Genomic DNA, 72,089 nt, shown 5'->3' with positions numbered 1-72,089 from the left:
TATCCAAACTCTCCTTTGATTGGATTACGAGGAAATGTCTCTTTAATTGTTTGTATAACAGCGTTCCAATCCTGCGGTGTTTTACTTTTAATTCTTGTGGCAAGCAATGACATGTTCTCCCTGGAAACAAAATCGGTTTCAAAAAAATGGTTTGGAAACCAAACGCCATTTGCAAAATATTCTGAGGAGACCTGAAGTAAAGGAACAATTGCCAAAACCACAGCTGAAATCCAACAACACAACTCCAAATACACGATGGTGCGAACTCTTGTAGTTCGATGAAGTAATGGATTAAATGTTGTTAGAAGGCGAAATGTGGTCATGGTTGTCATTGTAAAGGCCGATGCTTCAGACGATATGATTGCAAGCGCTCCAAGTCCTGAACACAAACTACTTGATCTCCATTCTTTGTCAAATAAACAGTAGGAGCCAGAAAATCGTGTTCCTTGCACTATAATTGCAAGCAGATAAATTCCCATTAGAAGATCTGAGCAACAGAGGTTAATGATGAAAACACTGGTGTTAATAAAACCTTTTTGGTTCTTCTTTACTGTCCATAGGCTGTAACTAATTGCAATCAAAACAAACAAATTTCCTCCCAATGCTAAGACGGCTGTTATCCAAAACATTACTCGATATATGGGATTGGCAATCATTTCGTTAACATCTGCAAAAGCATTGTCAATCAAATCCACACATTCATCACTTCCGTCTGAACAATCTTGAATTCCATTATTCACAAGTTTCAAATCAACTGATAAAGGTTGTTTCTTTTTACAATAAAATCTTTCCTTTTCACAGCGACATCTGCTTTCATCTGTTTTATCGTCACAGTCGATAATTCCGTCACAAACAGAATTTTTGTGGATAGAAACTTTATCGTTTGTTTTGCAATAATACCGGGTGTTGTGACAAAGTTCTACAAATTCATCAGAACCATCGTGGCAATCGATTGTTCCATCACACACCCGAGTGTATTTGATGTTGATTTCTCCACTTGAAAAACAATAAAACATATCTGGACAATCCAATTCACCTTGAAGCCACATTGCATCCCAAATAACTCCGTCACAAATTGAGCATAAGAGTTTGTTTGTGTCCACTACAAAACCAGAAATATGATCATATCATGGCCTTAACAACTTGTTGTATTTTCTGGAACTTAAAATGTTTTCAATTCCGAAGCCTTCATTGTTTGCTAAACATTGTGTCTGTCCTTGTTCCTTTAAAGACGAACAATATTTCATGTTGATTTGGTCAACACATTTCACGCTTGAATTACACAACTTTCCGTTTAAGTGCGAACAGTCAGATTTGTTTTGGCAGTGTATCTGATTTGATGGACAAGTACCTCTAATATCGTTACACAAACTCTGATTTAAACACAAACACTCATCAGACATATCAAAGCAATCCACTATACCATCACATACTTGCTTTGGCGATATGATCAACTTCTTATCTAAGCACTGAAAACAACTAAACTGTCCGTTCACAAAACAGAGATCGGATTTATCCGAACATTGAGCCACTGAATCGTAGACGTTGACTTGTGGTAAAACGCAAACACCTTGTCTCGATAATCCAGAACACTTAAATCCAAATCCATTTACAATTTCGTCGCTATTATCACTGCAACCATTAACTAAATTACAAAAGTCATTCACATTAGCAACCTGTTCATTTTCACAAACAAATGTATCCCAGCAAAATGTTTGTGGAGTTTCGCATTCCGTAGACACACAATAACCTGTTGTGATTGTGCAATTATTAATGTCATCAGCACACGATGGTTGCATTACTGCATTGCACACTGACGGAATTGGGGAATGGACAAGGTAGTTATTATGTTTTACACCTTTGCAGGCTGTGGCAAACATTTTGCAAGACTGACATGTATAGTTTGATACTGAACAGATTTCGTCACTCCCATCAGAACAATCTTTTACTCCGTCACCTAACCAGTCGAAAGGTATGCATCTGCCAGTAGATAGGCGGTGTTTGTTACCAGGATCAGACGAACATCTTGCATCAACTCCAGAGCAGTTACATGTGTAATGTGTCTCGTCACTGCCATCAAAACAATCTCGATTTCCATCGCACAACAAAGATCGATGAATACAACTTCCCTCCATACCACTGTAGCATTTTGTACCAACACATGCACATTTAAACTGATGAGCAGGACAAGTGCAATTCTTTTCATCACTGCCATCTCCACATTCATGAATATCGTTACACTGCCAGTCTTTTGTAAAACAGCCCAATCCATTTTTGCAGTTCTTTGTTTTGTAACAATCGCATTCAAACTTATGATCAGGACAAGTGCAATTAGCCTCATCACTCCAATCACCACAGTCATCTTTTCCATTACATTGCCAGCTGTTCTCAATGCAACCGTTGCCAATTTTACAACTGTTTGTTTTATAACACTCGCATTTAAACTTGTGATCAGGACAAGTGCAATTAACTTCATCACTCCAATCTCCACAGTCATTATTTCCGTCACATTGTAAGTCTTTGCGTAAACAATATTGACGGTTTGTGCAATTATTTGTTTTATAACAATCGCATTCAAAATGATCAACTGGACATGTGCAGTTTATCTCATCAATCCAATTTCCACAGTCGTTACTTCCATCACATAACTGATTTTTGTTGATGCAAATTTTGTCCAATTCACAGTGGTTAGTTTTGTAACAATTACATTTGAACTGATCAGTCGGACAAGTGCAGTAAAGTTCGTCACTCCAATCTTCACAGTCGTTTATTCCATTACATTGTTTGGTTTTGGGGAAGCAGCCAGCGACGAAAAATGGGGAACTGCAGTTGCTTGTTTTGTAACAATCACATTCAAACTGATTATCCGGACAAGAGCAATTAATCTCATCACTGCCATCTAAACAATCTATTTCCCGATTGCATCGACGACCCTTTGGAATACAGCTACGTCTATCTTTACAAGTTGTATTGAAGCAGTCACACTCAAAACTGCCTGAAGGGCAAATGTCACTTAACTCGTCGCTCCAATCTTCACATGCATTTCCCCAGTTGTTAACCTTGGACATCTTTATGCATCCTGGTTTGTCTCCACACCGACCAAATTTGTGACAAGCACATTCGAACATTGAAGAAGGGCAGGTGCAGTTGGGACCGCGGTATGGTTTCTCGCATACCGGGAGATTTTTAGGTTCTGCATTGAAAAGGTTTCAGTTAAATGTTGGAAAAATTTATTGTCGTAAAAATTGTTCTCTATATTTATTTTCTGTAAACATAAGTAACACAATCGATTTGATTTGTAAACGAACATAAAAACCTAGATTGTTTAACAAAACTGACCAGTATCACTAGAAAACCGGTGCAACGCGCCAATTCTAAACGCTATACAACACACGACACACTAAGAAGTGTTGTCAAGCGGCGTGTTGTTCTGTGTTTTCTAGACTTGAAACTGATCACCTGGACTTGAATCAACACCCCTGACGTGTTGTCTGTCCTGTGCGGCGTGTTGTTAATCGAATACACATTCAGTATCGCGGTAACAACACACCTGCATTGTTTTTAGAAGACACCTTAAGTGTGGTTGAAACACATCGACCTGTTGAAGTACGTGAACGCTGACAAAAACGTGCGACGGATAGACTTCAGTATACGAATAAACATTTGTATTACCACTGAATTAAATGACAATTGTTACATTTCGGTATAGGCTGCATATGTATGTCATTAAAATCAAAATACGAAAACAATAAAAAATACGAAAAAAGAAAACGCACAAAAAAGTTAAGATTCACTGGTTTGAAGGGTTGTTTAACAATATATGTCAAAGCGGAAACTGTAGCCCAGGGATGTCAACCCAGCGGCCCCCCAAGAGGTTTGTGCATAACTTTTAGAAGTTATGTGTTTTACTTAGGCAGGCCAGTGAATTTACATGATACAATCATTGTCTATCATATGCAACGTTTTTATAGAATGATCGAAATAGCCTGTGTTTATAATCAGCAATTGCTATCATTTTTACACAAAGAATTTAAGCACAGTTGGCTGTATTACTATGCTACAATGTATATATGTTTGTTGTTTGTCACAATATTGTTTTTTTAAATATAGTTGATGGCATAAATTTTTTTGTGGTGTTATGTTACACTGTAACTGGTGTTTCGATAGTGCTGCCCTCGACTTACTAGCCTTCAGGGCAAAAAAACATATATCTGCAATCATTACATTATCGCTATTTGACAGTAACTTAGAGCCGTGCATTTCACGAATTTTGTTTGCCATTTTACTACATTCCGACATGCAGTAGATGCTATGAGATAAGAGATTGGGCAATTGAACCCAAGAGATCTGGTTGCCCTTTTGACTGAGTATTAACTGACCACTTAAGCTTTAGAGGTTTAGAATGTCACAGCAAAAACTCAACCTACTGAATAATTCAATCAACTCATCTTACTTTTATAGGGACGTGGAGCTATGCTGAAATCCTCTCCCGGACATTTACTTTCCAAGCATCCGATTATACCAGACAGCATTACAAGAAATATTAGTAACATTGCTGTGACACCTGAAAAATACGGTATTTAGCACACTTTCCTAATACCAATGCACTAATAATGTTTATATAGTTGTCGGTAAAAACAGACAAGTATCCTAACAATATTTTAAAGCAAAAACTTGCAAACCAGATAAACTTAACAGCGATGCTTGAATACAATACAAAGTTAGCTGCAAACTGTAAGGCCCAACAAACTGGAATGTGTAACGTAAATAACCTACTGTTTCGCACTGACGACAGAAGTGAGAGCGAACGTGACTTGTAAGTTTTCCATTTCGGCTTTACGTAGAATCACGCTATGTCTGGCCACGTTTAAGTTGCATTACTGTTGGTGGCTACTGAATCAACAAACTAACCCAAGTCTGGTCTATTGCTGCTTGTGGTGTCTTAAAACAGCAAATAAGTTGACTTATTTGACTTTATATTGAATCATACTGCCTTAGTTTTACCATTCAATATTCAATTACAAACTTGGCTCTACCAATTTGTTTTTGACTTGCTCTTATTGCCTAAACAACCTGAGGCCATGAACGACTCGGGTATTTCGTTCAACACAAAATCATTACCTTATAACGCAAAGTCACATAGGTCAGTTACCATATACTTTACATTGTCATATATCACATATTTTAAACCATGCACTACAAATAAAATACAATAATAACAAATCACAAGAACAGCAGCAGTATATACGATTGAGGTAAGAACAACAACAGCATGATAAATAAATCTATCAGGGGATATTGTAAACACGCCGCCGCCTCAAGTGAGAAAAAAGTTTTACGTCATTAACTATGACTCGCAGTGAAGAGAAATGCACGTCAGTCGCGACGGGTGTCTGACGCGCTTGAGCGAACGGCAGACAGACAAAATGCACGCTATGATTGACAGTTATGATATAATCCTGCTTCAACCGTTCGAGTTAACGTTGCACATAAAAGGACTGAAGATTGACTGCACTAAACCCGTTAGAAAATTCGCTTTAGACTTGCAAAGTCGTGCATAACATAAACGCCTCGTTAAAACGCGCTTTTAAGCGTTCAAAGTTGCGCATAAAACAAAGGCATATGTTGACTGCAAGAAGATTGTTAGGGAACCCAATTTATGAGTGCACAGTCGTGCATGTAACAAGCGTCATTGTTAACTGCATGAAGCTTGTTAAAACGCACTTTAAAGCATACAAAGTCGTGCTTTAAACAAAAGCCTTAGTTGGTATCAACCAAAGCATCGCTTCACATTTTTTTGCTCAACCGCCTCTGGCTAAACTTACTTTGCCTTGTAGTCTGTCTTAACTAGGCAATTTACATTGATATTGTGTTACAATGTGAGCATAGCGATGATGAAATAAAATCGCGAGCGAGTTTTTCAGTGATCCGCGCTTTTTTTGTGAAGCCATTCTCTTCAAGGTCTGCTGGCTTTTAGGCACATTTTATAAGTGGCCTGAAAATCAGGGTTGCCAACTAAGAAATAGAATTATCGGTGTTGCCAAATCATTATCACAAGAAAGTGGCCTGGATTTTTGATTGGCCTGTAGGCATGTGCCTACTTGGCCTAATGGTTAATCCAGCACTGATTCTCTTGACACGCTGTGACGCAATGACCCCTAATTCGTCACGAACCGGAAACTGGCATGAAAGTTAAATGGGCGTGCAAAAATATTGCGTTGGAAGGAGTTTCAAACAGCTGCGATTAGTGGAATATTTAATTCAAAATCACATAGGTTACGGACAGGCAGATTGGTATTGTATTAAGGTAAATTTATACTATGATTCTATTCAGTTAAATCAGGAAAGATTTTAATCAAAATGCTTCAGGCAAAAAATCATATTTTAGGTAAATTAAGGAAAATGTTTTCCGCTCAAAAACGCAAAAAAACGGCAAAATAAAACTGTGGCTTAGCAGTGCCAACGTAGGTAGTGTAGTAAAAATTCAAAACGTATTTACGTTAAGTGTTAAAGTTATCAAATTTAGTACAGACCAAACTATGATACTTCATGAATCTAGATGTATATCCAAACGTAAAGTTGGATACTAACTTGCAAATGCACCAAATTTCAGTTTTCGTGTATAGGAATGATTCTTTTTAATCTGATATTTTTGTACTGCGTAGTAAATGATAAACATAACTTATATACACAAAACAAAGCAATAAAAGTTTTTTCTAGTTTTAAATAATCAACATCATTTAAACAAATCAGCCTGATTCAGCATTATTAAGAGATACATTAAACTTTTTATGATCACTTGAATGAGTTTGATAATTAGCTTGGCAGTCCGTATGCGTAGCTAACGCCTATGGTTTGAGGGAAAGCCCCTTACAAAAAACGTGAGCGTAATTAAACGCCAAAGACGCATTAATCAATTGACTTCTCATTAAATTCTGCCTGCAAACTGATTGCGCATTAATAAGCTAAATTTAATCAATGCCTATATATATAAAATATACCGCAACAACTAATGTGAATAAATTTCTATTTAATTTGGTTGCAACAAACAAAAAGTTATTGCTTGATAATTCAGTAAGTGAATATAAAGCTTATTTTTTTAAACACAAAAATTGTGTTTAGTATTATTTGCTGTTTTCGAATTACGGAACCTGAAAATCTTTCGGTCTGCGAGAAACCTTACCGCGGTCCCAACTGCACCTGTCCTTCTTCAATGTTCGAATGTGAATGTCACAAGTTTGGTCGGTGTAAACAACCAGGATGCATTAAAGATGTCCAGGGTAAACAACTGGTCGAATGACTGTGAAGATTGGTACGACGAATGTAATCATGTTTGTCAAGAAGGCTGGTTTCAGTGTGACTGTTTCAACACTACTTGTAAAGGCAAACGTAGCTGTATACCAGACAATCGCGTATGCAATAAAGAGATGGACTGTTTGGATGGCAGTGATGAATTTAACTGCTCTTGTCCAGCTAGTAAGTTCGAATGTGATTGTTACAAAACAATCAACTGCAGTGATGGCAATTTACATAACAGCTGTCTGCCAAAAAGTAAACAATGCAACGGAGTTGACGACTGTGAAGACCGGAGTGATGAGTTTTTTATAATGTCGAAAAAGTTACCTTTAGGATATAACAAAATTATGATAATAATTCTTTTATGTCATACTCTTATTATAAGGCTGTTTTGATTTTACAACAAATATGTTTCTTCTAACAAGTTGTTTATCCGATATATGTTAAATCAACATATTTACAGCTGATGTCAAAAGCTATTATATGTACACAGACAAGCATGCAGCGATTGGGAATTTAACTGTTTCATTGCTATCATTTTGTGATTATAAAATAGATTCTGATGTGCTGATTGCAAAAAAAAAACGGTTTAAAATGCACAACAATGTTTACAATTTTCCAGTGAAAAAGTTTAAGTAAAAATAGTAAATTAGTAACTTTTAATAAAAGTGTTAATGTAAAAAAGTAGGACCTTTATACAAAATGGGTAAATGCATTTCGAAGCAGAAGTGCGATGATAAGCAAAAAGAGGACGTGGTGCGTGGTGGATTTCGTGAGCCGGTGAGTTCGTGAATGGGTGTTTGCGTGCGTGAGTTCGTGAGTGGGTGTGAGTGGGTGTGAGTGGGTGTGAGTGGGTGTGAGTGGGTGTGAGTGGGTGTGAGTGGGTGAGTGGGTGTGTGGGTGAGTGGGTGAGTGGGTGAGTGGGTGAGTGGGTGAGTGGGTGAGTGGGTGAGTGGGTGAGTGGGTGAGTGGAACTATAACTTCAATTTGCAATTTTGTTGCCCTTTTGTTTTCTAGATGGTGGGTTGTCCAGCAGTTCAGCCACGCCAAGTAAGAATAATAAAAATAGTATTTACTACAATATATTCTTCTAAATAAATTTTAGTCAAAAATGGAGACCGCATTACTTCCGAAAATTTAACTATAATGCCACCAACTTTGTTTGAAATGTGTTTTTGAATCCCATTTAATAACCTAATATTTAGCAGGTACAAACAAACTAAATCAAAACTGTTAAATATCTTTGACACCAAGTTAAGCTCAAAATTAGTTTGTACAGATTTTCGATAAAGTTAAGATGAGAGAATTTAATCCAAACATTCCACCACCGCCACCTGTGAACCAATGTAAGTAGATGTGCCTTGAAAAATGTTGATGTCGTAGTTGGACACTATTTTTTTATGTCACCAAACAATCATTTCAGCCCGAGTTGCATTTGACAACTTCGATCCTAATGGAACCCCAGCAGAAGAACCATCACAAATGAATGGCGATGAAAGTCAAAACCCGGTTAATCAGTTGCAACCAGAACAAAACCAGCCTCGTAGCAACTAATGTTTGCCTAAATGTACATTAAAAATTATGCTTTTGCGTTTATTTGCCATAGGTTTAGAATATTGTTGGTCCTTTCCAATGCAGATGGATGAATTTGTAATACACTTTATTGTATTGGACTAATTACGATTTGGAAAAGCTTCTGTCATAAATGTGGTTAGGGGATGTGAAGATTAAACTCTCATTGTACGTAGAACTGTATGTTTTTGAACTATAAGGCATGTATCTATATAATATTCAATCAATATATGTTTCTTCCAACAAGTAGCTATTAATATCTTGATGCGTGGCTTTTAAACGAATTGTCTGAATTAAAAATCGCAAAATTTAAGTAATCAAGCTAAAAAATGTACAGCTTATCCGATAAGAGCGACTGTTGAAAGTACGATACCATATTTTCACTTCATTTTGAGAAGGTTTTACGTCACATCCTGGAAGTTGCGCGTCAAAGTGTGACATGACGTGGCCAATGTTTTGATTTTGTTTCTTGTGTGGCTGCATGTTTCTCGAGGTTAAATCTTCTACAGCACTTGTCTGCACTTCTATTTGTGCAAATTATCAGTTCTACTGTTACCAGGCAGAAAATAAATGTGCTTTTGTGAAGTTCAAGATATACTAACATATACAGCAGTTATAGAAAATGTAAACGAATATTTTATTATCCTAATGTTAAAAGCTATTACATGTATACAGACAGTCCTTGAAGGGCACAGGATTTAAACAGCATAATTGCTGACATTGAAACTTCGAAAATTCGATTTGTCTAAGTTGTTTATAACACTAAATACGACATCATGGACATTTTTTAGACACAAGATCAATATGGACCAATCTGCAAAGTGCTATAAACTAGGGGTTTTAGATATTTAACAAGGTTTAGAAGATAACAATCAAATCATTTGCAATACTAAAGCAAGTATATAATTCAAATATGACACCCTTTGTACACAGTGGGTGAATGTGTTCGAAGTTGGATAAAAGAAGACGATATATATAATTAAACATGTGACTTTTTTGCCAAAGATAAAAAAAACTTTCAAACCATTTCCAATTGTGTTTAAACGTTACCTGAGAATTGAAGACTTTTTTATTCTACATCTGACTGTTTTATCATCAGTGACTTGACAAGTCACTTTGTGTAAACGTAAGTATTAGGGAAACAATACATATTGCGCAGTAAATTCATTCTTTCACTTTTCAGCGGACTTTGTTACACAACGAACAGAACTTTTCCTACCGATTTGCTTGAATCGTTCTAAAACAAAACTTAAACGTTTTCTATGCAAAATTTATTCAAAAAAACAATTATATTGTGTTATAGTTTACATGAGTGAGTTTCTAGCAAATTGTTTAAAATCTAAACATTCTTGTCTGATTTGATTCATCGAAAAAGCTTTGAATACAACAATGTCACATGAAGAAATGAAGCATTCACCACATACAAATGAAGTAAGTACGATTAATGCGAAATGAAACATGTGTTTATCGTGCTAAGTGGTAACATGTGTTTATGGATCTTTAAAGTAGTTTAATATAAACATCACAGTTTGTCAGCGCTGTCATGTGTATCAGTTTTGCTTTTGTTCTTAGAATCGAATTGTTTTAAATCCAATGTTTTTCAGAATCTGACTTCTCCACTACATCTACAGCCATCACCACCTCCATTATATTCACAACCAATACCAACACCACCGCCATTGCCATCGCAGTCATATTTACAAGCAATGCCAGCACCACGGGCACCAGGCAATGCATATCCCAACGGTACAACTTTCAGATGTGGTAATACATTGCTATACATGTCCAAGGTAATTATGTACAGGCAAGAACTATTTCATTCATAATCCTTTCATAATTTAAAATATAACTATGAATTTTAGAACACTATATAGAGAACTGTTCATAAGTTATATTGTAGGGTTGCCATTCGTCCGGATTTTCCCTGACATGTCCGGGAATTTAGTGTTTAAATCTGTGTCAGGGAGAAATGGTAAAATGTACTTAAAAGTCCGGAATTCAAGAAAAAATATTTGTATATATTATAAAATTAATGTACCAACGGATAAAGTTTCTAGTAGATAGCTACAACCGCGTCCATACCATGAAACGATAAGAGGTAAACTGGCGGCGCGTAGGTTAATGTACCTGTTACTGTTTAATGTGTGTGCGCGCGTAACAATACCTGTTTGTTACTAGATGTTTAACAATACGCGTTAAATACACAAATAAAAATCCGCGTTTCAAGAAAACACAGCATTCGAAGCTACATGAGAACGTGGAAAATTTCATTTTTAACTGTGTACCTAATATGCAGGGAACTAACAAACAACTAAAAGTCATTTTTACAGTGGAATTTTTGCAGTGGAACATTTTTACAGTGGCATTTTTCTTCAAATTTAAAATGCTTCTTGTGACTCCCATCGTTTAATTTTTTTGGTTAAAAAAAACTTGACTAAACAGAAGCGCGAGCAGAAAGTTAATTGACAAGGATCAGAGTATCGTATGTAACGTTTTCTCTTGTCGCTGTCCGTGTGACTTCCCAATATTCTAATTTATTCCGGAATAGAAGTGTTTGGATCGCAAAAATGATCAACGCAGCGGTTCTCAGACTGGGGTCCGCGGTCCTTTAGGGCATTTTGCGGGGACCTCGAAAAGGTGGAAGTAATTCTATAACCTTATTTGGCGTCAGTTTGTGCAACTGGATAAGTTGAAATCAAAGTTCAAGTGAGAATCGACCGTCCCCATTGTTAAACAACAGGCTTTATTGCATGACAATTGACAACTAACAAAATGCAATTGTTCGCGCACAATTGTAATGTTTTTTGTTCTGTCTGTGATGTCAGATTTGGATCCTTGTTATGCGCAATTTTGTATAACTAGCTAAAATCCTGCAATCAACTTTCGTTTTTCTGAAATACACACTCAGACGTACGTCAACCCATTTAGACTTAAAGTTTGAGAAAAACTGGGTTCACGCAACTGAGAATTTTGTCAGGGATTGTATTTCATAAAATATGGCAACCCTATTATATTGTGAAAATAACGGTCTTAATAAACGTAAAAAACAACATGCTTAAGTGTTCAAACGTTTCGGTAAATGCTCATGCTATCATCAGCGATATGAAGGCCACATGAGTTACACACTTATTGCTGTAAAAAAGCATGTCACTATTTGACGTTTATTTGGCCGTTATTTTCATCATTAAACTATAAATTTATTTGCAATTCGTAACAAATACGGGTTCTAGCAAACTAAATAGTTGCTAATTGGGCAAAAAATGTTAAAAAAGAAATACGTTTTGTTTATAAGTTTGCATATAAAGAGGAATCAGTCATACCGCCCCCACCTTTCGGACCACCAGCAAATGAACCAGCTCAAATGGATGTTAATACGAATAAAAACCCAAACAACCATCTGCAACCAGAACAAAACCGACCTGATGGTACATAATACTTAAATGTGGTGAACATCTACAAATACGGACATGACATTTATTGTGAATTTGCCAGAGATTTCGATTAGTTGCATGATTTTGTGATATTGCATATTGTTGTATCTAAATATACTACATCATTTTCGGTGACAGCATTTGACAACTTTGACCCCAACGGAATCCCAGACCAACCAGGGCAATTGGATGGCAATGAGCATCAAATCTCATCAGAATATATACAACATTTAGCGACACAGGTTAGATAATTAGTAAGATAAACATTTATTTACTGAAATGAACTGGTGTCAGCAAATAATATCTTTAGGTTCGATTTTTTCAGACCGTCTTTGAAATATTATGTAATACTTGCAGGCTAGCAGTTTCTAATGAAAGGTGTGCTACATATGCTATACCCCTTTTTAAGATATAACATCTCGTTTCGACATGCTATATATCAACGAGCGAATTAATGTATTGCATTTATTGACAAAACATATTGGCATACGTCACTATTATATACCAATTGTTTTGCAATTTTGTTGATCTTTTGTTTCACAGCATCTGCCTTGTCCACCTGTTCAGCCATACCAAGTAACTGCGTGACTGCGTGACTGCGTGACTGCGTGACTGCGTGACTGCGTGACTGCGTGACTGCGTGACTGCGTGACTGCGTGACTGCGTGACTGCGTGACTGCGTGACTGCGTGACTGCGTGACTGCGTGACTGCGTGACTGCGTGACTGCGTGACTGCGTGACTGCGTGACTGCGTGACTGCGTGACTGCGTGACTGCGTGACTGCGAAAATACTTTCGAGTTGGATTGCAAAGTCGTCGTAAGTGAACTATAAACTTCCGTTTTCAATATTGATGTTATTTTGTTTCATAGAGACGGGGCTCTGCAGCAGTTCAGCCACCCCAAGTAAGAATAATAAAAGTAGTATTTAGTAAAATAATACAATATACTTAGGAACTCTACATACGGACTTGAAAAGTAATTTAATCACAAACCCAAGTGCCAAGGTACTGGTGTATATAGAATACATCACGCAGACGTTTTAACAATCTCTGTTGTCATCATCAGTGCGGGTACCAACTACAATCATGGTACTTCAAATTAGAGCAGAATTTGAATATATTTATCTCCAACTGCATCTACATCTCAATCATGCAAATCGATTTCTCTTGAAACAAAAGCTGATGAGTCTGTACAGTCGGTACATAGGTTATTTCTTTCGTGAGCGAAAGCAGCTGCTTTGTCTGATGAAGAACGGGATGCCCTGCACTTACTGCAAGCGGACAAGAGTATTGTCATCAGTAAACGAAGTAGTTTTAATGAATCGTACTGACTATGTTTCGAAATTGATGGACATTCTTGCAAACAAGAAGTTCCAACCCTGCTCGTCAGATGAAAAGAGAGGTTGTTGAAACGTCTTCGCAATGTATTCTATATACACCAGTTCCTTGCACTTGCGTTGATGATTAAATTACAATGTATTTTTCAAAATAATTTTTAGTCAAAAATGAGGACTGCATTACGCATTACAGGAAATTTAACTTCATGGCATCAACTTTGTTTGAAATGTGTTTTTGAGTTCGAGTTAATAAGTTAATATTCAGCACGAACAAACTTACAAAATCAAAACTGTTAAATATCTTTGACAACAAGTTAAGCTCAAAATTATTTTGTATAGATTTTCGATAAAGTTAAGATGAGAGAATTTAATCCAAACATTCCACCACCGCCACCTGTAAACCAATGTGAGTAGATTTACTTTGAAAAATATTGATGTCGTAGTTGGACACTATTTTTTATGTAACCAAACAATCATCATTTCAGCCCGAGTTGCATTTGACAACTTCGACCCTGGTGCACCCCCAGCAGAAGAACCATCACAAATAGATGGCGATGATGGTCGAAACCCGGATAATCAGTTGCAAACAGAACAAAACCAGCCTCATGAGAACTAATGCTTGCCTAAATGTACATAAAAAACTATGCTTTTGCGTTTATTTGCCAAAGGTTTAGAATACTGTTGGTCTTTTCCAATGCAGATGGATGAAATTGTAATACACCTTATTGTATTAACCTAATTACGATTTGGAAAAGCTTCTGTCATAAATGTGGTTAGGGGATGTAAAGAATAAACTCTCATTGCACGTAGAACGGTATGTTTTTGAACTATAAGGCATGTATCAAATAATATTCAATCAATATATGTTTCTTTCAACAAGTAGCTATTAATATCATGATGCGTGGCTTTCAAACTTTCCGTCTGAAATAAAAATCGCAAAATTTAAGTAATCAAGCTATGCAAAATGTACAGCTTATCCGATAAGAGCGTCTGATGAAAGTACGATACCATATTTGCACTTCATTTTGAGAAGGTTTTACGTCACATCCTGGAAGTTGTGCGTCAAAGTGTGACATGAGTGGCCAATGTATTGATTTTGTTTCTTGTGCGTCTGCATGTTTCTCGTGGTTAAATCCTCTACAGCACTTGTCTAGACTTCTATATGGGCAAATTATCAGTTCTACAGAGACCAGATAGAAAATAAATGTGCGTCTTAAAAGTTCAGAATGAACTGAGGTGTTATATGAGATGGCTACGAAATTTCATATTGCTAATGTTGAAACCTATTACATGTATACAGACGTACTTGAAGGGCACGAACTTTTGCCTGTATAATTGCTGGCCTTTCAAGTTTCTAATGTTTCTTCAAAAACTCTATTTACGAAGTTGTGTAAAACAATAAATAAGTTTCGACATCATGAACATTTTTTGCACAAGACCAGTATAGAACAATGTGTTAAGTGTTATGAACATGGGGTTTAGATATTTAACAAGGTTTAGAAGTTAACAATCAAATCATTTGCAATACTAAAGCAAGTATATTATTTAAATATGACACCCTTTGTACACAATGGGTGAATGTGTTCGAAGTTGGATAAAAGAAGACGACATATATAATTAAACATGTGACTTGTTGCCAAAGATGAAAAAACTTTCAAACCATTTCTAATTGTGTTTAAATGTTATCTGAGAATTGAAGACTTATTTATTCTACATCTGACTGTTTTATCATCAGTGACTTGACAAGTCACTTTGTGTAAACGTAAGTATTAGGGAAACAATACATATTGCGCAGTAAATTCATTTTTTCACTTTTCAGCGGACTTTGTTACACAACGAACAGAACTTTTCCTACCGGTTTGCTTGAATCGTTCTAACACAAAACTTAAACGTTTTCTATGCAAAATTTATTCAAAAAAACAATTATATTGTGTTATAGTTTACATGAGTGAGTTTCTAGCAAATTGTTTAAAATCTAAACATTCTTGTCTGATTTGATTCATCGAAGAAGTTTTGAATACAACAATGGCACAGGAAGAAATGAAGCATTCACTACATACAAATGAAGTAAGTAGGACTAATGCGAAATGAAACATGTGTTTATCCTGCTAAGTGGTAACATGTGTTTATGTTTATGTTTTTAGATCTTTAAAGTAGATTAATATAAACATTACAGTTTGTCAGCGCTGCCCTAAATATTAGTTTTGCTTTGTTGCTTAGAATCAAATGTTTTTCAGAATCTGACGTCTCCACCACATCTACAGCCATCACCACCACCATTATATTCACAACCAATACCAACACCACCTCCATTGCCTGCGCAGTCATATTTACAATCTATTCCAGCACCACGGGCACCAGGCAATGCATCTCCCAAGGATACAACTATCATATGTGGTAATACATTGCTATACATGTCCAAGGTAATTATGTACAGGCAAGAACTATTTCATTCATAATCCTTTCATAATTTAAAATATAACTATGAATTTTAGAACACTATATAGAGATCTGTTCATAAGTTATATTGTAGGGTTGCCATTCGTCCGGATTTTCCCTGACATGTCCGGGAATTTAGTGTTTAAATCTGTGTCAGGGAGAAATGGTAAAATGTACTTAAAAGTCCGGAATTCAAGAAAAAATATTTGTATATATTATAAAATTAATGTACCAACGGATAAAGTTTCTAGTAGATAGCTACAACCGCGTCCATACCATGAAACGATAAGAGGTAAACTGGCGGCGCGCAGGTTAATGTACCTGTTACTGTTTGTTGTGTGTGCGCGCGCGTAACAATACCTGTTTGTTACTAGATGTTTAACAATACGCGTTAAATACACAAATAAAAATCCGCGTTTCAAGAAAACACAGCATTCGAAGCTACATGAGAACGTGGAAAATTTCATTTTTAACTGTGTACCTAATATGCAGGGAACTAACAAACAACTAAAAGTCATTTTTACAGTGGCATTTTTGCAGTGGAACATTTTTACAGTGGCATTTTTCTTCAAATTTAAAAAGCTTCCTGTGACTCCCATCGTTTAATTTTTTTGGTTAAAAAAAACTTGACTAAACAGAAGCGCGAGCAGAAAGTTAATTGACAAGGATCAGAGTATCGTATGTAACGTTTTCTCGTGTCGCTGTCCGGGTGACATCCCAATATTCTAATTTATTCCGGAAAAGAAGTGTTTGGATCGCAAAAATGATCAACGCAGCGGTTCTCAGACTGGGGTCCGCGGTCCTTTAGGGCATTTTGCGGGGACCTCGAAAAGGTGGAAGTAATTCTATAACCTTATTTGGCGTCAGTTTGTGCAACTGGATAAGTTGAAATCAAAGTTCAAGTGAGAATCGACCGTCTCCATTGTTAAACAACAGGCTTTATTGCATGACAATTGACAACTAACAAAATGCAATTGTTCGCGCACAATTGTAATGTTTTTTTGTTCTGTCTGTGATGTCAGATTTGGATCCTTGTTATGCGCAATTTTGTATAACTAGCTAAAATCCTGCAATCAACTTTCGTTTTTCTGAAATACACACTCAGACTTACGTCAAGACATTTAGACTTAAAGTTTGAGAAAAACTGGGTTCACGCAACTGAGATAAATTTTGTCAGGCATTGTGTTTCATATAATATGGCAACCCTATTATATTGTGAAAATAACGGTCTTAATAAACGTAAAAAACAACATGCTTAAGTGTTCAAACGTTTCGGTAAATGCTCATGCTATCATCAGCGATATGAAGGCCACATGAGTTACACACTTATTGCTGTAAAAAAGCATGTCACTATTTGACGTTTATTTGGCCGTTATTTTCATCATTAAACTATAAATTTATTTGCAATTCGTAACAAATACGGGTTCTAGCAAACTAAATATTTGCTAATTTGGCAAAAAATGTTAAAAAAGGAATAAGTTCTGTTTACATTTTTGACAAGTTTGCATACAAAGAGGAATCAGTCATACCACCACCACCTTTCGGACCACCAGCAAATGAACCAGTTCAAATGGATGTTAATACGAATAAAAACCCAAACAATCATCTGCAACCAGAACAAAACCGACCTGTTGGTACATAATACTTAAATGTGGTGAACATCTACCAATACGGACATGACATTTATTGTGAATTTGCCAGAGGTTTCGATTATTTGCATGATTTTGTGATATTGCATATTGTTGTATCTAAATATACTACATCATTATCGGTGACAGCATTTGACAACTTTGACCCAAACGGAATCCCAGACCAACCAGGGCAATTGGATGACAATGAACATCAAATCTCATCAGATTATATACAACATTCACCGACGCAGGTTAGATAATTAGTAAGATAAACATTTATTTTCTGAAATGAACTGGTGTTAGCAATTAATATCTTTAGGTTCGATTTTTTCAGACCGTCTTTGAAATGTTATGTAATACTTGCAGGCTATAAACTGTGTAGTATATTATAAATCACGAGTCCAGAGACTCAGTACGACAGATGGAGACAACAGTCGCATATAATAACAGACTGAAAACTTTGACAAGTCTGAAGTCGTCCACCTATACGACTTCAGACTTGTCAAAACTTGCAGGCTAGCATTAAACTTCATTACCTAGTTTCTAATGAAAGGCGTGCTACATCTGCTACATCCCTTTTTTAAGATATAACACCTCGTTTCGACGTGCTATAAAACAACGAGCGAACTAATGAATGGCATTTATTAACAAAACGTATTGGCATACGTCACTATTATATACCAATTGTTTTGCAATTTTGTTGATCTTTTGTTTCACAGCATCTGCCTTGTCCACCAGTTCAGCCATACCAAGTAAGAATAATATTTGAGAAAATATGATTCGAAGAATAATACTTAAGTATTTAAAAATAATAAAAGTAATTTTTAGTCGATGAAAACCGAATAACTTTAGAAAATATTCTCCATTCCATCAACTTTGTTTAAATTGTGTTTTTGAATGCCCGTTAATAACTTATTGTTCAGCAGGTGCAAACAAACAAAACTGTTACAAATCTATGACACTAAATTAGGCTCAAAATTATTTTGTACAGATTTTCAGAAGGGTTCAGATGAGAGAATTTAATCCGAACATTCCACCACCGCCCCCACCACCTGTAAACCAATGTAAGTAGATTTTCTTTAAAAACTATTGCTATCGTCTTTAAATATTATATTTTAAGTCACCAAATAATCATTTCAGCTCGAATTGCATTTGACAACTTCGACCCTGGTGCACCCCCAGCAGAAGAACCAGCACATGCGGATACCGAGGAGGGTCGGAACCCGGTTAATCAGTTGCAAACAGAACAAAACCAGCCTCGTACAAACTAATGCTTGCCTAAATGTACATTAAAACTATGCTTTTGCGTTTATTTGCCAAAGGTTTAGAATATTGTTGGCCCTTTCCAATGCAGATGGATGAATTTGTAATACACCTTATTGTATTAACCTTATTACTATTTGGAAAAACTTCTGTCACGATTTGGAAAAGCTTCTGTCATAAATGTGGCTAGGGGATGTGGAAATTAAACTATCATTGGACGTAGAACTGTATGTTTTTGAGATATAATGCATGTATTTATAAAATATTTAATCAATATATGTTTCTAGTAGCTATTAATATATTTTAGTAATCTAAGTAATCAAGCTATAAACCATGCAAAATGTACAGCTTATCTGACAAGAGCGATTGTTGAAAGTACGACACCATATTTACACTTCATTTTGAGAAGGTTTTACGTCACATCCTGGAAGTTGCGCGTCAAAGTGTGACATGACGTGGCCAATGTTTTGATTTTGTTTCTTGTGCGTCTGCATGTTTCTCGTGGTTAAATCCTCTACAGCACTTGTCTACACTTCTATATGTGCAAATTATCAGTTCTACGGAGACCAGGTAGAAAATAAATGTGCGTTTTAAAAGTTCAGGATAAACTGAGAAGTTATATGAAATTTCATATTGGTAATGTTGAAAGCTATTACATGTATACAGACGTACTTGAAGGGCACGGACTTTTGCCTGTATAATTGCTGGCCCTTCAAGTTTCTAAAGTTCCTTCAAAAACTCTATTTACGAAGTTGTGTAAAACAATAAATAAGTTACGACATCATGAAAATTTTTTGCACAAGACCAGTGTAGAACAATGTGTTAAGTGTTATGAACATGGGGTATAGATATTTAACAAGGTTTAGAAGTTAACAACCAAATCATTTGCAAGTATATTATTTAAATATGACACCCTTTGTACACAGTGGTTAAATGTGTTCGAAGTTGGATAAAAGAGGACGATATATATAATTAAACAGGTGACTTTTTTGCCAAAGATGAAAAAACTTTCAAACCATTTCTAATTGTGTTTAAATGTTATCTGAGAATTGAAGACTTATTTATTCTACATCTGACTGTTTTATCATCAGTGACTTGACAAGTCACTTTGTGTAAACGTAAGTATTAGGGAAACAATACATATTGCGCAGTAAATTCATTCTTTCACTTTTCAGCGGACTTTGTTACACAACGAACAGAACTTTTCCTACCGGTTTGCTTGAATCGTTCTAAAACAAAACTTAAACGTTTTCTATGCAAAATTTATTCAAAAAAACAATTATATTGTGTTATAGTTTGCATGAGTGAGTTTCTAGCAAATTGTTTAAAATCTAAACATTCTTGTCTGATTTGATTCATCGAAGAAGTTTTGAATACAACAATGTCACATGAAGAAATGAAGCATTCACTACATACAAATGAAGTAAGTAGGACTAATGCGAAATTAAACATGTGTTTATCCTGCTAAGTGGTAACATGTGTTTATGTTTATGTTTTTAGATCTTTAAAGTAGATTAATATAAACATTACAGTTTGTCAGCGCTGCCCTAAATATTAGTTTTGCTTTGTTGCTTAGAATCAAATGTTTTTCAGAATCTGACGTCTCCACCACATCTACAGCCATCACCACCACCATTATATTCACAACCAATACCAACACCACCTCCATTGCCTGCGCAGTCATATTTACAATCTATTCCAGCACCACGGGCACCAGGCAATGCATCTCCCAAGGGTACAACTATCATATGTGGTAATACATTGCTATACATGTCCAAGGTAATTATGTACAGGCAAGAACTATTTCATTCATAATCCTTTCATAATTTAAAATATAACTATGAATTTTAGAACACTATATAGAGAACTGTTCATAAGTTATATTGTAGGGTTGCCATTCGTCCGGATTTTCCCTGACATGTCCGGGAATTTAGTGTTTAAATCTGTGTCAGGGAGAAATGGTAAAATGTACTTAAAAGTCCGGAATTCAAGAAAAAATATTTGTATATATTATAAAATTAATGTACCAACGGATAAAGTTTCTAGTAGATAGCTACAACCGCGTCCATACCATGAAACGATAAGAGGTAAACTGGCGGCGCGTAGGTTAATGTACCTGTTACTGTTTAATGTGTGTGCGCGCGTAACAATACCTGTTTGTTACTAGATGTTTAACAATACGCGTTAAATACACAAATAAAAATCCGCGTTTCAAGAAAACACAGCATTCGAACCTACATGAGAACGTGGAAAATTTCATTTTTAACTGTGTACCTAATATGCAGGGAACTAACAAACAACTAAAAGTCATTTTTACAGTGGAATTTTTGCAGTGGAACATTTTTACAGTGGCATTTTTCTTCAAATTTAAAATGCTTCTTGTGACTCCCATCGTTTAATTTTTTTGGTTAAAAAAAACTTGACTAAACAGAAGCGCGAGCAGAAAGTTAATTGACAAGGATCAGAGGATCGTATGTAACGTTTTCTCTTGTCGCTGTCCGTGTGACTTCCCAATATTCTAATTTATTCCGGAATAGAAGTGTTTGGATCGCAAAAATGATCAACGCAGCGGTTCTCAGACTGGGGTCCGCGGTCCTTTAGGGCATTTTGCGGGGACCTCGAAAAGGTGAAAGTAATTCTATAACCTTATTTGGCGTCAGTTTGTGCAACTGGATAAGTTGAAATCAAAGTTCAAGTGAGAATCGACCGTCGCCATTGTTAAACAACAGGCTTTATTGCATGACAATTGACAACTAACAAAATGCAATTGTTCGCGCACAATTGTAATGTTTTTTGTTCTGTCTGTGATGTCAGATTTGGATCCTTGTTATGCGCAATTTTGTATAACTAGCTAAAATCCTGCAATCAACTTTCGTTTTTCTGAAATACACACTCAGACGTACGTCAACCCATTTAGACTTAAAGTTTGAGAAAAACTGGGTTCACGCAACTGAGAATTTTGTCAGGGATTGTATTTCATAAAATATGGCAACCCTATTATATTGTGAAAATAACGGTCTTAATAAACGTAAAAAACAACATGCTTAAGTGTTCAAACGTTTCGGTAAATGCTCATGCTATCATCAGCGATATGAAGGCCACATGAGTTACACACTTATTGCTGTAAAAAAGCATGTCACTATTTGACGTTTATTTGGCCGTTATTTTCATCATTAAACTATAAATTTATTTGCAATTCGTAACAAATACGGGTTCTAGCAAACTAAATAGTTGCTAATTGGGCAAAAAATGTTAAAAAAGAAATACGTTTTGTTTATAAGTTTGCATATAAAGAGGAATCAGTCATACCGCCCCCACCTTTCGGACCACCAGCAAATGAACCAGCTCAAATGGATGTTAATACGAATAAAAACCCAAACAGCCATCTGCAACCAGAACAAAACCGACCTGATGGTACATAATACTTAAATGTGGTGAACATCTACAAATACGGACATGACATTTATTGTGAATTTGCCAGAGATTTCGATTAGTTGCATGATTTTGTGATATTGCATATTGTTGTATCTAAATATACTACATGATTTTCGGTGACAGCATTTGACAACTTTGACCCCAACGGAATCCCAGACCAACCAGGGCAATTGGATGGCAATGAGCATCAAATCTCATCAGAATATATACAACATTTAGCGACACAGGTTAGATAATTAGTAAGATAAACATTTATTTACTGAAATGAACTGGTGTCAGCAAATAATATCTTTAGGTTCGATTTTTTCAGACCGTCTTTGAAATATTAGGTAATACTTGCAGGCTAGCAGTTTCTAATGAAAGGTGTGCTACATATGCTATACCCCTTTTTAAGATATAACATCTCGTTTCGACATGCTATATAACAACGAGCGAATTAATGTATTGCATTTATTGACAAAACATATTGGCATACGTCACTATTATATACCAATTGTTTTGCAATTTTGTTGATCTTTTGTTTCACAGCATCTGCCTTGTCCACCTGTTCAGCCATACCAAGTAAGAATAATATTTGAGAAAATATGATTCGAAGAATAATACTTAAGTAATTAAAATTAATAAAAGTAATTTTTAGTCGATGAAGACCGAATTACTTCAGAAAATATTCTCCATTCCATCAACTTTGTTTAAAATGTGTTGTTGAATCCCAGATAATAACTTAATGTTTAGCAGATATAAACAAACGAAAGTAAAACTGTTACAAATCTATGACACTAGGTTAAGCTCAGATTTTTTTTCAAAGATTTTCAATAAGGTTAAAATGAGAGAATTTAATCCAAACATTCCACCACCGCCCCCACCACCTGTAAACCAATGTAAGTAGATTTTCTTTAAAAACTATTGCTATCGTCTTTGGACACTATTTTTGATGTAACCAAACAATCATTTCAGCCCGAGTTGCATTTGACAACTTCGACCCTGGTGCACCTCCAGCAGAAGAAGTAGCACATGCGGATACCGATGACGGTCGAAACCCGGTTAATCAGTTGCAAACAGAACGAAACTAGCCTCCTAGCAACTAATGCTTGCCTAAATGTACATTTAAAAACCATGATTTTTCGTTTCTTTGTCATAGGCTTAGACTACAGTTGATACCTTAACTGAAACAGTTCATTAGTTTGTATTATTACTACTTGAAAAAGCTCTTATTGTGATAAATGTAGCAAGGGTATGTGGAGAATTACCTTTCATTTCATATACAAGTGTATGTTTTTAACATGTAATGTATGTATCTGTGTCTACTCAACAAATAGGTTTTTCTAACAAGTGGTTTATCCGGTCAGAACGCCTGTTAAAAATACCACCAACTTCTTTTTTTCTTTTGCGGTTTTGCTACGTCACATCCTGGAAGCAGAGTGCCAAAATGTGACGTGACACAATAAGTTATTGTCATAGATATTTAACAGTAGAACTGTTAAATATCTATGACAATAACTTAAAGTCAAAATTATTTTGTATAGATTTTCGATAAAATTGGATGAGAGAATTTAATCCAAACATCTCAACACCACCACCTGCAAACGAACGAAGGTAGATTTTTTTTTGAACGACTATTGCTGTCGTCGTTGGACACTATTATGTTAGCAAACAATCATTTTAGCACGAGTTGCGTTAGACAACTTCGACCCTAATGGAATCCCAGCAGAAGAACTAGCACATGCGGATGGCGATGAGGGTCGAAACCCGTACAACCAGTTGCAACAAGAACGAAACCAGCCTCGTACCAACTAAACGTAAATTAAAAAATCACCATACTTTTTTTTTATTTGCCGTAGACTTAGAATACTGATGGTTCCTTCAATAACGCTATTGGAATAGTTTGGAATACACCTTTGTTGTCTTAATCACTATTTGGCAAAGCTTCAGTTGTGATAAATTTGGCAAGAGAATGTGGAGATTAAACTCTCACTTACGTAGAACTGTATGTATTTGACATGTAATGCATGTATCTAGGTCAGTGGTTCCCAACCTTTTTGACCTTGCGGCACCCTGTCAGAGAGAGAAATAGTTTGCGGCACCTGGGCAAAACTGGATCGATTTTATGAGGTTTCTGTATTTCAAATAACTGTATGAAACAACACAGAATGAGTTGTACAGTACAGCGCGCGTAAGTGTATTCATTCAAAAATCAGTGAAATTTGGGCTTCGCTTCTTGCACAAAGTCCATTAATATGTGAAGGCACATTCCATGAAGCCACGCATTTCTTCCTCGACTATAAGTTCTCGTTTTATAGATTTATGTTCGTTAATACCAGTTGTGTCCAAACTTTTTTTAACGGGTGTCAAATTTTACCAGGTAAAGACGCCTGCGGGCCAAAGTTTTTTTCAGAATTAAGACACAAATGTGAGGGCAATATATAGTTTGAAAGTCCTTGTATATATTGTAGCGACCTCACTACCGTGTTTGCTTATGCGCATCGAAGCGTGCTATTTGGCTTTTTTATCGCCATTGCCCCTTTATAAACGTCGATTTTCGCGTTGCTCTGCCAACACGTTTCTAACACGACTCGAGCATGGAGCCGCCACTCAATAAAGTGACCCACGACTCTCAAACGTACTTCATGGAACAAGGTCATGGAACACGCTGTCTGTCTCAAGTTTCCCACGTGTTCGCTAACTGAGTCACGTGGTTTGCTTCAAGCTCTGTTCCAGATTGTGGCAAGTAGAACAAAGTTTCTTCAACTCGATTCAGCAATGGAACTTCATTTCAGCACACTGGAACAAGCTACAGCAGTGTTACTAATTTTCATGTTGGAACGACCTCTGCAACAGATACGTATCAAGTACGACGCCGACTTCAATCATTTGCAATTTCCTGGCACAAACAAGCAGCGCGACCCCTGCACGTGCCCCTGGACATTTGATCTGCTTGAACGGCAGCCTGTAACAGTTGAGTACAACGCACAGGCACAACGTTTGCTTCAATTGATTGATCTACACGGCACGACCGTGCAGCGCGACTTCTGCACTTTGTTTTGCCCGGTGAAGATCCGACTAATCTTCATTATTTGCTCTGCTACGTTACGTCATCCCGCAGTGCCCCAGCAACACATGCAGCGCGCCTCCCGAATAAGCCTTCCGAACACACATCTTCGGACATTAAAAACCAACCCGGTTTTGGGTTGAAATCCTCGCTCCGCCCCGAAATCCTAACGAGATTAATGGTCGTTGATTCCCTAAATTTTAGGACTTACGTTAATGTTTTTAGATCACGGATTTAAAGCACAGATTAATGCAAGAAGGCAGTTTATCAGTGGTGTCATGTATTAGTTTTGCTTTGTTGATTAGAATACAAATGTTTAAAATAAAATATTGTTTTTTCAGAATCGGACTTCACCACCACATCTGCAAAAAACAACACCATCATCGGAACCACATCTGCCACCATCACATTTGCAACCACATCTACAACCTACACCACCATCACATATACACCCATCTGGTTCGGAATTGTACATTGGCTAAGCTGTGCAAACAAACAAGCAAAGAATTTATCCCAGTTACTCGTAGTGCGACAAGACGATCTGCAACGTTATCCCGGGTAGTGAAAAGTCTGAGAACACGAAGTCAAATTATAAGCTCAGTTTGGAAACGTGCAGCATTCGTGAGTTGCTCTACCGACATGTAAATATTTCGATCGGCGAACATCGGATACGTGCCCCGGTGGATATGGGTATGTCGGTAACTGAAATTTGCAAGCGCGTGTGGGACACGCTGCACTCAAGCAAAGCTTGTCTGTCGTCTATCCCGAAAACTGTTAGATTGCCTAATGTTGATGGTGGTAAACTACATATGAACTGACAATGTAACTTGACGATTGAAGCCGACAACCTTATAGACAAGTCTTTGGTATACGTGACCCGTAACTTCGAAGAAGATTGCATACTCGGTTTAGATTTCCTACAGCCCAACCACTTTAACTCTAATTATGGTTTGTCAATCGAAAAACTCGTGTTTTCCCAAAGGGTGGCTCCCTAACGTGAGGGCGGTGCAACCATGATCCGGCAGCCTTGTTTCGCCGGTGTTTAGATAGTTGCTCTTTTCTTGTGTGAACTTCGGATAAGTGCGACTTGAGCCCAATTTTGTTGCAAGTTCACCTGTGTATTTTAGCTCGTCTTTGATGACAAGTTCTGAAGACAGATTCGCTTATTCGCCTCTGTGTTAGCGAAAGCATTAAGGGTAGCTTGCAGTCCATTTGCTGGTTTCACCGGCTAGTCGTTAGAGCAGCGTCCTGAACCTTAGGCGCAGAAACAATAGCGCTACAAGAGCTAATACTTCACGCAACGGTACGACAGACTCTGCAAATATTTTTTTGCAATAGGCTAATGTTGTCTTAAGCTCTTATCATGAATCATGTCAACACTAAGCCTGATTGACTGGCGTTTAAAGGGCAAGTAAGTTAGCACTAGAACAGCTCAGTCATTCTGTGCTAGAACAACTAAGTGCAGGTCTTAATAACCAAAGGTAGACGAGGCCTTTTATCAAAAGTTGTCAGATCAGCAATTGTCGTTTAATGTAATGGATATATTAAGGGCTTGATCACGTTTTTGTTTAAAGCAGGTAAATCTTGTTAACTAGATTTTAGACATCACGTGTGCAAACAGGCAATAAGCATGCCAGTATAATTGTTAGGAAGGACTAATTTGATTTAGCTAATTAAGCCTTTAGGCAACTGTCAAAAATCTGTCTTAGCCTTTACGCAACTGTCAACAAATAAATCCAAATAGCATTGAAATAAATAGGTGCATCACTAAGTATCTCTGACCTTTTTTGAATGAGTTATAAGGCTAAGCAAAATCGCAATAAGCCAACACTAAAAGTGTGTTGTCGGTCAAGCCGCCGATTTCCTAAAATACCACAGCACCTATGTCTCTTGATTTTGGGTTTAAAACTTCTTTTAAAACTAAAACAGTTTAATAGATTAAGTCAGTTAGGTAAAGTCATTTGGTAGCTCAAATGTATAAAGCATTAATAGAATCGCAAAAATGATTATTTTGCTTTCAGTCGTCAGTTAACAGTATTTGACTTGTCTTGTTTTAAAATTACTATGGGTTGGTGTGTTTCGAAACTATCGGCGAAAAAGAAAAACTCAAAGTATAGAATGGAGATGCCTGAAACAGGTAAGGCGTGGTGTTTATTGTTAACGCAATAAAAGTCAAGTGTACCGGACATAATTTATTTAAATATCTGTGCAGACTGTATCTGCACCAATCACCGCACTTCGTCTCCAACGCAACACTAATTTCTCCCTTGCGAACAGAAAAGTGTTACAGTAAATAGTGGTAAACTTACGAAATTTTGGATGTGTGCAAATGTACGTAATCCTGATTACTTTTAGATGAATGACGAGATAATGACTACAGTAAATACACAAACAGTAAATCTGATTAATTTAACAAAAAAAAAAACATGTCCAAACATTTGACTTGAGGAAGTCATTATCTCGTCATTCATCTAAAAGTTATCAGGACTACGTACATTTGCACACATCCAAAATTTCGTACCAGTCTGTTGGGAATCCAGGTTAAATTCAATAAAATTTGACAAAACTGTGACTGTTTTGTCACTTTCAAAATACGTTTAGCATTAATGTAAGATTAGGTGTAAATCAATTGACATTTTTTCCGATCGCCCACACTTATTTTTGCAAACATTTAAAACAAAGTTTTATAAAGCTTTTGTGCCAAATGTATTTTTATTCCGACGTTTCGACGTCCTATGTAGGTCGTCTTCATCGGGGTAAATAACACTGAATGCAACTAGTACAGTGCATGATAAATCACGCGGTATCACAAGGCCGGCGTACTGATTTCAATATGGCGTCTGTTGTGGCCCGGGAGCCTGACTGCAGGAAAAGACTATTTCTTGAGTAATGGAATATTCACCAACGGGGCAACACAATGAACATCAAAACAGACGTGATGCTTTCAGAATGCTACAGGCACCTGCTCAAAGATTAGAGGCTCAATCATTTGTTATCGCGCGGTGTTTGTGACGTGTTTGCGTTTTACTCCTTTTTTTCCTTGTTTATCGTGCACTGCACTAGTCGCATTCAGTGTTATTTACTCTGATGAAGACGACCTATACAGAACGTCAAAACGTGGGAATGAAAATACATTTGCCAGAAGAGCTCTATAAACTCAATACAATGCCTAGCAGCAACAGCTGATTTATTTGAAATAAAGCGTTCATTTAATTTTGCTTTTATACAACTTCAGTACAAGCAATCCAGAACAAGATGAGTTCAAATGCTTCGAATAAACATTTGAAATTTTGTTATCGAATTTCCAGCCTTTGAGCGGCAACTAAAATAAAAGCTAACCCAACAAACTGCAATTACAATGTGCATTACTGGGAAAATACCACCAAACGGGCAATCAAATTTGTTTTGATTTTACGTCAGCTGTTTATTTTTGCCAAGCCACGTTCTATCAAAGGTACTACCACACAACGTATGTTTTATTTTACTCTATCAAGCTGTAGTAAAACAGACAGAAAAGTAAACATTAATGTATATACTACACTCACTTCTCGTGGGACTAGGTTGAACATCGGTCCACTAGTCGAGCATGCATAATAACCTAGACAATGTTATAGCCCCAATAACATCCCTAAAACCTCGATCTGTTTCCTGAGTGTGAATACTCCATGATAAGTAAAGGTAACAGTTCTGTGGTTAAAATTTCAACACTGACAGTACAGGCCTCCACAAAGAGAAAAAAAACTATATAACCAAAGTATACAACCAAATGAAAGATGATTTGTTAGTTGTCACAACCTAACGATTTCGATCAAAAACAAATAACACAATAGAAATACAAATTTTGATCATGAATTTTTAGATACTTAGAAATTGGGGCTATACAAAAACAATGTCGGGTAAAAAAGTAATACATCAAATAGAAACCATGCAATAGAAAACACGATTTTGATCTTGAATTTTCACTTCATGCGGAAGAAAATCTCTGACATTTTATAACAAACACAAATTATTGCTTGGGTTTATATCTACTGGTAATTTAGTTATTAGTTTCATATTTACTGAGTTTTATCAATCAATAAAAAGATGAATCCGGCAAAGGACAAAACCAGAGGTGTCCAAAGTGTGGCCCGCAAGCCAAATGCGGTCCCGGCGGCATTTCACGTGGCCTGCGGCTGTATTTTCAAACTGTGTTGCGTATATGCCGCCAGTTTGGATTACATTTTGGGGTTTTGGCGACTTGCCACTTCACGCAAAAGCTTTCCATGGAACTTTGTTTACCAGTTGAAAAGGAAGTGTACATGGTGATGACGCAACAAAATCCCACAGTTTCCCTAAATCCCGCATATTTATGTTCTGATTCAAAAAAAAACGTTGGCCCACGGGCGTCTTCATCTGGTAAACATTGGCCCCTATCAAAAAAAGTTTGGACACCCCTGGACCAAACATTGTAATAAATGCTAACACCGTGTTTTCTACCTTTTAGGAGGAGGAGGAGGAGGAGGAGGAGGAGGAGGAGGAGGAGGAGGAGTTTGAATATCTTGGGGTAAGTAAAAAAAATACATTCTGTGGTAAAAATGCAACACCGTTAAGAAATACATTCAAGTCCAAAGATTATTTTGCTTCCGTGTAATCTGCATTTTATGCAGCATGCGGGACCATTAACTGAGTCAAAACATTGTTGACAATTATGAATTTGTCAGTATGAATTAAATATTGCACGACTACAGTTCAAGCTAATAATAGTTATTCTTTTGATGGCAAAAAAACGATGCAGACAACAAACGATAATAAATAAGTTGTATATTTCTGTTTGTAAAAAAATGTGTTAAGTTAAAATGTATTGTACTTCTGTTTGACCAAAAGTGGTAAAATCTATTTTTAATGTAATTTAGAGAAAAACCGAAAAGAATAAGTTTAAAAAAGGAAACAGGGCATTCCTTACACTGTAAATAATTTTGGGTAAAACGACCGGGAGATCTTTGGGTATAGCAGCGACATACCCAACTATATTGGGAAAACTGTTTTGTTGCCCAATGTTTTTTACCCAAATTTGCGTTACCCAAAAAAATATACCCCACTTTATTGGGTAAAAAAATCTTTACCCAAAATCGTTTGGGTAAAATAGGGTTGATACTCTACCCAAACAAATTGGGTTGTTGGTCTTCAATGGTATTGGTACTGTAGCAAAACAATGTAGGTTTGTTTAACCTCATCTAACCATGTATTTTTAATGCTTGTATTTTTTGTTCAAATGAAACAGTTATGCCAAGCATTTGTGTGTTCAACGAACATCAAACACTTTAACGTTTTACGTTTACTTATCACCATAACACTCGCATTAAAGTTTCAATCGAAACTTTAAATGATTGGTGGGAAATAATAATCAATTTTTTTTAATATACAATCCAAAACCTATTAAAAAAAATAAACTTTATGTTTAATTGATTTCACGCTCCATCGCCCGATGGCTTAAAATTGCGTCATGCTTGGCTGACCGCCTGCGTCCAACTGCCAAACAAAAAGTGCGGGAATCTCAACTCCCTTGGGCTTGGGCCTTATTCTTATGTCGGTACTTGCGCCAATTTGCCGGCGAGCTTGGTTAAGTTAACGGAATTAGAAAGTAGTACCACGGTTGATTGAGGCATTCACAGATTAACTGATTTTGCCCAAATTGTTTTTGGTGGCTTGGACTCTGGACGACCCTAAGAAAGAGGATAAAACTTGGAACTTGGAAGTAAGTTTCACATTAATTTTAATAAAGACTTTTTGTGATAAGAGAATATTTTAGTATTATGCCTATGTTTTGTTAAATTTTGTGCATTGGTATGCTGTTTTGTGAATGTGGTATTTTTTAAAACAAAAATGATGGAAAGGTAGTGTTGAGAACTGTTGAGTATCTGTGTTACATATGGCAAAATACAAAACATAAAGATTAAATACTATAGATAACAAGGTTGCAGCAAAATAAATAAAGTGTATCTCAAAGCATTATTTTAACATATATTTATGTACAGGCAGGCATTTTGATACATAAAGTTATCATATCAACGCCATGCACAAGCTAATGAAACAAAGAAACTTGCAAAGGGGCCTGCAACAACAAAATTGGTTTGACTGCAGATCTCTCTTTAAAAAGATTTCCTTTCAAAAACATATTGGTAAGAAAAAGCTTGTATGATGAAACAAAATAGGTATGAATTTATGAATATCCATTATTACCAAATTTTTATGCAAACAGTATACCAAACATTATTATTATGATTTTCTGTTTACTTCAGGTTATGCTGTATAAATTTTCAAAAAGTCAACTCTTCTATGACAATTTATTGCTAGAAAATGGATTGAACAGCAATTATATTTTGGAAAACAGCCCATTGTGCAATGCTTTGATTAAAATATGGCCAGCAGTTGTACTATTAGGTATGTTGTACATGTTTATTGTCTTTTTATACTTAGTAGTTGCATCATGACCATTTATTTATGTAAATGACTGTTAGCATGTTATTAAACAAAATAAAATTAGATTTATTTATATGTAGCTAATTTTATGTTTGTTAATAATGTTTGAATATTTAGGCAAACACAACATTTGAAGATACATGAGCAGCATTTGGGGATCGTCAGCAGCCGCTCTTGGTTGTATATGGAGATATTTCTTTGTCTCAGAAAATCACTTTGTTTTCTGTGCAAAACCCTGTACTGAGTGTGGATGGTATTTCTAAAGGCATCACAGCCTTATTTGCATTATATTATGTGTCCTATACTTTCCACATGTTGACAAAGCTTTGCAAGTTTTACGAGTGTTTTTATTTAATGTTCCAGTCTCGTCAATGTATGATTCAATATTGTGTGTCATATGTTGTAATTAGTTTTACTTTTTCTTTGTTATGTTTTTCCTTCTGGGGCATTTACCATGTTTTTTTACATGTGTTTTTTCTAAAAATAAAACGTTTAATATGTACAATTTTTGGGTAAAACACGTACATTTAATTTTGGGCATGGTGAGTTTAAACCCAAAATAATAACCCAGAAAAAGCAGGTAAATTTAATTTATACCCAAACAATATTGGGTAATTTAATATGGTAGAACTGTATTCAACCCAACCAGGTTTGGGTTAAAACTACCCAAAACCTATTTTGGGTGTCCCCCCCAAGATACCAAACTTTTTTGGGTTTTTTCTACCCAAATTTATTTACAGTGTACCACATATTATAATTCCTACACGAGTTTGCACCGGTGAAAATGATGTGCGTGATGGTTGTGTTTTTTCACCCTCGCAGCAGCTTTCAGTGGTGAGCGTGATAATATAAGAGGCTCATCCTTACCCTACATGCAATAATGATAATAAAATAGGGATTTTACTACTAATAATAGTCTTCTAACTTAAACAATAGCATCGTCTAATAATGATGGAGAAGGCAGATCCTAAAAATAAAATAAAAATCTTACCACATAGGATAAACCGAATTTCGTTTTACTTTTTAACCAAACGAAAATGTCGTAGTTCTATGTTTACTACGTGATTCTACATTTTTTAATATGTTTACTATTTTGGACTATCAAAAAATAAGAACTCACATTTAACAGAAATAAACAAACAATTAAATTTTTGAGAAAGGCTGCACTTTTTTTGATCGAAAACGTATTTAAAATGTTAACAAGCAACATCTTAACATAAACTAATATTATACTTAATGAAATACACCAGTCAACCTTTTTGTTACACCAGTCAACCTGTTTTGAAGTTATACTTACTGCCATGAAGTAACAAGCTGGACGGAACAGACTATTCACATCCTATAAAAACAATCATTTAATGCTTTCCAAAACCTGTCTGACATATTTTGATGATTACTTACAAAGTTTGTGTAATTCTGCATATTTATTGATAACTTTATCGTTGCTTGCAATCGTTTCAATCTAGCAGATGAATCGCATATAATGTGAAAATTGTGTTGGTGCAGAAATTGTTAATTCTGACTTTAATCAGCACCCAGACTTACAGATGTACTCATACACACTACAACAGCTGTTCGAAGCGCGATGCTAGGGACAAAAGCTTTCACTCAGTGGTGGGATCGTATTACAGCGAAAACAATACATCGCGTAGAAAGGTACGTCACAAATATTTTGTAATATATTCACATTGGTTAGCGATACTAGCGGAATTATCCGTATTATAAGCCACTTGCAAAAGCTTTAATACAAATTGTAGAGCAAAATGAATTAAATTCTATTTTGATTTGTTATTTTGGCTAAATTCCGCATTATTCGAAAATTACATTAGGCACCATTAACTTCGATTGAAAATTCCACTACAAACTTATTTGCACATAATTGCTTTAGGTGAACAAACATTAAGTAGCGCAACTTCAAGATAGTAATAAGCTTTTTTTCTTCTTTTAACTTTTTTATGTCTTTGCTTTACCTAAAACATCAAAGAACCATTAAAACTTCCAAGCTTGGTTCCACAGTTAAGTAAGTTTATGTCACATTGTTCACGACTGTGTGTCCGATTTGGTTTTACATAAAGTAATCTAACTATCAACCACCTTTAACAAGTCATTAAGTTATATTATTACTTTTTATTTACACGGATTACCGTAATCTTACTCAGCCACATGACTCTCAAACATCACTCAAGTGTTTGAACCATTATACATGACCATAAGAACTATTTATTGACTAGATAACAGGTGAATTTGGTGCAACAAAGTTTTGCTTGCGACATTTAGTTTTTAGGTTATCATTATGGAACTCGTGTCATCTATTGACGTCTAATTTTTCTTAAAGATAAACATAGAAATAAACTATTTTGTATGTTGCATTATGTGCGTTACGAGACATTAACGTTTGCATTAACGTTTGTACACATTTACTCTGTCTTCTGTAAATCTTTCCATTCACGTGTTAATACAAATGAGGTTTTTATTGTGGATATTTTAATATAATAAATAACACGTTTTTTCTCGGATTTAAGGGTCGTTGGTTTTATGCTTGTTTTGAACCAGAAACTGATTGGATATAAAGGATTTGGCAGCTTAAACTTTTCAAGGTACGTTTTCGGCAAAAAAACTTTTTTTATTAAACTGAAACGAAAAGAGATCATTATTACAAAGTTTTAAATTAGACAGGCCTGCGTTTTGCTACCTAGATGAGTTGATAGGGGTCGGTATGCTTATGGTTAAACAATCATAGTGCATGACGCACAATTGTGTTTCCGCTTTTCTGTGACATAACATTGCGCAAACGTACATGTATTGTTGTTTTGATCACGTCGACGGTCACGTCGCAGTGGATGTAGATAAATTGTTCTGCGTCGGTAAAGTTTGTCCACACAAAGCTGATCAGCTTGAACGTTGCAAAGTTGGATTCGTAAGTTCGGATCAACAGTTTCGCGTTGGCGGACTCGCTTCCACTCGGTGGCGCAAGGCATCTAATATTATTGACATAAATTTACCCAAGGTGAAATACAATGAGCCTTTCAATTTTGTTTAAAAGCGTGAGCACACAATTCAAATCAAACGTAAGTAATGCTTACCCGCTTTGTACAACCGGGTAGTTCGGCAAACCACTGGAGTTATCAACGCGTGTCGCCCAACATTCTTCGAGCTGTATACAAAATTGTACTAAACTCAAATGTACAAACTATGTAGCACCCAAATGATGCTTGAATTTTTAACATGAAAATAACAACTCAGATGTGTTTACAATTTTGAAATCTTTATTAAAAAAATGACTTGGGTTGCATCAATGCACTTGTTTTTACCTGGACAATGAAGTCATCGTTGCTTGGAGAAATCTCATTAAGTTTAACTTTAGCGAAAATGTAGTTGGGCACAGCGACTTCCCCGGGCAAGTTCTCATTGAAATGTTCGTTGGTAAAGAGATTTAGAGCAACATCAAGGTTTCCTGTATTCTCTTCTGAAATTTCAACGGATCTGTAACAAAATTCTACGGTTAAGGAATAAATAGATACACTTCTGATGGAGCTATTAGCTGTTTAATATTCTTATCTTAAACGTTTATTTTTTATCGACCTAATTGATTAGCACTAATAATGAACCAAAATCTCATAAGATACGTTTTAAGAAACATTCCGTCTATTTGCCATATTTGGCATGTGCTTAAAGGCGTCATACCGAATCAGTCAGTCTCCTACGCATTCCCAAATGTATTTCGCCTTTAATAGGCCTGGCGCACTATAATTTAGCTAACAAAATATTATACTCTCTGACTTATAAAACTTTTCTACCACACGCATGCTATTCAAAGTTCGGTTAATCATAAGTTGTAAAATTTCAATTTGACTTTCAGGATCTGTCTTCTCCATCATCATCACGCAGTGCTATTGTTCAAGTAAGAACATTAATATTAGTAAAATAATCGAATTCGCTACTTTATTGTTATCGTTTTACATTTAGGGAATCTCTTCCATCATCAAGACCACGACGGACGTTCATATTAAAAGTTAAAAGACCACAACCACCATCGAGACCATCGCCCGTACCATTTCTGCAGGTGCAAATATTTCTGATAAAATTCGTATCGTGAATAACGCCGTTCAACGGTTTATTTTTTTCAGTTTCTTTCAATCATTTTTTTAAGAATCAGGTTTGCTGTTCTCCACATCCAAAAATGTTTACCTCAAATTTACAAAGATGCACTTCATTAAATTAACCGGTACTATTATGTTTAGTCATAATCTCTCAATAAAAATAAAACGTTATAGACATGGGGCTTTGGTACAAAAGTAAAACAAAACTTGTTTGATGTTATGTGATAACTTTTAAGTGTATTACTTTCGATCAGCTTCTACTGTCAACATCAGACGATAATAGTTTGCAAATGAGAATAATGTTGTCATAAAAATATCCAAAGTAGGTTATTTATTAATATTCTTTAGCGGATTTACTTCAATACTTTCGCGGCCAACATTCGGAGATTCGATTGGCTGTTCCACTGTTTGTTCCTTTATGGTTGATTTTACCGTTTCTGTTTCTGCTAAACGAAAAAGAAAATGTAGTTTTGAATTCTTATCATTTTTCACACAAAATAATAACCAATATGGTGCTCTACAACAAACAGCTTAAGAATTTAATCTTATTAGTTGGATATTTTTTAATTTTCTGCGAGTAACATAAGGAAAAACTGACCTTTTTTGCTTGATCCCTGCATATCTTCAGGTTGTTTTGGTGTTTGTGATCGTTTTGAACCATAGACATCCTCAATTTAGGCAAATAATATAAACATATCAAAATTAAACCGACTAAGCAAAGTGATCTAACAATATATGAATTGCCAATATGATGTTTCCTATTTAGCTTTTGTAGATGACAGTTGAAAAACAAACTTAATTTCTGATTAGCTAAGTTTCCAATCCTCAACTTATATTTCACTATCCAAGTTGTAGAAAACTTGAAGAAAAGAAAAATTAAAGTTTATCTTGTAGAAAAATTAAACGTCAATAGATGAAACGAGTTCCATAATGCTAATCTAAAAACTAAATGTCGCAAGCAAAATTTTGTTGCACCAAATTCACCTGTTATCCAATTAAAAAATATTTTTTAGTCATGTATAATGGTTCAAACATTTGTGTGATGTTTTGGAGTCATGTGGCTGAGTAAGTTTACTGTGATCCGTGTAAATAAAAAGTAATAACTTCATACAACACCAGACTGGGCACACAGTTTTGAACAATGTGACATAAACTTACTGAACTGTGGAACCAAGCTTGGAAGTTTGAATGGTTCTTTGATCTTTTAGGTAAAGCAAAGACATAATAAAATTAAAAGAAGAAAAAAAGCTTACGCTACTTAATGTTTATTCACCTTAAGCAATTATGTGCAAATAAATTTGTAGTAAAATTTTCGATCAAAGTTGATGGTGCCTAATATTATTTTCGAATAATGTGCAATATTTCCAAAACAACAAATAAAATTTTATAAAATTTTATTCCATTTGCTCTACAATTTTGGCAGTGGCTTATGATACAAATATTTCCGCTAGTCTCGCTGACCAATGTGAATATATTTCAAAATATTTGTGACGTACCTTTCTACGCGATGCATTATTTTCGCAGAAATACGATCCCACCACTGAGTGAAAGCTTTTGTCCCTAGCATCGCGCTTCGAACAGCTGTTGTAGTGTACAGGAGTACATCTGTAAGTCTGGGTGCTGATTAAAGTCAGAACTAAGAATTTCTGCACCAACGCAATTTTCACATTACATGCGATTCATCTGCTAGATTGAAACGATTGCAAGCAACGATAAAGTTATCAATAAATATGCAGAATTACACAAACTTTGTAAGTAATCATCAAAATATTTAAGACAGGTTTTGGAAAGCATTAAATGATTGTTTTTATAGGATGTGAATAGTCTGTTCCGTCCAGCTTGTTACTTCATGGCAGTAAGTATAACTTCAAAACGGGTTGACTGGTGTAACAAAAAGGTTGACTGGTGTATTTTAGTAAGTATAGTATTAGTTTAAATTAAGATGTTGCTTGTTAACATTTTAAATACGTTTTCGATCAAAGAAAGTGCAGCCTTCCTCAAAAATTTAATTGTTTGTTTATTTCTGTTAAATGTGAGTTCTTATTTTTTGTTAGTCCAAAAGAGTAAACATATTAAAAAATGTAGAATCACGTAGTAAACATAGAACTACGACATTTTCGTTTAGTTAATGAAACAAAATTCGGCTTATCCTATGTGGTAAGATTTTTATTTTATTTTTAGTATCTGCCTTCTCCATCATTATTAAACGATGCTATTGTTCAAGTAAGAAGACTATTATTAGTAGTAAAATCCCTATTTTATTATCATTATTGCATGTAGGGAGTGTCTTACATTATCACGCTCACCACGGAAAGCTGCTTCGAGGGTGAAGAAAACACAACCATCACGCACATCATTTTCACCGGTGCAAACTCGTGTAGGAATTATAATATGTGGTAAGGAATGCCCTGTTTCCTTTTTTAAACTTATTCTTTTCGGTTTTTCTCTAAATTACATTAAAAATAGATTTTACCACTTTTGGTCAAACAGAAGTACAATACATTTTAACTTAACACAATTTTTTTACAAGCAGAAATATACAACTTATTTTTTATCATTTGTTGTCTGCATCGTTTTTTTGCCATCAAAAGAATAACGTTAGAAGTTTACCTGATCAATTTAACACAACTAGACGTTAAATTCTGTTCCGAGGTTGCTGCTATTAAGGGTAAGGATGAGGCTCATCTACCATTAAGACCACGACCAAAATTCCCTTCGAGGGTAAAAAAAACCCACTATCATCGAAACCATCATCAGGACGTGATGGCAAGTAAAAAAATTACGTCCTGCGGTACAAAATGCAAGTCTGTTGAGAGATAATTTTAAATCCGAGACGATTATTACCAACTAGAATCAATACCTTCTCCTACCATTACCTTGAGTAACCTCGGTTGAAATGGCAATGGCGTTTCAGGCCCATGGAGCAACAGTGTTTGAGAGTGCAACTTCGTTTTAATAGTAACCGGAATTTTTTTTAGTATTCTTCCTTCAGGCGATCATCGTCCAGCTCGTCTGAAGAGGTAAAGTCACCATGTAGTAAAATTCTTGGCAAACAAATATACACTTAAGACACATTCACAGTTTTAGATCCAATTTTCTTGTGTAGATATATGTAGAAAATATCGTGGAACCTCCACCCAACGTAGACCGACCACCTCCAAACCAAGGTAGGTAGTATAATTTGAAGGTTGACAGTGAATCTAGATCAACGCAACCATTTTTTTGTCAATTAATGCGTCTTTTTTACAGGCCTATTTGCATTTGACATTTTTGACCCTAATGGACCCCCAGCAGAAGAACCAGCTCAAATAGATGGCGATGAAAGTCGAAACCCGGACAATCAGCAGCAAACAGAACAAAACCAAACTCATGACAACTAATGTTTGCTGCAACGTACATCATAATCATGCAGAACCAAACAAACATTGAAAAACATAAAGTTCCATAATGAGTTGTCGCCGCTATTGAAATATTAAACAGGTCGACAAAGCAATTAAACAAAGCTCGAAACTGCAGCACCACGCATATCTGCCGTACCATGCAAATATATGGTTACATTGTGTCCTGCTTCACATATTTGTTGTTCTACGCGCTTTACCGTCTTACAATTTGTTATATTGAACGTTTGGCGATTGACCAGGAGTTTAGCCACTTTGGTTCAAAGTAGTACAAAATTCAACGATTTAACATGTAATAAATAAAAATTTGAAAATGGATCAGACCATAGATTTAAACCGCCAAATTTAAAGTCAAATGAAAGCAAATAAATTATTATGGATTTTCTTCGAAACATAAGTATGTAAAATGTGTATTTGTTTGTGAAGATTTGCTTCATCAGATTACAGACGTTTGCAGTAGGTTGGTTTGTAAACGAAACTAAATAAAACGTTGGATACAAGCGATACACTCGGTGGAAGCATTAAGTATAAAATAAAATCGTATTCAGTCATCATAGTAAAAAATCCCAACTTGCTAACAAAATCTAACAAACATAAGCTTGTTAAGATTATTTCCTCTTGATATCTAAAAAATTTTTAATACTTCAATAAAGGTTTTGACTATAAAACTTCATTCTGGCTGTGACTGCCATTTCTAAACTTTTATTTTAGTGTAGGTTAGTGGTTCCCGTAAATTGCGCAAATGTAGCAATTAGTTTCAAAAACAGCTCGTTTGAAATGGAGTTAAAAAAGGCTAATTTTATGAAAATTGCTAACAATGTTTCAAACTTAGTAATACTTCTCATCACAATTTAATTAAGAGACACATGCTAATCTAAACTAGGAAATTGAAAAGCAAAAATGTGACTTTGGTGATCATATAACCAATACACACACACAGTATTAATTGCATCCGATTATATTGTTCTACAATCACAGAAACAAAAAAAAACTTTGACAAGGTATCTGACAACAATAAAGCAGTAAATATTACATGTACTGTAATGACTGGTTTTGAAAACTCTAGCAAATTTAACATTCACAAATTTGAGAATAAATCGCTGCCTAGTTTGTTGTTTTGATGAAAATAGCGACTTTATGTCGTGAGAAACAATACAATGTTGTTTGTGAAAAGTTATTACGAAAAGTCATCTACAGACCAATTTGTTTAGAATTTACATCTTGGGCAATTTTGCCCCGTACGAGGTAACCGGCTGCTATAATTACAGCAACCAGAAGAACAAGTAAGAAGATGTTGCCAGCTGCTTCATTCACTTCACCTCTGTCTCCTGGAGTGTCTGCGATAAAAAGTATGTTTAACTTAGATAAACATATATGCGTGCCAAAGCATTTGATACTGGAACTAGAGATTAACACCTCATACAGACTAAAAATAATGCCACTCTTGTATCAACTTCGAAGTAGGCCAAGCTTGCGAGAGATTGAAAGCCAATTCAAAACGAAACTTTAAATTTTGATTCCTGCTTAAGGCAATGTATGTTTCTTTCACACAAAACAAAACGAAAAGTGACTTTAGGAGTCAAGCTATGCATAAGTTTGCCAATATGGTCGACTGACAAGTTCACCCGACTTGTATTCAATAGTTTGTGGGTTCTAATCCTGTGACGGCAGCTTGCGTTTCACTGGGCAAGAAACTTTGGAATTGCTCTAACCCAGGGAAACCCGACGGATTGCACTACATTAACGTCCCTTCCGCTATAACGTAGTTGCTATAAATCTAGCAGCTCGACCGTGGACTGACTGTTAGTTAACGCATTCAGGTGTTGCAGGCTCATCAAGGGTTAAAATAAAACAAACAACAAATTCACTTTAAGGCGCAGTAATGTCAGTCATACAAACAGGCGAAATCTTTGATAATTGAGGCCTAAAATAGCCCCAAAAAATATATCCCTAAAAGTTTTAATTGGTAAATACAATAATTTGAGTAGTTACAACATAGGCAACTAAAGCATTTTGTCCTGAACCTAGTTAATCTGCAAGAAATAAGAGTTTACTTATTGAGTTGGTACCTTGCGCAAGCAAATACTTGGTAGTTTGCAAGATGTGCACTGGCCCTGCAGAAAGTCGCTGGCTGCGTCCATTGTTGTCAACAGATCGTCTTTTTCTTCCACCACACATCTGCAGATAAGTGTTATATTAACATTTTTTATCATTTACTCAGCTGTGAAAATCAAGAAGCTAGAAGCTAGAACCTGAAAAACCTTAGACATATCGTGTTTTTTCCCGGTGTATTTCCACTAAAGCAAACCTATTGAAAACTATTTAAGTCAAATAGAATCCACCAAACTGTGCAAGCAGTTCGAGAACGGACTTATCGTGAGCTTATCAAAACAAACAAACTCAATTCACCTGTCCCGGGCATTGACCAGTTGAGTTTTGACAGATGCTCACGTCGCAGTGGATGTAGATAAATTGTTCTGCGTCGGTAAAGTTTGTCCACACAAAGCTCATCAGCTTGAACGTTGCAAAGTTGGCTTGGTAATTTCGCATCAACATTTTCGCGTCGGCAGCCTCGCCTCCACTGGGTGGCGCAACACATCTACTCATATTGGCACAAAATTACGCAAGGCTAAAACAGTGTGCCGTTCAGTTTTATGAAAAGCAAGAGTACACACTACAAATCCAATGCAAGTACTGCTTACCCGCTTTCTACAACAGGGTAGTTCGGCAAACCACTGGAGTTTTCAACCCGTGTCGCCCAACATTCTTCAAGCTGTGCACAAACAGTGCACCAAATTCATATGAGCAGTATATTATATATAGTTTGGATGTTCAATATTAAATCACGGAATAAGGTTTGTTTTAGATAGGTTTCAAATTTTTTTTAAAGAAAGGCTTGAAGATGGAGTTATGTTTAAAAAACAAAACCAAGTTACACACCAGAGTACGGACCAGACATTTTGGGTCGATTCGGATGTTATTTTTTATCAACCAGGTTAATTCGGACCTGACTTCACATTGTATGACCGTAACCATTGTAATTGCATATTCTGTACTTTTACAGGCTTTAATGTATACGCCTGTCTAACAAACTTTTGGGCCTTAACCGGCTTATTCAAAACGATTTGGGTTCGGGCTTGAATTTCGGGTAAGCTCTCAACTATGTTGCATACAAAGCAAAACAATGACTTAAGTAACATATTTCTGTTTAACTAAAAAACACAAGTGTATCATGTGAGTTTGTTATCCATTTTGCTTCAATAAGTTTGTTTTACTTTTCACCTGGACAATGAAGTCATCGTTGCTTGGAGAAATTTCTTCAAGTTTAACTTCAGCAAAAATGTAGTTGGGCACAGTGACTTCCCCAGGCAAGCTTTCGTTGAAATGTTCGTTGGTAAAGAGATTTAGAGCAACGTCAAAGTTTCCTGTACTCTCTGCTGAAATTTCAACGGATCTGCAACAAATTTCTACGGTTAATAAATCAATAGATACACTTCTGAGGAAACTATTAGCTGTTTAATATTCTTATCTTTAACGTTTATTTTTTTATCGGCCTAATTGATTAGCACTAATAATAAAACCAAAATCCCATAAGAAATGTTTTGAGAAACATTGGGTCTATTTGCCATATTTGGCATGTGCTTAAATGTGGAATGACATGTGTCATGCTTATAGTTTGCATGTAGCATGCTTGTAGCACATGGCATATTACATGTGCTCTTGCATAACGTGATATGTGTCATGTTAAAACTAGCATATTGTGCGCTTTGTTGCCATGTGGCATATGTGGCATGTGACATATGTGGCATGTGACATAGATGTCCCCTTACCCGGCTTGTGGTTGGACGTTGGATGACGAAAGAAGTTGATCGGCCTCAAATAGACAAGTCACATTGAGCTTGTTTTGAACGTCGCGTTGGATCACATCATTGGATGGAGCTAGGTATCTCCAGATCAGGAAAGACACTGACACCATTGCGTTCTCATTCTGTTGGAAATAAACAAAAATTGTTTTGTAAGGGAGTCAATTAAGCTGACAGCCATAAATAGCACCAAAACTAAATATCTGTCTATAGATGTTGATGCTTGTGTGTACAATTTTAATAATGCATCTCAATGTCACACGAAATGTTTGGTAGCAGTGGTTCGATAAAGAAAACTGAAATAATGAAAAAAAACTGTTGACCTGATAGAGGCCTTCGCATTGTTCAATGTCAAACACGAACACTGGATCTGATCCCGTGACCTTGCAGTTGTTATTCAGCTGAAAAAGGGGAGTTTCCCTGTCCAATGCGATGTAAAGTGTGTCACCGAGTTCGTAATCTAATGTCATCTGTTCATCAGATGTTACTCTGCGAATATCGGCTTTGTAAGTTTACATGGACAATTAAACAATGCTTGAAGAATACCATCGCCAAATAGTGTTAAGTCAGCTGCGCAACGTTAAAACGTTATGGAGCGCAAGATAGTCGGGACGCATTTGCTGGACAATAAAGGCGCTGTAGCTACATCGTACTAAAAAGGGACGAAATTTAATTAAATAATACTAAAGCGTTGTGATCATTTTGCACATTTTTCAATCTTTATAACTACTGTTCAAGTTTGAAGAAATATGTGAGGAATTTAAAGATAAAAAGTCATGCCTAAATACAGACATAAAAAAAAACTTTTTCTTTTTTTAGATTTGTTTATTGTTACCACAAACAAACAAAACAAAACAAAAGCTTACGCGATGGTCAAGTCTTTCGTCTTGCAAACACTCATTGATTGTTCCGTTCCTAGAATAAAAACAACAATAGTATACATGTAAGCTTAAATTTGCGCACCAAAAATTTGATGGATTTAATTTTGCTCAAGCACATTACGCCAAGCGTGTGATGCCCTTCGCAACCCAAGAATATGGGCGATTTTATATTTTCTTTTTACTTGATTTTTGTGAACATAATAACAGCTACAAACGGTTCCCCTGCAAATTACTGCGCAAACTAAGATATTTCTCGTGTTGAAAACCGTGTTTCATTCACCTGATTCAATGTTGACTGTCGCATTAAATCCTTGCCCTTGACCGTCTCCGTCGTTGACAAAGATTAGAGTAAGATGTGTTGCAGTAACTGTGTGATTCAAACCCCCATTATGCATCCCAGACAATCTTTCCACATGACCTTCTTCGTTCTGAAACTGAAAATAAAGTCTTTGATCTATGTATGAACCAGTGAACAAGTGTGATGTATGTTGTTTAAATAGAACCTCCACTGGATTTTGGGGTTGATTTTAGTTTTTGTTTCGCATCTGACGCCATACTCGACCTTTTTATATTGGCAGATCTAACTATGGACTAAAATTCTGTATTTTTAAAAAATCCGGTGATGTCTGTTTCTTGGTTCTTTACTAAAATTAACCAACAAAACAACAGCGGTCACTTACGTACAAGAAGTCGAACCCACTCTCGGTGCAAAATGTTGAGAATTGAAACACGAAGGACGCGCTGCTTTCTAATTGAAATCTCCAAATACAACCAAGATCAGAGGTGTAATTACTCGGAAACATTGGAGAGAACAAGTTATACGGTAAGCTATCAACATCTTCCCCACACTCTTCAGCTGAAGTACACATGAAGTGTCAATGGTTGATATTTGAGCTGCAGACGGACAGTGCAGATGGTGACAAAAATTTGGTTCTTAAACAATTGCCTCACCAATATACTTTCAAATGTACTCTGTTTTGTGTCAAGTTGTGGCTTCGAACTGATTTCGTTAAGCTTGATTTTTTAACTTGTTACTTCATGCAAGCTGGGGTGCCATATATGGCCAATGTCTTGTCACCAGCTGCACTAAGGAGACGACAAAGGTGAAAACAGATTTAACTAGTTGGATCCAAACACACAAACACATTTTGCGGACTGCGGACGAATTAGTTGGATGTCTTGCTCAAGATCTGACATTTTGGATTAACACATATTTGAGCTTTTCCGTATGAATTCGACTTACCGGGATTTATATAAAGCTGGATCGAGACTGTTGTGAGGTTGAGGACACATGATACATGGACAGACGAACTATCAATAATAAGCGGAAAGGATAAACCTCCACCTAACAACGTACCAGCCAATGTACCCGAATTGTCGATTCCCTCGTAAATCTAGATAACAATTTGAAAATTGACAAGTTTAGCATAAATGAGGGTTTCAAGCGGAACCAAAGTTGGCACAGGGCTTATGACAAATATTGCTCTAAAATGTGCGCACACATTTCGAAACCGTGCAGGTGCCCAAATGCGCAGATTTGAATTGTGCAGATGCAATTTTAAGTCAGGTTTTTCTGTCCGTTTAACACAAACCTTTCCTTTTCCCTAGATTTTTACTTTGAATGTTGTGTATTTCAATTAACTTCTAACTTATATGTGGTTGTTTTTTGTTAGAGGCAGTGGATGGAGGGTTTAAATAACACAGAAGGAACCTTCCTGAAAAAAGAACAGAAAATACAATGTGGTTTAATACAAATACAGGTGTTAAAAAGCTACTGGCAACAAAAATTGTAAACCTTTCATTTTACATTGCTCATCTATCATTTTTCTCCAACGAAAAGTAAAACTAAACTTGTTTTATTAACAGTATACAGATCCTTTACCAACAATAACAAACAGAATGCTCACAGCAGTCTAAGCAAATATGTTTTCCTTGTCTTACATTTTAGGACTGTTTGCGCTTCTTTTCATTTTTCTCATTGGTTACATAAGTTTTCGTTTATTTATTATTTGCAATCCCACATAAAACAAGATACTAATTTTTGTATCGTAGTCAGGCAACATTTACATGTTTTACAAAAATATTTTATGCTGTTTTGGTGTATTGTGGTGTATTTATTTCGAAAAATGTGCGTACATGGTTGGACATTTTTGAGCACATTGTGCAAAAAACGTTCTCATTCCTGTCTCAAAGTTGGGGTCAAAATTTTTCACAAATGTCTTGATATAACTCAAAGCGACTTCGTCTTCCAAAGGAGGACAAAATCGACAAAAAATATGAACATCGGCTAGTAATATTTGATTGTGAGCATAACACATGTCCGACATTTATCGTCCATTAAGGATCTTAATGCAGCATACAAACAAAAGCATAACCGTACCAAGTCAATGCACAAACCAAATTCTACCTCACAATAGTTGTTTGAAGCAAGCTCTCCTCCACGAAAATATGCAGCCAATCTAGGGGAATTTGTGAGGGAAACAAAGTTACTATTCCACGTGGCACATGTATTTGAAATAAATGCTTCCAGTCGTGCTGCGGTTGTTTGCGGAGGATTACACTGTGCATCTGAAACTTAACATTGCATTTCCAATTAAAACAAGATTGCAGCAATCCCAAGGAACGTTATTGTACGAACCTGACAACAATAAACTACATAGCGCGTTGTTAGTAAAATTGTAGCTGCAGCGCGTTTATGTAATGTTTTACTCAAATATGCCCTTCCGCGTTTCGTATTTGATAACAATTACTTCCACAATTTTGATACATTCAAAACTTTCTAGGTTTCTGAACAGATATTGAATAGTTTTCTTTTTTCAATTCCGTTTTAGTTATCGCAGAGAAATGAAATTGTCACGATTTAAATAATAGATGTTTATTATGCTGTTTTTAAACGAGATTTTTCAACTCAATTTATGAATTGATATAGGGATTTCAGTTAGAAATTGAATTAAAATATAAGTAATATTTGTTTAGTTTATTAAACGCCCAATACTGAAAGAAACAAATTCAACACCAGTCTGACAAAAAATACTGCTGATTTAATGTTTGAGTATTTGTCCAGTGTGAATCGAAATACGCCGCATAAGACGAGAGTGAAAGAAAGAAGGCAATCCATCCGGATCGCTGTAGGTACGTAAGAACACGATAATCGTAGTGAGAGTCGCCACTACATACATGCTTTGTACCCGGAATGGGGCTGGGCGTGGGACGGGAACCGGAGCGTCGGGTAAGGGCCACTTATGCCGGCTACGCAAGGTCGACGTGCGCTGGCTTAGAAATAAACTGGTTGCCTTCGCCGATGGCAAGCGTCAAACTCTTGCTGTTCTAATAATGACGCGGAACGGGCCATCGTTAGGTGGCGTAAGGAGGAGTCTGTGGTCCGTAGAGAACATTATGTGGACAGGGCCACACTGTAGTTTTCAACGACGAAAGAACCGTTTGCGGTGAAAGTTCGTGATGTTCTGAGCGCAAAAATCGCCATGAAGGTGCTGGCAGAGCCGTAAACACGTTCGACCGATGGAGCCAGCAGGTATTGTTTTGGAACTGTGCGGATTCCAAACTTAACCCATGGTAGCTTGTTTTCCCGATTGATGCCTGCTAGTCGTACCATGGCAGGTCAGGTAGCTTGATATAGGCGCACGTACGTGGCGTAGGACTTTTTGCCATCTGACAGTGGATACGCTGTTTTGCTAAGGCAATCTTGGCGTTGTAAGTCATGCCAAACAAACTTTGAAGCAACAAGTTTGCGTGTTGACCGTATGACGGGTGCAATGAAACGTGTATAATGCCAAAAACTATAAGTTGCCATGTTGTTGGGCAATTGGACAAGATGACTCAAAGGAAACGTCACAAAGAATTGTAGCTCCAGATTGATCGAACGGCATTTTCTTCATTTTAAGGTTAGTGACAGAAGTACGGTATGCTTGAACCTCTTGGGCGACCTGAGCAGCTGCCAGTGCCGAATAATTTAAATCAAGTGGGAGACAAACAGCATCAATGGAAACGCGGGAGAGCGCGTCGGGCACGTGGTTTTGTTTGTCTTTGATGTGCAGCACATCTGGGGTAAACTCAGAAACGGCGGTGAAATGACGTTGTTGGCATCCTGACCGCGGATTAGACACTTTGGTGAAAGCAAAGGTCAAAGCCTTGTGATGGGTGTAACCGGTAAACACGCGATCTTTCCAAAAATAGCGAAAGTGACAAATAGCGAAATGCAGGGCGAGTCACTGGTGGTCGCAGTATGCCAAAAGAATCCCAATGGCCGCCAGGTTTTATTGATAAACTGCAGGATAAAGCCTCGATGGAATGCTGCAATGCATTGCTAGTCAACGGAAAGGTGCTAAACCGCGGCGTTCGCTATGGCGGTTTTTGCCCCTGTTAAAGCCAAACAAGCTAACTGGTCATCCAAAGAACGTTGTAGGATCTGTAAGCCCACAAGTCTGTAAGAATTCGGAGACATTATGCGTGCAGCGCCGGAAATGAAATGGCGGTAAAGGCCCTTTGGCAGTGTTGGGGCTCGAGAAAGTTTGAGCTTCGACTTGGTTGGGAAGAGAGGCGCGTGGATAGTGTCAACGTGATGTCCCAGTAAGGTTGGTGAGAAGACCATGGCTGAGTAGCTGCATTAAGGTCAGGCTATCACAGCAGGGGCGCCACCTCCCGGACGATTTTGGAAACTTATGCACTGGTGAAGCCGATTGACTGGAAGAACGTCTCATAATGCTCTGTTGCAGCATGTCGTGAAATTCCTGTTTTGGCGAGACCGAGAATCTCGGGAGGGAGAAGTCGAACTCGAAAATGCACGTGTGGGCCATTAGTTGGAATAAAATGCTAAACTCCATACTTGGGTAACGACTGTGAAAAAATGGGAAGTAGTAATTCCTTAGAACTTGGCCGATAATCGAGCATTAGCAGACATGCCCGAAAAAACGGGTTAAGGTTTGGTTCAATACTTTGTGATGCTTGAGGTCAATGCAAAGAGAATGTGCCATTGGACAAGCACAATCTACAACTGAAGTTTGCCAGAAGATAAATGCATAGTTACCAGAGGTGAATCGTACGCCCGAATAAGGGTGCCATTCGCAGGCACGAGATGGTGCGGCGCTTTAATCCCTCAACAGTTATCTCGGCGCCAATATCAACAAGAAATTCCCGACCTGCCGAGTAATTCCATACAAAGTAAAAGTTGCCAATTGTGCCGGCTATCTTATCAGTTTGTTTCCCTACTGTGGCAATGCTAAAAGGTAACAGACCCTTTAACGCATCGCCGCCAAAACGACGATGATAAAAAAGGAACATTGGGCTTTGTTTGTGGCAAACCTGTTTAATACATTCGGCGTCGTTTCTTATGTTGGTTGGGTAAAAAGTTTATCGCGCCGTACATTCCTTGATCAAATTGCTTCATATTAGCGCGTCAAGAAATGCAAATCGCTAATTTTCCCCGGGAGCAGAAGTGTGCGTAAATACTAAGGCAGTTGCTACAAAAGAAGTTGTTGGAAGACAAAGCATTCCTTTGTATCGCCAAATCATGCAAGCATATCATCCATTTGGGCAAATGGCATTTTGTCGCCCAAACGAGGCATGTGAAGCAAGCGGATGGTTCTCTGTGGGTACGACAGTCAGAAGATAACCACGAAACGTGCCTTGATTGTCTTGTATTTCTCGGCGTTTGGAGGAGTTTCTAAGTCGATACGACGATTTGTTGTGTCCTGATTCAGTGCCGAAACAACTTAATATTACTTCGTTTGATCGCCTGTGATACTTTTCAGAGAGAACTGTGCCTCCGCTTGCTGAAACCCAACTCCTGGCTGCTGAGCTCTTCAAATCGTAGGTAACTTAATGGATACAGCTTTTTTGAGCTTTCTGCTGCTGTCAGATTGCAAAAATAACGTTTTTGCACGCTGGAGGTCGCCAAATGTAGCTAGTTGTTTATTCGAGGTACGTGATAATAGAATAACGCAATGTACGAACACGCCGCATAGAACGAGAATAAAAGAAAGAAGGCAACCTGTCCGGTTTGCTGTAGATATACAAATACACGATAATCATGGTGAGAGAATCCGCCACAACAGTGGACTTTTACAGCTCACTAAAATGAGTCCAAATCTTTTTTTCTATTTGCTTTTTGCATGTGATAAGTGAAGCATGATTAAACAGTGTATTCTCTGCATGGACGAAATGCATAAGCTGTTGGGGTGCGGAAAATGATATTTCACCACACAGACGATGGATCCCTTTAGATCGGTCTAATGAAATGCTATCAACTATAGTTACAGTTGTACGTTGTCATACTGTTAAACGATTATGCTTCATTGCTCTATTTATGCCCGTTGTGCAGGTTGGCAGAACGTTTGCAAAGTGATCAGTTTTTTCAACAAAAAAACAATTATTTTGTATCAATTTAAGCCAGTTGGAAGAGAAACTTTATCAAATTTAAACAATATTTACCAAATCTACTTACCTTTATGCAAAAAACTAATCGAACAGACAAACAGAGCAAGTTTCAATAGCCCTCGTAACATTTTTAGCATTTTTATGCAAATTAAAGAACTGTGATACCACAGATTGTAGCTGTTAAAAGACAGTAAGTATATATCACCAATACATGATTTCACAGCCCCAAGAATCTTATCATGTTGCAAATATCTAACAAAGCTTGTTGAATCAAGTGTGCCAAAAACTTAGTCTAAATCGTTTAATGCTACCTCTCAGCAAAAATGCTTCGTATGCTTCAGGTTTCCTCATATACATCAGAACACACTGCGGCCTACTTAGATATTATCGGCGCAAACCATCGCAAACCCCGTACCACAATGCAGGTGATTCAAACCGGATCAATACAGTTTGCGTCGCTTATATGGTAATGCCGCTCTGTGCAACTGTTTTAACGCGTATCGAGTCGTCAGCGTCCATTTTGAATACGTGTTAGAACAAGATGTATACACAGTGCACATCACAGTTTCAACCTATGAAATCCCATCAATGTTGCTGGTGACAAGACACTAGCCGTAATCGCCACAATATGGACTGTTAAATCGCATCTGAGTAAAGATGCTTGAATTCCCAGGAGCGAATTTCAAATATGTTTGGTAAAATCAAATAAAACCTTTAACTTTTTTTAGTAGTTACTATATGATAGGTCTGTGATACTGCATTCATGTGGTTGGTTCCAAATCTGTTGGCTGGTACAAAGTTTAAAATAATAATGTCCAGAGTGTTAAAATGCATACAGAACCGTAGGATGTATATTGCTTCACAGAAACATGATTTACAAATTTTCGAAGAAACGGTCTCCGTGGTACCTACAGAACAATACGGTGCCATCACGTGACAATACGCCAGCATCCTCTTCATACTAACGTAGGAAAAAAGGCAAATGCTATCAGCTCGCATAATGTACAAAGGTTAAAATGCCCAGCACAGTTGAGAAACAAAATATGATTTGATATTTGACCTGTACCACTGTAAATTGCTCCACTTTTATCTTGTGGATGCATGCATAGATTACGATACGGTTTTATTTAGCTGATGCATAGCCTCATTTTATTTCATAGCTTTTAATCTACGCCCACACCAAAATGCGTAGTGGGTCGGGTTTTGGCATTTTGCTTTTAAGTTTGGGATCACAATGGGAGAGAGTTTCACAACATTAACACAGGGCTTTTTGTTAAAAGAGAATGATGTTCAAATTAAAATCCAATTTAAATCTTCTCTAATACTACTCCAAGTAATCGAAACATAATAAACACACACTGTGAACTAAGCTTGACTAAACGATGTTCACGTGAGTCGTCAGTCTCCTTTTAAAAACACTGTTAAAAATATAACTATTTACATCTAAATACTCAACTGGAAATTGATCATAAGATTTACAGAATACATTTTCGGGTTTACAGTCGTTTGTATCTTACAAGGCATTTTTAATATATGTTACGTCCCATTCAATGCTTTATCACACACACAACTTAATACATATCAAACAATTTTATATTTATTTTTAACAAGTATGTTTAGTAACCTGTGTTCAATTATTTCGTTATACTTTTGACCGTTTTGGTTTATTAATGAAATTGAAACATGAAATTTGAACTGAAATTCTTCAAATACATTGAGTAATAAGCATATCTTAATTGCCAAAATTTCCTGTTCTTCTTTACATAAACTACCTTCCAATTAATGCTACATCACATACAAAACTTAGACACATTTGTGAAAACTTCTTTCACATTTGTGACACATTTGTGAAACTTCTTATTTGTGTTTCAAATGGACCTACAGTTATCGCATTGATTCTGTTTCTCCCTGCTATACCGTTTGGTGATCAGCCAAAGGAGCAATGTACGATGCTAAACAATACAAACAGATAGTTTATTAGAAATATGATTCATCTTCTAAGAACCCGTCTCTGCGTAGAACATATAGAACAAAGCGGTGCGTACATGTTTCAATAAGCTTTTCTGTTCATCCTACCGATAGAAGGAAAAAAGGTAATGCTGTCAGTTGGTACGGTGTAGTTTCCGTCTTTAAACACGTCTTAGTTAGTTCTTCAAAAGACGTTTTTAAAAGTTGAGGTTTTTGGCTTCATCGCGACTTTGTTAACATAAATCAGACAGTAACTTACTTCGTTGCAGCAAATATAACCTATTAACATCGTCCCTGTCTTTGAGTAAAGTCAGCTCCAATATAAACGGGTTAATTGACACTCATTAAAAAGCGTATACAAGAACGTCAACCCGTTGGAGTTTTCTAGAACCTAAAATTGCTATATTTACCGCATGCTCTAAGAAAACACTTGCCTTGACATCTACTGCATTATTTCAAATTAAACGGCAACTACTACCCTGGCAATGGCGATTTCGTTAAGTGTATTACAGTTGTTGTTCGGTTTAAACTTCCTTCTATTTAAATTTCCGTCCAGTGCAACGTGTCCACTTTTCACATCTGAGTCATCAAAAGAAACGAATCAAGTTGGGTTGGAATCAAGTCACTGACTTGAGTCTCTATATCATTTATTTGTATTTTCATTTTATTACGACATGGCACACTACGCCAGGCCATTAAAAATTCATACCCAATCAGCAATTGAGATCAGTTGGTAGAGCGCAAGTCCCGTAAAGGCACCTATCGTGGGTTCAAATCCCACTGCAGGATTGTTTTTCCAGCCTACGTCTCGCATATGTTGGCATACTTGGGATATCGACTGATTCGATATGACGCTTTTAACATGCCTGGTTTACTATGACTCAGGCAAACAACTACAATAGTGTGATATGACGCATCCAATGCTTTGACGTTTCTGTTAATGTTAGCCTGTACAGTTATTGTTTCTTTGACATACTTTGTGAAAAACTTTACAGTGCAAGTTTATGTGCAGTTATATGAATTCTAAGGATCTATGTACGGTTAACTTTTCAGAAATGTTTTATTAAATTGTGTAAATTTGCACATCAATTAAGTTGTGAAGGTTGGTTCGAATGGCAATGATATAATTTGAACTATTTAGTTTAGATATATTTATTTCTTTTGTTGGGGTCATTTATTATGACTTCTAGTAAGCAGTGTAAATTCAGTAATGTTCGTGTGTACCATCGCTTTTTGTAGGTGGTGTATTAAACAGTTGTGTTGTGTGTGATGGCTGTACAATAATTTTGCTGTAGAGTGGTGAAAATGAATGCATCTGTTCCTCAAACTTTGTAAAATAAATCGTTAAAGCGTGTGGCTGAATCATTCAAAATTGTAAGTCAATAAATTATTTAATCGATGATTTGTTCAGCAAAGTAAAATTGCTTTGGATAGTTTTATAATAATGTCAAAAAATTCGTTAGGATATAACAAAAAGCACGCTTCAAACTTATTAAAAGCAGTTTTATAATTTGCTGAACAATTTGAACAAGTTATATAAGTAAGTCACCCCATAGCTTGAGTCGTTTTTAATAATAAAGTTCTTTTTATGTCATACTCTGATTACAAAGGCCGTGTTGATTTTACAAAAATTATGAATCTATAATAAACCAATAGCTGCAGCATAAATGAAATTTGATTACAGTCCTGTTAATGCGTCCCCTCGCTTTATCATTACTTTAATGCGAGCTATGCCCTCCTGTATGTCTGCAGCTAATTGATACACTAAAATAAAGTACAATTAATTACTTTAGCAAATAAACAAATGTCATTCAACACGTCGGAAAAAAACCCACAAAGTTCGGTGTGGGATGAACAGCAAAATACGAAAATACCGGTAAGTGCAAATGTTTTGCGAAATTTAATTCCCATTTAATTTAATTAGGTTATAATTAAGAGCATGTGATGACCATTGAGGAGTTAATTTAACTCTGGCTTTATTAAAGTAAAAATACAGCAATGTATCTGTAACACAAACAATAAATGACTCAGGAAACGTAGAAAACAAACAAGCCCAAACGCAAGAGAAAACTAGACGTAAAGGAAAGGAAAAACGGATCAAGGTAAACCGGAACACAACATAGAAATAACATTCACCACAGAGCTTTTTGGAGATATCGGCCGTACAAGCTGCAGTTATATCAAGGTACCGACAATAATAATTTAACTTGTATTGATATATTGTACAAAAGTATATGTATAAAGGAATAGTTTTAAAGGTTTGTTAAAAATGCTTCTAAAATATAATTCTGACGCATAAAGGTGAGGAGTATTTATTAGTGTAATTCCTAGAATACACAACACACTGCCTTCATTTATTAACGAAATTTTTGTACAGATTTTCAGAAGGGTTCAGATGAGAGAATTTAATCCGTACATTCCACCACCGCCACCTGTAAACCAATGTAAGTAGATTTTCTATTAAAAACTATTGCTATTGTCTTTAAACATTATTTTTTAAGTCACCAAATAATCATTTCAGCTCGAAATGCATTTGACAACTTCGACCCTGGTGCACCCCCAGCAGAAGAACCAGCACATGCGGATACCGATGAGGGTCGAAACCCGGTTAATCAGTTGCAAACAGAACGAAACTAGCCTCCTATCAACTAATGCTTGCCTAAATGTACATTTAAAAAACATGATTTTTCGTTTCTTTGTCATAGGCTTAGAATACTGTTGATACCTTAACTGAAACAGGTACATTAGTTTGTATTATTACTACTTGGAAAAGCTCTTATTATGATAAATGTAGCCAGGGTATGTGGAGAATTACCTTTCATTTCATATACAACTGTATGTTTTTAACACGCAATGTATGTATCTGTGTCTACTCAACAAATCTGTTTCTTCTGACAAGTGGTTTATCCGATCAGAACGCCTGTGAAAAGTACCAACAACCTCTTTTTTTCTTTTGCGGTTGTGCTACGTCACATCCTGGAAGCAGAGTGCCAAAGTGTGACGTGACACAAGCAATGTTTTTATGTTGTTTCTTTAGCATGTGCCTTGGGGTAAATGTCTTTACAGCACTCTGTCTACTGAAATCGATATGCTAATTATGTGTGGTCCACCAGGCAGACACTGCACGTGCTTTTCAGTGAAAGTTTAAGATAACAAATAGTTATAAAAGAAAATAACCCAAACATGCTGCCCAAAAAAATATTTACAGCTGATGTGATAAGCTATTGTATGTACACAGAAGTATGCAGCGATTGAGAATTGTTTCATTCCTGTCATTTTGAGATTTTAAAATAGATTCTGATGTGCTGATTGTAAAAAAGGGTTTGAAATGTATAACAATGTTTGCAATTTTCCAGTTAAAAAAGTTTACAAGTAAAAATAGTAAATTAGTAACTTTTAATAAAAGTGTTAATGTAAAAAATAGTACCTTCATACAAAATGGGTAAATGCATTTCGAGGCAGAAGTGCGATGATCAGCAAAGAGAGGAACCGATGAGTGGGTGAGTGCGAGAGTGCGAGAGTGCGAGAGTGCGTGAGTGCGTGAGTGCGTGAGTGCGTGAGTGCGTGAGTGCGTGAGTTCGTGAGTTCGTAAGTGGGTAAGTAGGTGAGTGCCTGAGTTCGTTAGTTCGTGAGTTTGTGATAGCAAAAATACTTTTGAGCTGAGTTGCAATGTCGTCGCAAGTGAACTATACACCTCAATTTGCAATTTTGTTACTCTTTTGTTTCATAGATTTGTGGGCTGTCCAGCAGTTCAACCACACCACGTAAGAAAAATAAAAATAGTATTTAGTAAAATAATACAATGTATTTTTCTAAACAATTTTTAGTCTAAGATGAGGACCGAATTACTTCAGAAAATGTAAATCTATGCCAGCCACTTTGTTTGAAATGTGTTTTTGAATCCCAGTGAATAACTTAATAATTAGCAGGTACAAACAAACTAAATTAGAACTGTTAAATATCTTTAACACCAAGTTAAGCTCAAAATTATTTTGTACATATTTTCGATAAAGTTAAGATGAGAGAATTTAATCCAAACATTCCACCACCGCTACCTGTAAACCAATGTAAGCAGATTTTCTTTGAAAAATATTGATGTCGTAGTTGGACACTATTTTTTATGTCACCAAACATTCATTTCAGCCCGAGTTGCATTTGACAACTTCGACCCTAACGGAACCCCAGCAGAAGAACCATCACAAATAGATGGCGATGAGGGTCGAAATCCGGATAATCAGTTGCAAACAGAACAAAACCAGCCTCGTAACAACTAATGCTTGCCTAAATGTACATTAAAAACTATGCTTTTGCGTTTATTTGCCATAGGTTTAGAATATTGTTGGTCTATTCCAATGCAGATGGATGAATTTGTAATACACTTTATTGTATTAACCTAATTACAATTTGGAAAAGCTTCTGTCATAAATGTGGCTAAGGGATGTGGAGATTAAACTCTCATTGCACTTAGAAGTGTATGTTTTTTAGATATCATGCATGTATCTATATAATATTCAATCAATATATGTTTCTTCCAACAAGTAGTTATTAATATCATAAGCGTGGCTTTTAAACTTTCCGTCTGAAATAAAAATCGAAAAATTTAAGTAATCTAGCTAAAAACCATGCAAAATGTACAGCTTATCCGATAAGAGCGCCTGTTGAAAGTGCGATACCATATTTTCACTTCATTTTGAGAAGGTTTTACGTCACATCCTGGAAGTTGCGCGTCAAAGTGTGACATGACGTGGCCAATGTTTTGATTTTGTTTCTTGTGCGTCTGCATGTTTGTCGTGGTTAAAGCCTCTACAGCACTTTGTCTACACTTTTATATGTGCAAATTATCAGTTCTACAGAGATCAGGTAGAAATAAATGTGCATTTTAAAAGTTCAGAATGAACTGAGAGACAAATGTGCTAACTGCTAAGTGTTATGGACATGGTGATTTAGACATTTAACAAGGTTTAGAAGGAAGCATTCAAACCAATTGCAAGTGTAAAACAAACAACATTATCAAAGGTATAAAAGTACAATATTACACCCTTTGTAAAAAGTGGGTGAATGTATTCAACAAAATTGTATAAACGGGGACGATATACATAATCGAACGTTATGGAGAAATCATCTAAAACATGTGAGTTTTTTGCCAAAGATAAAAAACGTTTCATTTTCCAATTGTTTTTAGATGTTACCTAAGAATTGAACACTTTGTTTCTTTTGCATCGGGTTATTTCCCATTAGACTTGACAAGTCACTTTGTTTAAATGTAAGTATTAGGGAAACAATACTACGTAAATATATTATCTATCGTTTTTGGCGGAGTTTGTTTGACAATGATCAGAAATTTTTCTACCGGTTTGCTTTTATTGTTGTAAATCAAAACTTAAACGTTTTCTAAGCCAAAAAATTTATTTAAAAAAACAATTATTTTTTTTTATAGTTTACACGAGTTACTAGCAAATTGTTTAAAATCTAAACATTTTTGTTTGATTTGATTCATTGAAAAAAAAGTTGTTGACTACAACAATGTCACAGGAAGAAATGGAGCATTCCCTACATACATATGGGGTAAGTAAGATTAATGCAAAATGAAATACGTGTTTATCCTGCTAAGTGGTAACATGTGTTTATGTTGATGTTTTTAGATCTTTAAAAAAGACAAAGATTGCAGTTTGTCAGCGCTGCCATATATATTAGTTTTGCTTTGTTGATTAGAATCAAAATGTTTTAAATCAAATGTTTTTTTTAGAATCTGACTTCTCCACCACATCTACAGCCATCACCACCATTATATTCACAACCAATACCAACACCACCTCCATTGCCTAAGCAGTCATATTTGCAATCAATGCCAGCACCACGGGCAACAGGCAATGCATCTCTCAAGGTTACAACTTTCATATGTGGTAATACATTGCGATACATGTCCAAGGTAATTATGTACAGGCAAGAACTATTTTATTCATAAGCCTTTCACAATTTCAAATATAGCTATGAATTTTGGAACACTATATAGAGATGTGTTTATAAATTATATTGTGACAATAACGGCCTTAATAAACATAAAAAACGACATGCTTAAGTGTTCAAACGTTTCGGTAAATGCTCATACTATCTCAGCGATATGAAGGCCACATGAGTTACACACTTATTGCTGAAAAAGGCATGTCACTATTTTACGTTTATTTGGCCGTTATTTTCATCATTAAACTATAAATTTATTTGCAATTCGTAACAAATACGGGTTCTAGCAAACTAAATATTTGCTAATTTGGCAAAAAATGTTAAAAAAGGAATAAGTTCTGTTTACATTTTTGACAAGTTTGCATACAAAGAGGAATCAGTCATACCACCACCACCTTTCGGATCACCAGCAAATGAACCAGTTCAAATGGATGTTAATACGAATAAAAACCCAAACAACCATCTGCAATCGGAACAAAACCGACCTGTTGGTACATAATACTTAAATGTGGTGAACATCTACAAATACGGACATGACATTTATTGTGAATTTGCCAGAGATTTCGATTAGTTGCATGATTTTGTGATATTGCATATTGTTGTATCTAAATATACTACATCATTATCGGTGACAGTATTTGACAACTTTGACCCCAACGGAATCCCAGACCAACCAGGGCAATTGGATGGCAATGAGCATCAAATCTCATCAGAATATATACAACATTTAGCGACGCAGGTTAGATAGTTAGTAGGATAACCATTTATTCACTGAAATAAACTGGTGTTAGCAAGTAATATCTTTAGGTTTGTTTTTTTGTTGCTTTTTCAAACCCCCAAGAACGTCTTAGAAATGTTATGTAATACTTGCAAGCTAGCATCAAACTTCATTACCTAGTTTCTAAAGAAAGGTGTGCTACACCTGGTACATCCCTTTTTTAAGATATAACATCTCGTTTCGACCTGATATAAAACAACGAGCGAATTAATGTATTGCATTTATTAACAAAACGTATTGGCATACGTCACTATTATATACCAACTGTTTTGCAATTTTGTTGATCTTTTGTTTCACAGCATCTGCCTTGTCCACCAGTTCAGCCATACCAAGTAAGAATAATACTTAAGAAAATAGGATTTAGAAGAATAATACTTAAATATTTAAAAATAATAAAAGTAATTTTTAGTCGATGAAGACCGAATTACTTCAGAAAATATTCTCCATTCCATCAACTTTGTTTAAAATGTGTTTTTGAATGCCCGTTAATAACTTAATGTTCAGCAGGTGCAAACAAACAAAACTGTTAAAAATCTATGACACTAAGTTAAGCTCAATATCATTTTGTATAGATTTTTAGAAGGGTTCAGATGAGAGAATTTAATCCAAACATTCCACCACCGCCCCCACCACCTGTAAACCAATGTAAGTAGATTTTTGTGAAAAACTATTCCTGTCGCCGTTGGACACTATTTTTTATGTCACCAAATAATCCTTTCAGCCCGAATTGCATTTGACAATTTCGACCCTAATGGAGTCCCAGCAGAAGAACCAGCACACCCGGTTAATCAGTTGCAAACGGAACGAAACTAGTCTCCTACCTACTAATGCTTGCCTAAATGTACATTAAAAACCATAATTTTTCGTTTATTTGTCATAGGCTTAGAATACTGTTGGTCCCTTAACTAAAACAGGTACATTAGTTTGTATTAATTACCACTTGGAAAAGCTCCTATTATGATAAATGTAGCAAGGGTATGAGGAGAATTACCTTTCATTTCATATACAACTGTATGTTTTTAACATGTAATGTATGTATCTGTGTCTACTCAACAAATATGTTTCTTCTAACAAGTGGTTTAGGACCAGTCGGCCAAGTTCCTGCCCAAAATGTATTACGTACATCATGTCACACTTTGACGCGCAACTTCCAGGATCGACGTAAGAATGTATTACGTCACGTCACATTCTGGAAGTTGCGCGTCACAATATGACATGACGTGGTCAATGTTTCGATTCAGTTTCTTATGCGTCTGCATGTTTCTCGTTGCAAAAAAAAAAACTTTACAGCACTTTTTCTGCAGTTCTAGATCTGCAAATTATCAGTTGTTCAGTCATCAGGCAGAAACTATAAATGTACTTTTTAGAAGTTCGAGATCAACTTAACAGTTATGAGAGAAGTAAACGAAATTCTATCATGCTAATGTTAATGTGAGGACAATATATATATGAACATAACGGGGGAATTATTTGAAACATTTGAGTTATTTGCCAAACATAACAAAACGTAACATTTTTTAATGGTTTTTAACCGTTACTAGAGAGTTGGACATATTTTTTATTCTACATCTGGTTGTTTTCCATCTGGGATTTGACAAGTCACTTTGTGTAAATGTGAGTATTAGGGAAACAGTTGCTTTTTTGATTTTGTTTAAACGCAACTGACAAACTTAACGAATAGTATTTTGTATTTAAAGCAAAGTTTTCGAATTACAATTTTATTTAAGTGGTAATTAATTTTAAAATGCATAAAAGATATACGAAAACAAAACATTTTCTAAACCAAAAAAGTCATTAAACAAAAAATAAACGTTTTGTGTTATAGTTTGCAAGAGTTTCTAGCTAATTGTTTAAAATCTAAACATTTTTGTTTGATTTGATTCAGCGAAAAAAAGGTTGTTTACTAAAACATGTCAAAGGACGCAACAGAGCAGTCAGTTCATACATGAGCAGAATTAATGTTTATGTGGTAACACTTGCTTAGTCAAGATTAATAGCTTTCGAAGCAGTTATTTCTAAGACTATTGTTTTGGCATCTCCAAACAGATGTATATTAACATGACAGTTTGTCAGTGCTATCATGTATTAGTTTTTCTTTCTTTGACCACCACAGCCACCACTACCTTAGCAATCACATCTACAATCAATGCCAGCACCAAGGCAACCAAACAATGCACCCCACTGGGGTACAACCTTCATGTGTGGTAATACATTGCTATACATTTCCAAGGTAAATATGTAAGAACTGTTTCAATCGTAATACTTTTGAAATTTCAAGTATTAAGGGTAGCGTGTGGTCCACTTACAGGTTTTACCGGCGAACCGTTAGAGCAGCGTCCTTAACCCAAGGCGTGGAAACAATAGCGCTACAAGAGCTAATATTTCAAGCAACGGCACGACAAACTCTGCAAATATTTTTTTGCAATAGGCTAATGTTGTCTTAAGCTCTTATCATGTACTATGTCAATACCAAACTTGATTGATTGGGGTTCAAAGGGCAAGTAAGTTAGCAATCAGTAGAAAAGTTTGGTGACTCTAAGTGCAAGTCTTAATAACCAAAGCTATACGAGGCCTTTTTATCAAAAGTTGACAGATCAGCAATTGTAGTTTAATTTAATGGGAATATTACGGGCTTGATCACGTTTTTGTTTAAAGCAGGTAAATCTTGTTAACTAGATTTTGATAAATTTTATGCATCACGTGTACAAACAGGCAATAAGCATGTAAGTAATTGTTAGTAAGGGCTAATTTGAATAAGCTGATTTAATTATGCCTTTACGCAACTGTCAACAAATGAACCCAAATAGCAGTGAAATTGGTAGGTGCATCACTAAGTAAGCTTATATCTGAAGTTGTTGAAGTGAGTTATAAGGCCAAGCAAAGTCGCAATAAGTCAACACCACAAATTTGTTACCGGCCAAACTGCCGATTTCCTCAAACACAACAACACCTATGTTTCTTGATTTTGGGTTTAAACTCTATTGGAAACTAAAATAATATGAGATAAGTCAGTTAGGTATCGTCATATGTCCGTTTAAATGCATAAAGCATTAATAATAGTCGCAACAATGTTTTTTTTTTGCTTTCAGTCGTTACAGTAAATATCATTGTCTTGTTTTGAAATTACTATGAGTGATCCGAAACGGTCTCACACAGGTAAGATGTAATTTATATTGTATGCGTAATGTAAGTTTAGAGGGGGTAATTTTTGCAGAAAATCTGTGCAGACTGTATTTGCACTGACCACCGCACTACGGTTTCCTACTTGGTCACGTACACAGCACTGTCTAGTTCCTTTTTGTTGTACAAGCACCACTTATTTGCACACCAGCATTGGTTCTCAGCAAACATAAAAGTGTTACAGTACAACAGTCACATGCACAAACAATCCGGTCGATAAACTTACTTAAATAAGTCTTTATTTCGTCATTAAAAAAACCGTTACCAGGACTTTAATTGAAACATTTCCACACACATCAAATTACGTACCAACTTGTTAGGAATTCAAGGCAAAAGTAAAGACTTTAAAAACACTGTTTTGTCAATTTTAAAATACATTTACCATTAATTTCATTAAGTTGCGCTGTAACGTAAGCACAGAAATAATTTTAAACCTTTGGTTGCAACAAGTGATGCACAGAAGTTTCGGTTGCCCAACACATTTTGTCTGAATATGTCGTTTCCAATGCTTCAGTTTTGGCCCGAACTTCTTTTTAATTTTTTCCGAAACCGAACTTTTTGTTTGCATAAAATAGATGCCTAAACTTCTATTATCGCCAATAGACGCCTGGTCTGAAATACATTCGATTTTATGAAAAATAACCTTGTGAGCTTTTCTGCTGATACCACAAAGCTGTCACTCAGTTTCAAAGATTATATTTTCTTACACGAGGTCAACACAGCACCGTTTCCAAAATAGAATGACTTGCGCCACAAAAACAAGTCCAAAAAACTGCAAGGCGCAGAACAAAACGTGCGCCTCAGGAAAGACGCGGGCAGTCACAGGCATGTTGCCATCAGCCACTTGTGCCGCAACCACGCACTACCAATTTGCGTACAGTCCGTACACACACGATGTAAATAAGCACACACACAATGTAAATAAATTTGTGACAACAGCATTACAAATAACATTATAATTAATGACAAACATATAAAATAGATAAAAAAAAATTTCTACAACTTGGATTGTGGAAATATAAGTTGTGGATTTGAAACATATCTTGTCAGAAATTAACTCTGTTTCTCAACCTGTCAACTACAAAAGCTAAATAGGAAACATCATATTGGCAAAGTCATTTATTGCGTACTAGTATTTACTTTGCTTCGTCTGCTGCCTAAATTATAGATGCACGTGTTTTGAAACGATCGCAAACGCAAAGAGAACGTGAAGGTATGGAGGAATCAAGCAAAAAAGGTCAGTTTTTCCGTATGTTACGTGCAGAAATTTAAAAAATAATCTACATGAAAAGATTAATTCCAAAGTGGTTGTTGAAGATCACCGCATTGGTTAACGTTTTAATGTAGTTTTGAATGAAAACTAATAAGAATTTCAAACTACACTTTTTTCATTTAATTTAGCGAAAAACGAATTTGTGAAATTAACATTCACAGAAAAAACAGTGAAACAGTCAATCAACACTCCGAATGCTGGCAGCGAAACTATTGAAGTAAAACCGGTAAAGAAATGGCTTGGGTTTGTATCTATTGGTAATATAGTCACTAGTTTTATATTCACAAATTTTATAAATAAATAAAAAGATAAAACCCGGTAAGGACAAAACGTAGTAATGAATGCTAACTTTTCGGGCGGAGGAGTTCTTTGCTTCCGTGTTCCGTAATGCTAACTTATGATTTTGCTTCCGTGTAATCCGAATTTATGCAGCATTAGGGACCATTATCTGTGCTCAATAATAGTTGACAAACATGAGTTTGTCACAATGAATCTGTAAAGCTTTATTTGCGTTGACGTTCTTCAAACCATAGTGGGAATTGATAAAAAAAATTCTTAAAAATAGGGTGATTTTTTCTTATGTGGCTTTGTTCGTTTTGGCACAACAGTTTCATTCCACAACTGCTACTATACATTTACTACTTCCGCAATAAGTTATTTTAAAGCACAAATTGAGAATGTGTTGCCAGTGACACCAGATGAATGACATAAAATATTGTCCTATTTTCGTTATTTAATCTTTTGTAAATTACTGACCAACCATCACATCACTTCGGAAACATAGAAACTTCTGTAAATAAAAAACTATAAAACAACCTGAGATTTTGGATGTTTTATTTAAATAGAGAATCAATGAAATAAAACAAACCAATATATGTTATATATTATATAACAAACCACAAATTTGAAAACTTGTTTGTTGCGAGAAACAAATCAAACATTTACGTATGTAAAGCATGCATGTTTCACATCTGCACCATCCTATCCGCTACTACGTTGTGTTGTCGATTATTTAACGTCCTACTACGTTGTGTTTTCTTCGTTTCAGGAGGAGGTGTTGTTCGTACGTAAAAGAAAGGTAAGTAATAAAATTACGTTGTTGGCAAAAAATGTCACACTGTTACGGGATAAATTCTAGTCCAAAGACGGTTTTGCATTTCACCACTCCGCATTACTTGCAACATCCCCAACCATAAACCATGCTTTACCGTTGTTAACAATCATGGTCTGCCAGTATCAATCTGTAACGTCGTATCCGCATCAACGTTCTTCAACGCATTGCGAAAATTAATTAAAGATGTGCATAAAACAGGTTAGTTTTCATCTTATTCCTTTCGGCCCATCACTTTCTTGGCACAACTATTACTGAACTATAGTAGTAACTAAATTGCAAATGGCACTGAATGGATCAAAATATGACAAGTACTTGAAAATTTGTCCTGTTTTTGTTTGTGTAAACTTTGACTTGTTTCGTTTTATTATTTTGTTTATTGCAATTTTGGGATAGGGTTGGCGCAACCGGAAAACATCTTCGACTTTTGTTGTTTCCCAACACAAGAATCTTCGCAACAGCGTTATGGATCTAGGAGGTTTGCTTAATTTTATCTTAATTAAGTAACGAAGAGTGTAAAATAGTCGTATTAGTAACGTTTAAACAAAGTTTCTTGCTGTGACAAAATCGGTTTAAACAAATACTTGCATTGTGAGTTTTTGTTACCTGCTGCAGTCACTTGGCAAAAAGTTGCATTACTGATTTGGAACCATAGGCGCCGAGTTTTACAAAAATGTAAGGTGGCGGAGGTTAAACTGACGTCATTTTGTGTGACGTCACTAATGCGTATACCATTTATTACAACACATTTGCATTGTACACAACAATGGGCAAACATTCAGACAATCGTGTGTTTGACGTCAGAAACAAAGCACTAACCTGAATTGGTGGCAGTTTTAAGCCACGTTTTGTTACTGAATCGCCAGCACGCTAGTCTAAAAGCAAATCTGTTCCCATTTTTCTTCAGATTTGAGGATATTTCTTGCGATACCGCTACAAACTAACCAAAATATCCACGGTGGCCGCCACCGTGCTTTACAAACCCAAGGTGGCGGCGCCACCCCGCCACCGCCTACTCGGCGCCAATGCTTGGAATCATTACTGAACTTATTAATGACTTCTTGTTTATAGAGTGCCCACAACAAACCAATGTAACACTACCAGAGCCGGTAATAATGTATTTTTTTCAATTTTTGTGTTCATCTGCTAATCAACATATTTTTTGTTACATTCAGGTTCAATCAAATTCACAAATACCATCTGACAAGACAAGCACAGGTAAAATGTATTCGATTTGAGGTTTGTCTGTGGATGTGATTATCCAACATCATCTTTAAGCATTTTTAGGACTACTTTAGAAATTTTGAAACAGGGTTCTCGTCCACCGAGGCTTTTACTTCAAAGAGGGGTGCGATTTACTTTTCTGATTTTATAAGTATGTTCAAGAACTGGGAGACTCAGCTAACTTTAACTTACTAGCAGATTTTATTTGTCTTGCAAACAAAAAAGGAACGAGGGGCACATCAGCTTAATCATGATGCTATTTGAATACATTTTGTTTCGAAAGCAAGTTTGGACATTTAACTTGCCACAGGGGACACCTTATTTGCTGTGGATGGTGACGAATGGGCCTTACTTTTTCAATGCAGCGGCGGTAACGAGCTTGTCCTCAAAATTGTTTCTCTTTCACAGACCCTATAGGCCCACTAGCATTTTCCAAACTGCAAAGTATTTGTATTTTTTAGTTTGTTAAATGTAGTGTAATTTCATGTTGAATATATGGAATTCTAATTTGATGTTGAATATATGGGATTCTACCGAGTAAAGCTCCACTGTTTTAAATGCGATTGTTTGCCCATATTTGTAATATTATTTTGCCTAAGATGTAAAAAAATTCTCAGAGGCGTTGGAACAACCGCGTGAAATGGACCCTGTGTGTGGTAGTAGCAAGCACATTCGGCATTAACTGTTAACTGAAGCTTTCGTGTTGCTGGATTCTAACGGTCCACATCTGCTGAAGAGGCAGAACTTTTACACAAATTATAATCTCACAGGGGGAGATTTTGAACCAGTGTCTTAGAAAGGGGGCGATTTCCTCAAAAAGGTTGAAAAGCCCTGCTTGAATATATGCTACACTAATTTAACAAAACTAAAACAAGCACAAAAAGCTCAGACGATTATTGTTATTGCTTGGAACAACAGTGGATTGCAACATTAAACGTAAATATTGTTTAAACTGACACAACAACCAAACAATGTTCTGTTGAAAAATGCGTATTTTTTATGAAGCTATGAGCAAGTTTTTTGTGAGTAACAATTTGGTTTGTGATTTTACAGGGGTTTCTAGGGCAAGTATAACGTAAAATAGTGTAACGCATCTCCTTTTTAATTATAACAGAGGAAAACAACTTGGTGACAGCAGCAGCTCTGGAAGAGGAAACAGAGAAAATTTCAGTACGCGCTACATTTCCCAGACCGGTATTTTTTCTTGTGTGAAATGCATGACAAATAACACACATGGTATGGAATCGAACATATATACTTCGAAATGTAAATAACTAACACAACATTATATTGGCTGTTATATATAGCTTTTCTACCATACCCATTCAGTAGAGAACTACTTATAGAAACCAGAAATTTTAGTAATAGTAATATTTGTCAAAAATTACATTCAGTCAATAAAATTTGCATTGCGTACGCTATCAGTGAGATATAAGTCCCAAGGAAGGAATTTACTGGTTTACGATTATGGCGGCAGAGCGGGAGTGCTCAGCTTGACGTCTGGACAGACGTTTTTCGAGACAGTCGTTTCGGTGATTAGTAATCAGTTTGTGTGCAGCAGTGCTGTGTCGTTTTATTAAGTTATCACGCGCATTTTCAGTTCTGGCGCAGGTTTTACACCTAAGACGCAATTCGAACTCGATAAACGTACTTCGGTTTCGTTTATGTCAGGCAAAACATCGTTGATCAAAATAAATATGAAATTTAATAAACTTTTTCGAACGCCGCACTAAATGGTCTTTAAATTCTCGTTGTCAGCTTTGCCGTCTCATAACCATGGGTCACTAAAGGTCAACTAGTAGGCATTACAACACCGTTACGTATTTTTCGTGATAAAAGGTTTTTTTAAATGCTCGTTGTCAGGTCGAGCATCAGGTGTCAATATTTTCAATCAGTTAAGTAGTCAAGTTTTAAGCACCGCTATTGAATCTATATCAACAAAAATAAATCCACAAAAAATTAAGTCACACTACTTTATGCGTAAAATAGCATATTTTTTTGTTTACACCGCAAGAATTATATTGTATATTACCAACTAGAATCCAAGAGGGTCAATACCTTCTCCTACCATTACCTTGAGTAACCTCGGTTAAAATAGCAATGGGGTTTCAGGCCCACGGAGCAACACTGTTTGAGAGTGCAACTTCGTTTTAATAGTAACCGGAATTTTTTTTAGTATTCTTCCTTCAGGCGATCATCGTCCAGCTCGTCTGAAGAGGTAAAGTCACCATGTAGTAAAATTCTAAAATAATGAACTTGCAAAATGCATGCAGAATATTTTGCCAACAAACCCTGGTTGTAAAAGCAAAACACAACTTAATTTGTCTTTAGTGTTAAGATTTGCATTTAATTCTCAGATAATTTACTGCGCACCTTCACGATACAAAGGTTTCTTGCAGGTGAGCAATGTTTAAAAAAATTGTGTGATGTTTCATGAAATAATATTCTGTGGTAAAGTTTTGAGTTGATTGATGCATATCGCATAACCATGATTCAGTAATTATGGGTCCCCTTCCCTGAAGGGGACACATATTGTTTTTGTCCGTATTTTTTTTTCTTTTTTCTGTCTAACGCTGGCTTGTGAGACGCGTTTGGTCAAGAAAGAGTGCTCCAAATTTATTCAAATTTACAGAGATTTTAGATTATAATCCAAACTTGATGCTCCTGAAGTTTGACCCCGATTGACCCAGCGGTTCACCCACAGGCTTCCAAAACGTAATTTTTTTGAAACGGCTGTACTGACTAAAGTACAGAATCTAGGAGTTTCATGCTTTGTTGTTTGGTGCAATGTAAAGTTTTTTAAAGAATTTTTTATCTTTTTTCGGATTCACCCATTTTTTACCCTTTAAACCCCGAAATAAACGGTTTTAGTTTTAAAGCAGAAATACATGTCCTATGGTGCAGAAATATTTGAAAAAGTTAACAATTGTTTAAGCAGGATATTCGTTTAGTATGTAAAATTTTGCCGGTTACCTTTACAATCCATAATATCCGTACGCTATCAGTCAGATATAAGTCCCAAGGGAGGAATTTACTGGTTTACGATTATGGCGGCAGAGCGGGAGTGCTCAGCTTGACGTCTGGACAGACGTTTTTCGAGACAGTCGTTTCGGTGATTAGTATTCAGTTTGTGTGCAGCAATGCTGTGTCGTTTTATTAAGTTATCACGCGCATTTTCAGTTCTGGCGCAGGTTTTACACCTAAGATGCAATTCGAACTCGATAAACGTACTTCGGTTTCGTTTATATCAGGCAAAACATCGTTGATCAAAATAAATATGAAATTTAATAAACTTTTTCGAACGCCGCACTAAATGGTCTTTAAATTCTCGTTGTCAGCTTTGCCGTCTCATAGCCATGGGTCACTAAAGGTCAACTAGTAGGCATTACAACAGCTTTACGTATTTTTCGTGATAAATGTTTTTTAAAATGCTCGTTGTCAGGTCGGCCGCGGCATGACCACGGGTTACTCAAGGTCAACTAGTAGGTATTACTAACACGAACTTTCTTTCGTCATAACGTAGCGTTTTTTGCAACAAATTTAGGAATCAACGCTCAAGGCATGTATAAATTAGGTTAAACGGTGTTGTTGAACAGTGCTATTGAAAACGGTGTCAACAGGTCAAACAGTCGTTTGGCGTGTGCACCCTGAGAGGTTACTACAGGTCAATGGTTTTGCGAAACAAAGTTAAATAAAAAACTATTTGTTATGTGTACACTTGTAGCAAATTGCTTTTTAATTTGAAGTGTCTGCAACACAACTGTTACAGCTTTCTTGAAAAAATTGTGTTTAAAACCCGACCTTGGACGACAATATCTGGGTCAAAACAAGAGAATCAATTGAAATTATTTGTTTTGTTCTTTTTTTAGTATTTGTAATTATATGACAATAATAGTGCAAAAAGAATACGAACAAAAATTTTTTATTGTTGGGTTAATGCTTTCTAAAAATTTGTTCCTAAAAATCTAAAAGTCACCGCAACGTTTGTTTACTGTAAATCCGCACAAACACGCGTGTGGGGACCCATTAGTTTTTGTTTACAAAAACAATCATATGTGTAGATCAAATGATGTGTATAGTTAATTGGTAAATATCGTATAGAATATATAAAATGGAAGTATATCAGAAAGCCACCATTCTAGTTTATAATGGGATTTATTTCTCCCCAGTTTCGGTTTGCTAAGTATTTAGTCACTAGTTTTATAACTTATTTACAGAGCTTAAAAGCGCGTCAAGGACAGAACGTTGTAATAAACGCCCTAACACCGTGTTTTTTTGTTTTCAGGAGGTAGGTATCCAAAGGTGGTAAGTTAAAAAAAATACATTCCGATGTAAAAAATGCAACGCTTTTGACGATTTCTCAACGTTTGCAGGAATATAGAAAACATACATAAAAAAGTTGGGTCGTTGATATTTTCATGTAATATTTTTAATCAGTTAAGTAGTGAAGTTGTAAGGACCGCTATTGAATCTATATCGTCAAAAATCAAAATTAAAACAAAAATAAATCCGCAAAAAATTAAGTCACACTACTTTATGTGTAAAACAGCATATTTTTTTTGTTTACACCGCAAGAATTATATTGTATATTACCAACTAGAATCCAAGAGGGTCAATACCTTCTCCTACCATTACCTTGAGTAACCTCTGTTAAAATGGCAATGGCGTTTCAGGCCCATGGAGCAACAGTGTTTGAGAGTGCAACTTCGTTTTTAACAGTAGCGGGAAATTTTCTTTTTTTAGTATTCTTCGTTCAGGCGATCATCGTCCAGCTCGTCTGAAGAGGTAAAGTCACCATGTAGTAAAATTCTTGGCAAACAAATATATACTTAAGACACATTCACAGTTTTAGATCCAATTTTCTTGTGTAGATATATGTAGAAAATATCGTGGAACCTCCACCCAACGTAAACCGACCACCTCCAAACCAAGGTAGGTAGTATAATTTGAAGGTTGACAGTAAATCTAGATGAACGCAACCATTTTTTTGTTAATTAATGCGTCTTTTTTACAGGCCTATTTGCATTTGACATTTTTGACCCTAATGGACCCCCAGCAGAAGAACCAGCTCAAATAGATGGCGATGATGATCGAAACCCGGACAATCAGCAGCAAACAGAACAAAACCAAACTCATGACAACTAATGTTTGCTGCAACGTACATCATAATCATGCAGAACCAAACAAACATTGAAAAACATAAAGTTCCATAATGAGTTGTCGCCGCTATTGAAATATTAAACAGGTCGACAAAGCAATTAAACAAAGCTCGAAACTGCAGCACCACGCATATCTGCCGTACCATGCAAATATACATTGTGTCCTGCTTCACAAATTTGTTGTTCTACGCGCTTTACCGTCTTACAATTTGTTATACTGAACGTTTTGGCGATTGACCAGGAGTTTAACCACTTTGGTTCAAAGTAGTACAAAATTCAACGATTTAACATTTAATGAATAAAAATTTGAAAATGGATCAGACCATAGATTTAAACCGCCAAATTTAAAGTCAAATGAAAGCAAAGAACTTGATATGGATTTTCTTCGAAACATAAGTATGTAAAATTTGTATTTGTTTGTGAAGATTTGCTTCATCAGATTACAGACGTTTGCAGTAGGTTGGTTTGTAACCGAAACTAAATAAAACGTTGGATACAAGCGATACACTCGGTGGAAGCATTAAGTATAAAATAAAATCGTATTCAGTCATCATAGTAAAAAATCCCAAAAAAAAATCCCAAAATTATTTAATACTTCAGTAAAGGTTTTGACTATAAAACTTCATTCTGGCTGTGACTGCCATTTCTAAACTTTTATTTTTGTGTAGGTTAGTGGTTCCCATGAATTGTACAAATGTAGCGATTAGTTTCAAAAACAGCTCGTTTGAAAGGGAGTTAAAACAAGCTAATTTTATGAAAATTGCTAACAATGTTTCAAACTTAGTAATACTTCTCATCACAATTTAATTAAGAGACACATGCTAATCTAAACTAGGAAATTGAAAAGCAAAAATGTGACTTTGGTGGTCATATAACCAATACACACACACAG

At 36.0% G+C, this 72,089-nt stretch overlaps 3 protein-coding genes, 4 long non-coding RNA genes and 1 pseudogene across 9 annotated transcripts in view; 6 read left to right on the top strand and 2 right to left on the bottom strand.

Annotated features, from left to right (window-relative positions):
* The window catches only part of LOC145218224 (uncharacterized), a 5,067-nt pseudogene extending 517 nt beyond the window's left edge, over positions 1-4,550 (bottom strand). Inside the window, exons 1-3 of the transcript XR_013857556.1 lie at positions 4,454-4,550; positions 1,163-3,193; positions 1-1,102 (exon numbers count right to left, since the gene is read on the bottom strand). The exon at positions 1-1,102 is cut by the window's left edge and continues 517 nt beyond it. The product of XR_013857556.1 is annotated as an uncharacterized LOC145218224 (transcript). The remainder of the gene's footprint in view (positions 1,103-1,162; positions 3,194-4,453) is intronic.
* A 14,149-nt stretch (positions 4,551-18,699) lies between these two features.
* LOC145219998 (uncharacterized) lies at positions 18,700-19,669 on the top strand. The gene is made up of 2 exons (XR_013857935.1): positions 18,700-18,769; positions 18,846-19,669. It is a non-coding gene; the product is annotated as an uncharacterized LOC145219998 (long non-coding RNA).
* A 5,342-nt stretch (positions 19,670-25,011) lies between these two features.
* On the top strand, positions 25,012-26,390 carry LOC145219136 (uncharacterized). The gene is made up of 2 exons (XM_080086522.1): positions 25,012-25,355; positions 25,791-26,390. The coding sequence occupies exons 1-2, from the start codon at positions 25,041-25,043 to the stop codon at positions 25,929-25,931; spliced, it is 456 nt and encodes a 151-aa protein (XP_079942648.1). The 5' UTR covers positions 25,012-25,040; the 3' UTR covers positions 25,932-26,390.
* A 3,903-nt stretch (positions 26,391-30,293) lies between these two features.
* On the top strand, positions 30,294-32,837 carry LOC145218415 (uncharacterized). Its single transcript, XR_013857597.1, has 4 exons — positions 30,294-31,183; positions 31,464-31,640; positions 31,728-31,869; positions 32,026-32,837. It is a non-coding gene; the product is annotated as an uncharacterized LOC145218415 (long non-coding RNA).
* Positions 32,838-33,461: 624 nt separating this feature from the next.
* LOC145220250 (uncharacterized) lies at positions 33,462-36,750 on the top strand. Its single transcript, XM_080087517.1, has 4 exons — positions 33,462-33,564; positions 34,431-34,505; positions 35,768-35,809; positions 35,875-36,750. Exons 1-4 carry the CDS (start codon positions 33,494-33,496, stop codon positions 36,002-36,004), a joined length of 318 nt encoding a protein of 105 aa, XP_079943643.1. The 5' UTR covers positions 33,462-33,493; the 3' UTR covers positions 36,005-36,750.
* LOC145220251 (uncharacterized) lies at positions 36,744-39,865 on the top strand. 2 transcript variants are annotated; one of them, XR_013858050.1, is made up of 7 exons: positions 36,744-37,615; positions 37,822-37,923; positions 38,190-38,231; positions 38,289-38,404; positions 38,987-39,028; positions 39,115-39,175; positions 39,258-39,865. It is a non-coding gene; the product is annotated as an uncharacterized LOC145220251 (long non-coding RNA). The 2 variants fall into 2 exon arrangements; XR_013858051.1 differs by having other exon boundaries at positions 36,744-37,923.
* Positions 39,866-40,597: 732 nt separating this feature from the next.
* Positions 40,598-50,671, bottom strand: LOC145218223 (scavenger receptor cysteine-rich domain-containing protein DMBT1-like). The gene is made up of 13 exons (XM_080085624.1): positions 50,611-50,671; positions 46,558-46,724; positions 45,394-45,544; positions 44,831-45,006; positions 44,431-44,584; positions 44,136-44,184; positions 43,593-43,758; positions 43,237-43,394; positions 42,689-42,860; positions 42,109-42,179; positions 41,816-42,005; positions 41,476-41,584; positions 40,598-40,743 (listed from the first exon to the last, which is right to left on the bottom strand). The coding sequence occupies exons 1-13, from the start codon at positions 50,669-50,671 to the stop codon at positions 40,598-40,600; spliced, it is 1,770 nt and encodes a 589-aa protein (XP_079941750.1).
* Positions 50,672-70,770: 20,099 nt separating this feature from the next.
* LOC145220334 (uncharacterized) lies at positions 70,771-71,434 on the top strand. The gene is made up of 3 exons (XR_013858109.1): positions 70,771-70,823; positions 70,910-70,970; positions 71,053-71,434. It is a non-coding gene; the product is annotated as an uncharacterized LOC145220334 (long non-coding RNA).
* Positions 71,435-72,089: the final 655 nt, after the last annotated feature.

This window comes from Phallusia mammillata, chromosome 3 (genome assembly GCF_965637545.1).
Source record: "Phallusia mammillata chromosome 3, kaPhaMamm4.hap1.1, whole genome shotgun sequence".
Classification (NCBI taxonomy): domain Eukaryota; kingdom Metazoa; phylum Chordata; class Ascidiacea; order Phlebobranchia; family Ascidiidae; genus Phallusia; species Phallusia mammillata.
Note: the sequence above shows the minus strand (reverse complement) of the source record. Positions and strands in the feature narration are given on the sequence as shown.

What these genes read in the sequence shown, in the direction of transcription:
- LOC145218223 (XM_080085624.1), bottom strand. Translation starts at nt 50,671, where the DNA reads ATGTTACGAGGGCTATTGAAACTTGCTCTGTTTGTCTGTTCGATTAGT. An exon ending in AACGTCCAACCACAAGCCGG is followed by an intron (nt 42,861 to 43,236) that starts GTAAGGGGACAT and finishes AATTTGTTGCAG; the next exon opens with ATCCGTTGAAATTTCAGCAG. An exon ending in CTGGTCAATGCCCGGGACAG is followed by an intron (nt 41,585 to 41,815) that starts GTGAATTGAGTT and finishes ACTTATCTGCAG; the next exon opens with ATGTGTGGTGGAAGAAAAAG.
- LOC145220250 (XM_080087517.1), top strand. Translation starts at nt 33,494, where the DNA reads ATGCTAGGGACAAAAGCTTTCACTCAGTGGTGGGATCGTATTACAGCG. An exon ending in ACAATACATCGCGTAGAAAG is followed by an intron (nt 33,565 to 34,430) that starts GTACGTCACAAA and finishes CTCGGATTTAAG; the next exon opens with GGTCGTTGGTTTTATGCTTG. An exon ending in GGCAGCTTAAACTTTTCAAG is followed by an intron (nt 34,506 to 35,767) that starts GTACGTTTTCGG and finishes TTTGACTTTCAG; the next exon opens with GATCTGTCTTCTCCATCATC.
- LOC145219136 (XM_080086522.1), top strand. Translation starts at nt 25,041, where the DNA reads ATGGAACACGCTGTCTGTCTCAAGTTTCCCACGTGTTCGCTAACTGAG. An exon ending in TTGAACGGCAGCCTGTAACA is followed by an intron (nt 25,356 to 25,790) that starts GTTGAGTACAAC and finishes TTGTTTTTTCAG; the next exon opens with AATCGGACTTCACCACCACA.